At 40.3% G+C, this 72,089-nt stretch overlaps 1 protein-coding gene and 1 pseudogene across 1 annotated transcript; one reads left to right on the top strand and one right to left on the bottom strand.

Annotated features, from left to right (window-relative positions):
• The first annotated feature begins 26,890 nt into the window (after window positions 1–26,890).
• LOC124988487 (coiled-coil-helix-coiled-coil-helix domain-containing protein 5-like) lies at window positions 26,891–27,237 on the top strand (annotated as a pseudogene).
• Window positions 27,238–36,435: 9,198 nt separating this feature from the next.
• Window positions 36,436–67,720, bottom strand: Rsph3 (radial spoke head 3). Its single transcript, XM_047559760.1, has 8 exons — window positions 67,010–67,720; window positions 58,428–58,515; window positions 46,544–46,685; window positions 44,834–44,979; window positions 43,630–43,833; window positions 40,619–40,781; window positions 38,846–38,932; window positions 36,436–38,478 (listed from the first exon to the last, which is right to left on the bottom strand). The coding sequence occupies exons 1-8, from the start codon at window positions 67,123–67,125 to the stop codon at window positions 38,240–38,242; spliced, it is 1,185 nt and encodes a 394-aa protein (XP_047415716.1). The 5' UTR covers window positions 67,126–67,720; the 3' UTR covers window positions 36,436–38,239.
• Window positions 67,721–72,089: the final 4,369 nt, after the last annotated feature.

The raw sequence follows: 72,089 nt of genomic DNA, 5'->3' as shown, positions 1-72,089 counted from the left end.
CTCACCTTGCATCGTAGAGCGCGGCTGACCCCGAAGCTCCAACAGTTCAAACATCAGTTAGATGCCTCGCAGGCTTCAGGACTCCCCGAGTTGCTCTTTCTCTGGTTGTTAATACCTGTTTCCTCCAGCCGACCTTAACCTTCCTGAGGCACAAGGGCGTTATTGTGCTTTGCCCCCACTGACTGCTCTCCCGTGTGCTCAGGCTCCCCAGCCAGGCCTTCTGAAGCCTCTCTACTGCTTCCCGGGGCCGGTTGAAACCGCCTGTCTTCAGGAAGCCTTCTCTGACTGCCCAGCCAAGTGTTCCCCGGCACTTCCTTATGATGCCGTTGCCTGTTGCACGGCTGTGCTGTGCGCAGGCCGCAGGGGCCATTCGGAGGAGGGCAGCCTTAGGGTGATCTCCATGGCAAGGCCACTGCTCCCTGCCATGTGGCCTGAGGACCAACTCAGAAGAGAGCCGCAACTGATGCCTCATCTCTTCTTCCTGCTTTAGTCCTGGGTTGCAGGAGGAGGAGCACATAACCGAATTTCAGTGTCCACAACCAGTTTTATTCTTTTCTGCTGACCACTGGCAGGAATTTTGTCCTGGTGTTACTGAACCCAGGTCTGGCAGTTCATCCCAGTGGAAAAACCAACGTCTGAGAAATGAGTGTTGAGAGGAAGGGAGGGTGAACGCGAGAGGGGGCCTTTGTTCAGGACCAAAGAATGGAGGAGCAGGACTCGCCTGAGAATCAAGCAGACTTAGTTAGTCTCATCTCCAGGAGTTGAGGGGTCCCACATAAAGGGGGAGTGAGGGGGAGAGAGAGACTTACGGAGGGGAGGAACACCCATCTTTGTTCTCAGAAAAGGCAGAGATCTTTCAGGAATGTAGGGACCTCCTCTTTTGTCTCCTTTCATGGTCTGCTGTTTCCTGACATGAAGGCTGGTAGGTGTCTGTAGCCTTGAAGTGGACGCAGAGAAACTGGGCAAGTCTAGGTCAAGTTAACCCTGTGTTATAGATTCAAACAAAATATCTCTCAGTGTCCAGCATGGCTACCTGCAGAGCAGAGTAGAACTGGACATGCAGGTTAAGGTGGCCAAAGGGGGACCAATGCAGCACCTGCAGGAGATGCCACTCCTTTGAGCCTGCTCCAGTCACCTGTCAGACCTCTGCAGGCCCAACTGAAGGGTCAGTGTTTTCAGCAACAGTGGTCTTTATGTCTCTGAAAAGGAATCGGGCAACTGTTATCACCATAAACTACCTATCACAGGTGGTATCTGTGGCAAAGCTAGTGCAAGATAGTGTGACCTTCAAATTGAGTAATTCTTAGGAGTCAACTAAAAGCAAGCCAAGCTAGAGCATTTATTTATTTATTTATTTCCTCAGTAACCCTAGTGTCAATAGTCTGTTAAGGAGTTGATATTACTGACATGTCACTGGAATAATAATTCCTCTCCTTAAATCTTGCAGAAACTCTGCATCTCACCCAAAGGAAAGCAGATGGAGTCCCTGAAGTAACACTCGAGGCTCCACACGATGAGGTCCTCTCGCTTCTTCGCTTCTCCTCCCTTTCCTCTCACTCTGTTCCAGTCACACTGGCCTTCTTATTCTTTCAGTGTCAAATTCTTTGCTTGATATACATCTATTTCTTCTTCAGTATTCTATGTCTTTCCCAGAATTAGTTATTCCATCTAATTTGTTAAATTTGTTGATATAAACCATTCATAACATTTTCTTATTATACTTTTAAGTCATTCACTAGTATTCTGTAGCCTTTCGATGTTTGTAGGGTCTGTAGTAGTATCTCCTCTTCATTTTTTTCTTCTGATGTTGTGCTTTTTTCCTAACCAGTCTAGTTAAAGATTTATAAGTTTTATTATTTTTTTTCCCTGAAGAACCAAACTTCAGTTTCATTTACTTTTTTCACCTTCCTGTCTTGTTGTTTTTATTTTCTTTTTTATTCAATTCTACTGTAACCTCATGTTTAGTTGAAGATACTTTCTAAGTTCCTTTTTTTTATTCTTTGACTCATGGGTGTAAAAAAGATATTTAATTTGCACTGTTTGATTCAGTTAGATTATATGCATTCAAACTTCTGTGCAGAAAAATTTCCAGTTTTCAGGAGAGTTGTAAGATACTCAGAATTCCTTGACCTAGCTTTGCTATTAGTCTGTGCTACTTTCTCCCTTTCTGTATTCTTGCTAGTAATGCTTCTGTTATATAATATGATCGGTAGACTTGAGGATATATTGCTGACATGATGATTTGTTTTTAACCTCTAAATACTTCAGTTCATGTATTTTTTCTTTCTTTTCTTTTTTTGGGTACTGGGGATTGAACTTAGAGGCACTTAACTACTAAGACACATCCCCAGCCATATTTTGTATTTTATTTAAAGGCAGGGTCTCAATGAGTTGCTTAGCACCTTGTCATTGCTGAGGCTGACTTTGAATTTGAAATTCTCCTGCCTCAGCCTCCAGAGCCACTGGGTTACAGACGTGCGCCACCACGCCCAGCTCAGCACATGTATCTTAAGAACAAAGATATTCTCTTTATAACTACAGCTCAATTAGCAAATGAAGGATATTTAGCCTTGATATAATTTTATCTAAAATAGTCCATATCCTAATTTCACCCTTAAAGTCCTTTGTTATGATTTTCCCCCTTATCCTACATCCATCCAGGGTCACATCTTGCACTAATTTGCCTTGTCTCTTTAGTTTTCTTTACTTTGAAACATTTCCTCAGTTTTCGTTTGTTTTTCATGTCACCAATGATTTCGATAAGTACAGATAAAGAATTTTCTCAATTTGGTTTGATTATTTCCTTCTGATTAGAATCAGGTGATGTTTATTTGACAGAAATAACTATAACTGATTTGTGTCCTTCTTAGTGCATCACATCAGAAGGTGCACTATATCAAGTAGTCCCATTTCAGTGATGTTTATTTTGATTACATGAGTAAAGTTGAATTTGACAGATTTCTCCTATGCCTTGGGTGTTTTTGGATTTGTGATAGGCATTATATGTAAAAATTTTTCATGATAATTTGAAGCTCTGCATGATGCTATCTTCCCCCAGAGAAGATTTATTTTTGGCTTTTGGCAGATGGATGGGCTATGGACAGATCACCTTATTTTTGTCAGAGACTGAAGTGATTTATAGCTGGACTTTAGTCTTTTAAGAGCTAAAAGACTAATTTTGGTTCACCTTTCTTCTAAGGGGTTAGCAATCACATGTTCCAACCAACAATGTAGGGTGCTTGCAGGGCCCTTTCTCTTGGGTAGACCCAGACTTTGAGGTGACCAGAATCTCTGTTCAGCTTTTAAACTGTTGGCTACTGCTTTTGCTTTCTGAGTTGACAATTGCTTCAAGGGTAAAAGTGGTCCCAAATGTTGGGCTTACTTCCCTTGACTTTGCAACTCTTCCATAACTTGGATTGAAAGATACTACTTTGGTAGATTGCTGATATCTTCAAACCAAATTTTACTATATTTTTTCCCAGGTTTTCTAATTGTTCTTGGTAGGAGTGTTCATCCAAAATCAACTCAGTTTAGAACCTTTACAATCACTTAAAAATGATTATTGATCTCCCCTACACTGCTTGTTCATAGTAAATATGTCTATGTATGGGAAATCAAAGTCAAGTTCACAAATGTAATTAGAAAAGTAACAGTGTGTCCAAAAACAATGAAAATCTGGCACCTATATGTATGAATAGAAGGAAATTGAATTTCTTTCTTTTTTTTCTTTTTTTGCAGTACTGGGGATTGAACCCAGGGCCTTGTGCTTACAAGGTAAGCACTCTACCAACTGAGCTATCTCCCCAGCAGGAAATTGAATTTCTGAAACGTAAAAGTCAAGGGAATTCTTTTTCAGGATAGCAAGCTCATTTTATTTGACTGTTGTCATCTAGTTGATAAATGTATATAAATCAATGATTTTGTGTGCATACTATAACCACATTTCATAAATGTGGGCTATTATCTTTTCTCAGAAGCAGAAAAGTCATGATGGCTTTGTTATTAGAAAAAAAATTTTCTTCTAGAACCTTAGCAGCATTAAATTAATCATAATCCAAGAAAGAAAAAATATTCAAGTAGTTTTTGTGTTTTACTGGGACCACAGTGTCTTTACAGTATAAAAGGCAGTTTAATTTGTATTTATTGATTCCCTATGTCTCGGATTTTCCAGGAAAATTACGACTTAAAATCATTCATCGTTGTTTGATTGTATCAGGGAGAATGTGGTCAAGGAACCCACATATTTCTATCTTAATTTTCTTTCATCTGTTATAGCTGATTGTAGTCAACAATATGTCCATTAACAATTCAGAATTACAAAGTGATATTTTCCAATATTCTTACATTCTTTCCCAAGAATGTGCATTACCACTAAAGCAGGAGAAGAACTGAGGGCTGGGAGTGTTCAAATCTCAAGTGTAAAAAACTAACATTTCACTTACATTTTTGGCACAATTTACTTTTGATTTCAGTTGAGGATGCTAGCAAACCATTATCTGTACCAGTGTCAACTGACTAAATATTTATTCAGTACCAGAAACGGTAAGAACCCAAACTTCCTGTGTACAGTATATGAAAGTGTGTACGTGTATGTGTGTGTGATTTACAAAGTCGCTATAAAATGGAGTTGTGGATTAGACTATGTTGTTGATGAATCAGTAAAACGAATTTGATTGCTTTTAAATTTGATAGATTTTAAATATCTATCAGAACATTGTTAGGTAATTTTAGAAACTTCGGTGCTGAAGAATGATCAGTTATCCACGTTCCCTCTCTTTCAGGGTCCTGGGACACTTTGGCTGAGATTCTATGTCCTATGTCTTCATTCCCTATCCTTGTTCTTTTGTTAACCTTGCCTGTGGATGACATTGAATTTAATTGAATAAACTGTCTGTGGCTTCTTTCCCAGAATCTCAGGGACCCTAAGAGGGGTTGGGGTTGAGCTGCTTCCAGGCTGGCCCCACTGTGCTGCTTCCAGACACGGCTGTGCTGCCCTGATTGGAGCCTCTGGGGCCTGCGGTGCCAGGTTCCCAGGGTGTGTTTCGTCCAGTTTGAAGGAAGAGTCAGCGTTACTTTAGCAGGTGGCTCTCGACACTGATTCTCCCGTCAGTAAACTAACCGACGCTGACAGAAGAGCACCTGTGAAACACCATGCCTGCTCACGCCCGGCTCTGGGGAAGAATCCGGGCTGTGGTAATGCAGTCAGCGGCCACAGTATCCTAAGCGTCCCACGGACATGCTCCTAGACCGGCTTACTAGACTCCAACAGTTGATCCTCCTTCCTAAGTGTGGTTATTTGTAAATGCTAGTGCTAGGTATTTAGATTTTCCAAAATACTACCCCCCTTTTATTTTGCCTCCAGAAGGATATACTTTAAGATTACTACTGAATTAAAACTCTATAATTGTTAATCCAGGTCGCGATGCTGGATATTAACTAAATCCCTGCCTGTGTCTGACGATGGCATTTGTGCAGACCCTGGGATTGTTCCGAGGTCCGACTTTTTTTTTTTTTTTTTAAGATTTTATTTATTTATTTACTTATTTATTTATTTATACTGAGGATTGAACCCAGGGTCACTTTATCATTGAGCCACATCTCCAGTCCTTTTTTAGGTTGTTATTTTTTTATTTTTATTTTTTTTATTGTAAACAAATGGGATACATGTTGTTTCTCTGTCTGTACATGGCGTCAAGGCATACCATTTGTGTAATCATAAATTTACATAGGGTAATGTTGTTTGATTCATTCTGCCATTTTTTCCCCTCCCCCCACCCCTCCCACCCCTCCCCTCCATCTATACAGTCCTTCCTTCCTCCATTCCTGCCCCCCTCCCTAAACCCAACTCCAACCCCAACACTAACCCTTCCCACCCCCCATTATGTGTCATCATCCACTTATTAGCGATATCATTCTTCCTTTGGTTTTTTGAGATTGGCTTATCTCACTTAGCATGATATTCTCCAGTTTCATCCATTTGCCTGCAAATGCCATAATTTTATCATTCTTTATGGCTGAATAATATTCCATTGTATATATATACCACTGTTTCTTTATCCATTCATCAATTGAAGGACATCTAGGTTGGTTCCACAATCTGGCTATTGTGAACTGAGCAGCTATGAACATTGATGTGGCTGTATCTCTGTAATATGCTGATTTTAAGTCCTTTGGGTATAGGCCAAGGAGTGGGATAGCTGGGTCAAATGGTGGTTCCATTCCAAGTTTTCTAAGGAATCTCCACACTGCTTTCCAGAGTGGCTGCACTAATTTGCAGCCCCACCAGCAATGTAAGAGTGTACCTTTCTCCCCACATCCTTGCCAACACCTGTTGTTGCTTGTATTCTTGATAATCGCCATTCTAATTGGGGTGAGATGGAATCTTAGGGTGGTTTTGATTTGCATTTCTCTTATTACTAGAGATGTTGAACATTTTTCCATATGTTTGTTGATTGCTTGTATATCTTCTTCTGTGAAGTGTCTATTCATTTCTTTAGCCCATTTGTCGATTGGATTACTTGCATTCTTGGTGTAGAGTTTTTTGAGTTCTTTATAGATTCTGGAGATTAGCGCTCTATCTGAAGTATGATTGGCAAAGATTTTCTCCCACTCTGTAGGCTCTTTCTTCGCATTGCTGATAGTTTCCTTTGCTGAGAGAAAGCTTTTTAGTTTGAATCTATCCCAGTTATTAATTCTTGCTTTTATTTCTTGTGCTATGGGAGTCCTGTTGAGGAAGTCTGGTCCTAAGCCGACATGTTGAAGTTCTGGACCTACTTTTTCTTCTATAAGATACAAGGTCTCTGGTCTGATTCCGAGATCCTTAATCCATTTTGAGTTTAGTTTCGTGCATGGTGAGAGATATGGGTTTAGTTTCATTCTGTTGCATATGGATTTCCAGTTTTCCCAGCACCATTTGTTGAAGAGGCTATCTTTTCTCCATTGCATATTTTTGGCCCCTTTGTCTAGTATGAGAAAATTGTATTTATTTGGGTTTGTGTCCGTGTCCTCTATTCTGTACCATTGATCCACCTTTCTATTTTGGTACCAATACCATGCCGTTTTTGTTACTATTGCTTTGTAGTAGAGTTGAAGATCTGGTATTGCGATACCCCCTGCTTCACTCTTTCTGCCAAGGATTGCTTTAGCTATTCTGGGTTTTTTATTCTTCCAGATGAATTTCATAATTGCTTGCTCTATTTCTGTAAGGTACATCATTGGGATTTTAATTGGAATTGCATTGAATCTGTATAGCACTTTTGGTAGTATGGCCATTTTGACAATATTAATTCTTCTTATCCAAGAACATGGGAGATCTTTCCATCTTCTAAGGTTTTCTTGAATTTCTTTCTTTAGAGTTCTGTAGTTCTCATTGTAGAGGTCTTTCACCTCTTTTTGAGATTGATTCCCAAATACTTTATTTTTTCCAAAGCTATTGTGAATGGGGTAGTTTTCCTAATTTCTCTTTCTGAAGATTCATCTCTTATGTATAAAAATGCCTTAGATTTATGTGCATTGATCTTATATCCCGCTACTTTACTGAATTCACTTATGAGATCTAAAAGTTTTCTGGTGGAATTTCCTGGTTCCTCTAAGTATACCATCATATCATCAGCAATTAGGGATAGTTTGAGTTCTTCTTTTCCTATTCGTATCCCTTTAATTTCTTTGGTCTGTCTAATTGCTCTGGCTAGAGTTTCAAGGACGATATTGAATAGAAGTGGTGAAAGAGGGCATCCCTGCCTTGTTCCAGTTTTTAGAGGGAATGCTTTCAGTTTTTCACCATTTAGAATGATATTAGCCATGGGTTTAGCGTAGATGGCCTTTACAATGTTAAGGAATGTTCCCACTATCCCTATTTTTTCTAGTGTTTTGAGCATGAATGGGTGCTGTATTTTATCAAATGCTTTTTCTGCATCTATCGAAATAATCATGTGATTCTTGACTTTAAGTCTATTGATATGGTGAATTACATTTATTGATTTCCTGATGTTGAACCAACCTTGCATCCCTGGGATGAAACCCACTTGATCATGGTGCACTATCTTTTTAATATGTTTTTGTATGCGATTTGCTAAAATTTTGTTGAGAATTTTTGCGTCGATGTTCATTAAGGATATTGGTCTGAAATTTTCTTTCCTTGATGTGTCTCTGTCTGGTTTAGGAATCAGGGTAATATTGGCTTCATAGAATGAGTTTGGGAGAGTTCCCTCCTCTTCTATTTTATGGAATACTTTGAGAAGTATTGGAATGAGCTCTTCTTTAAAAGTTTTGTAGAACTCGGCTGAAAACCCATCTGGTCCTGGACTTTTCTTTGTTGGAAGGCTTTTGATGACTTCTCCTATTTCATTACTTGAAATTGGTCTATTTAAATTGTGTATGTCCTCCTCGTTCAGTTTAGGCAATTCATATGTCTCTAGAAACCTGTTGATGTCTTCAAAATTTTCTATTTTGTTGGAGTATAGATTTTCAAAATAGCTTCTGATTATGTTTTGTATTTCAGTCGTGTCTGTTGTGATATTTCCTTGTTCATTCCGAATTTTAGTGATTTGGGTTTTCTCTCGTCTTCTCTTTGTTAGTGTGGCTAAAGGTTTATCAATTTTGTTTATTTTTTCGAAGAACCAACTATTTATTTTGTCAATTTTTTGTATTGTTTCTTTCGTTTCAATTTCGTTGATTTCAGCTCTCAGTTTAACTATTTCCTGTCTTCTACTACTTTTGGTGTTGGTCTGTTCTTCTTTTTCTAGGGCTTTGAGCTGTAGTGTTAGGTGATTTATTTTTTGAGTTTTACTTCTTTTATTAAATGTGCTCCATGAAATAAATCTTCCTCTAAGTACTGCTTTCATAGTGTCCCAGAGATTTTGATATGATGTTTCTTTGTTCTCGTTTACCTCTAAGAATTTTTTAATTTCCTTCCTAATATCTTCTGTTATCCATTCATCATATAGTAGCATATTGTTTAATCTCCAGGTGTTGGAGTAGTTTCTGTTTTTTACTCTTTCATTTATTTCTAACTTCAATCCATTAGGATCTGATAGAATACAAGGTAGTGTCTCTATCTTCTTGTATTTGCTGACATTAGCTTTGTGGCATAATATATGGTCTATTTTAGAGAAGGATCCATGTGCTGCTGAGAAGAAAGTGTATTCGCTCTTGGTTGGATGGCATATTTTATAAATGTCTGTTAAGTCTAAATTATTGATTGTGTTATTGAGATCTATGATTTCTTTGTTCAATTTTTGTTTGGAAGATCTGTCCAGTGGTGAAAGAGGTGTGTTAAATCACCTAGTATTATTGTGTTATGGTCTATTTGGTTTCTAAAATTGAGAAGGATTTGTTTAACATACATGGATGAGCCACTGTTTGGGGCATAGATGTTTATGATTGTTATATCTTGCTGATTTATGCTTCCCTTAAGCAGTATGAAATGTCCTTCTTTATCCCTTCTGACTAACATTGACTTGAAGTCCACATTATCTGAAATGAGGATGGATACTCCAGCTTTTTTGCTGAGTCCATGTGCATGGTATGTTTTTCCCCATCCTTTCACCTTTAGTCTATGGGTATCTCTTTCTATGAGGTGAGTCTCTTGCAGGCAACATATTGTTGGATCTTTCTTTTTAATCCAATCTGCCAGTCTATGTCTTTTGATTGATGAATTCAGGCCATTAACATTCAGGGTTATTATTGAGATATGATTTGTATTCCCAGTCATTTGGTTCATATTTAAAATTTTTGACACAACTTGGTTCCTCCTTTATTTGACAGTACCTTTAGGATAATTCCTCCCTTTGCTGATTTGCTTCTTTGTTTTTTATCTCTTCCTCATGAAATATTTTGCTGAGAATGTTCTGTAATTCTGGCTTTCTTTTTGTAAATTCTTTTAGCTTTTGTTTATCATGGAATGATTTTATTTCATCATCAAATTTGAAGGTAAGTTTTGCTGGGTATAAGATTCTTGGTTGGCATCCATTTTCTTTCAGAGCTTGAAAAATGTTGTTCCAGGCCCTTCTAGCTTTTAGGGTCTGGATTGAAAAATCTGCTGATATCCGTATTGGCTTCCCCCTGAATGTAATTTGGTTCTTTTCTCTCACAGCCTTTAAAATTCTGTCTTTATTTTGTATGTTAGGTATTTTCATTATAATGTGCCTTGGTGTGGGTCTGTTGTAATTTTGTGTATTTGGAGTCCTATAAGCCTCTTGGACTTGATTTTCCATTTCATTTTTCAGATTTGGGAAATTTTCTGATATTATTTCATTGAATAGATTGTTCATTCCTTTGGTTTGTTTCTCTAAGCCTTCCTCAATCCCAATAATTCTCAAATTTGGCCTTTTCATGATATCCCATAGTTCTTGGAGATTCTGTTCATGATTTCTCACCATCTTCTCTGTTTGTTCAACTTTGTTTTCGAGGTTAAATATTTTGTCTTCAATATCTGAAGTTCTATCTTCCAGCTGTTCTATCCTATTGGTTATGCTTTCTATGGAGTTCTTAATTTGGTTTATTGTTTCCTTCATTTCAAGGATTTCTGTTTGTTTTTTTTTCAATATCTCTAACTCTTTATTGAAATGATCTTTTGCTTCCAGAATTTGCTCTGTTAACTGTCGATTGGTGCGATCGTTCAATGCCTGCATTTGCTCTTTCATCTCATTGTTTGTTTCCCTAATCATTTTAATTATGTACATTCTGAACTCCCTTTCTGTCATTTCTTCTGCCATGCTGTCATTGGATTTTATTGATGTAACATCTAGATTTGTTTGGGGCATTTTCTTCCCTTGTTTTCTCATATTGTTCAGGAATCAGTGGGTCATTACGATATTGCAGATTTCCTCTATCAACTTATAGTGTCCCTGAAGATTGCTAGTATATCCCCTCTTATCCTTCAGTAGCCTGAAGTCTTGGAGGAGGTTGATAATGCAAAGCTCCACGAAGAAGCTGCCTCTCTAGGGGTGGTGACCCTCAGGTGGCGTATATTCCCTGCTAGTGGGCAGAGGTGCCTCCACTTGTTGACCAATGGTCATCCAATGGGGAACTAGACTGCGGGCTGAGGCAAGGCCTGTTTGTGCCTGTGTCTCTGGTTTTACCGTCCCTGTGGGAAAACCTCCCCCCGCCGGGAAGACTCACTCGGTGGAGACGTCTCGCTGGTCAGTTGCCCTCCTAGAGGTTCCCCTCAATCTACAACTACCACCTGGGCTGGGCTGTCTTCCTCTGCAATGATCCCAGGGGCCCGGACCTACGTCCTGGGCCTGGGAGCCTCACCCTTCGCAGGCGAGTCTCCTTAGGCTGCCTCTCCCAGAGAATCTGCCCACCGCCCTGGAAACTTCGCTCCGCCCCTAGGCGTGTCTCTGTGCGGCTCTTCCAGCAAGAAGCCACCTAGCTCCTGGGACCCTGCTCTGCACCAATCGCCTGGCTATGCAGCCCCTCCTCTGAGCCACCACCTGGAGCCCCGTACAATAGCTCCGAGACCCAGAGACCCGCCACACACCTCCTCCTCCGGACAGCCGCCCGGTTTCCGACGCAGTCACTAGGAGTCCAAACAACTCACTTCAGGTCTCCTCCTCCAGCCAACCACCCGTAGCCCTAGGCAGTCACTCCAAGTCCAAGTGACCCGCCCTGTTCCTCCTCCTCCTCCTTGGGGTAGCCCCCCGGGTGTTCAGGAGCGGTGGCTCCGAGACCAAGTGACTCACCACGCTCCTCCTCCAGGCAGGCCACCAGTGTTCAGGAGCGGTCGCTTTTAATCCAATCAACTCACCACTCGCCTCCTCCTCTGGCAACCACCTGTGGCTCTGATGCAGTCACTCCTAGACCAAGCGTCCTACCGCTCTCCTCCTCCAGGCAGTCCCCCGGTGTTCAGGAGCGCTCGCTCTGAGTTCAAACAGCTCACCATGCAGCTCCTCCTCTGGCAACCGCCCGTGGCTCTGATGCAGTCACTCCCAGACCAAGCGACCCGCCGCGCTTCTCCTCCTCCTCCGGGCAACCCCCCGGTGTTCAGAAGCGGTTGCTCTGGGTCCAAACAGCTCGCCACGCAGCTCCTCCTCAGGCAGCCACCCGGAGCCCCAGTGGTTGCTCGAGTCCAAGCGCTGTGCTGAGCCGCCTCCTCTACGATGATCCCAGTTGTCCGTGTTCACCGCTGCCGCGGGGGGAGGGGCATCTCGCTGAGCAACTCCACTTCACAAATTCCCTGCGTTCTGGGGCTACCGCCCCATCCGGGACGCCTCCCCAACAGGAGAGACTCACCCGGCGGCTTTGAGTTGGTCCCAAGTCTCTCACTATCTCCTCTTTTGAATCTTGCGTCCTGGAGCAACATGAAATGCAGCTGCCCTCTAGGCCGCCATCTTGGCCCGCCCTGAGGTCCGACTTTAAGTTCTAGTTGTCTGCGCTGACAGGGACCTTTTTTGTCTTGTTCATTCTCATATCATTAAAGCCTCAGAGCACAATAAATATTTAATGATGGAATGAGCGAGAAAAGTAATTTATTAGTATCTCTGAACAAATTCCAACAGAGTTCAGAAGAACAAATGATTTTTATTAAGACTTTCCTCCTTGCCTTTCTTCTTCCAGACATAATTTAAAATTGGACTCATTTTTGTTTAATTTGGAAGCTCTAGGAGGATAGAGTCTACCTTTAAAGTACTATGTTCTGCACTGAGTATGTTTTGGTGCTTAAGAAAAAATTTTAAAAGAGTATGCTATGAAGTTTCAGTCACCAAGCTGAATGGCAGATCGCTCAGACCATATTTTACATGTGGTGATTTTTCTATTCTGTCAGATTCATTACGATTTATGGTGCAATATCAACTTATAAACTTATAAACTACCTTTTATTAAAATTACATTTTCAACCAAAGGATGTCATTAAACATAAAAGCACTGTGGGAACAAGATATATATGATTAAAATGCTCAATAACACAGATAACTCTTAAAGATTGTGGGATGTGGTGGTGTGTGCCTGTTATCCCAGCAACTTGGGAGGCTGAAGCAGGAGGATCACAAATTCAAGGTCAGCCTAGACAACTTAGCAAGACCCTGTCTTAAAAATAAAAAGGTCTGGGGATATGGTTCGATGATAGAGTGCCCTGTGTTCAATACTCTGAACTACAAAACAAACAAACAAAAAACAATCCAAAACAAAAAAATGAAAGATAACAAACCAAACAACCCCCCCAAAGCTTAAAACTTCAATGTGTCAAGATACTTCATGTATAACACTTTTAACATTGCAATGTTGCTTTGGTCAATATTATCTGAGAATAAAACCCTTGATTATATTCTTAAAATCAAGATAGGTCCTGAATTTCTGAATAAAAAGGAACTGATGTTTTTATGGAATTTCTTACATTTAGAAAAAGAAAATAAAGTACAATTCGATTATGGTTATTTAAATTATGAACCAGTCACATGTCTGTCATGTACTCGCATCTGTTCTCCTAACAGCACAATGCAGATCTCAGATGGCTGGGGAAGGTCGGAGCTGTCTAACGCAATCCTCTTCCGGTCCTGTGAAGGGCCCACGCCACCTCCAGCTCTGTTCTGTGGGGTTGCAGGATTGGCAAGGATTGCTAGGGTCTGGTCACATTGCCCAGTTCATCAGGTCTAATTTCTACTTTTCTGTAACATTGGGAACTAGATTCTGGGTCAAATAAAAACAAGAAACTGATATTTTGAAAGTGCCCAGAGAAGAAACAGTGCTCAGGGGTTTTCAGGTTCGAACTCTGGCTGCATATACCACTAGCCTGGGGTGCTCTAACACACCGGACCTGATGAGTCAGTTTGTCTTCACTGGAACACAGTACTGCGTTAAAAAGTACTTTTGTGGGTCAGGGTTGTAGCTCAGTAGTAGATTCCATCCTTACACGTGTGTGGCCCTGGGTTCAACCTCCCTGCTACCGCGGCTCCTAAGCAAACACCAGACGTTCAGCTGAATCTCACAAGGGTCGCAAAGGAACTGAAGACGCTTGCCTGGGGTGGGGGTGGAGGAGGCAGGGCTGCATTAGTTTCAGGAGACGAAAAAGTCAGAGCAACAACCACACCTGTCTGTCCACAGTTGCGCTCCCAGTCACAAAAACAGGTCCCAGTGTACAGTAGGTACTAAATAAAATTTTTGTTGAATAAAGTATGGGAATCCAGACTTTTCTTTCCCATGGTACAGAGTGCACTCTGGGCTCTTCCTCCGAATGTGCAGCAGATTACTGACCCACTAGCAAATCAAGTTTGACAGGCAATATTTGAAGCCTCTTCTTATCGAATGCTATTTTTTTGTGTTCATGTTTCCTCATTTTGTAAATGCCAGATGGTGCTTTATGTTTTTTTTTTTTTCTAAAAACCAAAATGCTATATTTAAAATTGAGGTTTTAATGAATAATCTATAATTCGAATAGAGACATTAACCACAAAATAGAAATCTTCACACTTTCATTTATCCACCCCACCCAATTAAAAAAAAAATGAATACTGCCTGGGTGGTTGGCAGAGCAGAAATCATGAAAGCCTTCTCTTCATCAGCAAACTTGCATGAAAGACTAAGGAGCGGGGAGGAGACCTGGCCAGCAGGGAAACGATTCTCACTGACGAATACACCTTACAACACTAGCGCACATTCCGCCATTTCCAAGACTCTTCCTCCTGCTCCAATGGTGAAATGAATTCAGCGATGTCAGTTTTCAGTTTAGGCAACATTTCATTCAAATCTACAGGCACTTATCCCCTACTTCCCTGCAGATGTATCTATTTATCTATTTAAATATATTTTTCATTCAAGTGTTTACAAAATTTATTTGTCCATACAATGTGATGCATACCTTTACACTGATTCACAAAACAAAACATTTTCTTATAAAAAAAAAGGACAAATTATTCAAACTGTTGTGGTCAAGTTCTTCTTGATGCAAAGGATGAAGAATGATCTTGGATAAAGCTTGGTCTTCTATGAAGATACACATAGCAGTATATAAAGTTCACACCTAACTCAAGGAAGTTATCTCATTGGAGGAATCTAAAATGCTAACCAATGATGTGACAGTTCCACTTTTCAGAGACAGGAGAAGCATCCAGCTGGAGTTCAATGGGAGTGTGTTAGCCAATATATTCCAACAGGGATGTGCATGATACTCCAAGATCTTACATGAATATTATTAATGACTAATACTTTACAAGAATAATATTGAAGCAATTCTAATTCTGTAATCTGAGGATTTGCTACAATTATTTTATAATTTATAATAGTAATGCCATATAAACATATAACTATGATTTTGTTAAGAAAAATATTAGCAGGTACTGCACAAGAAGTAAAAAGCTCTAGAAATAACAAATCTACATATCGATGAGTTCTTTGTACAGTTTGCTTTTAAGGCACTATAACTTTATTTACCATTAAAATTTATTTTCCTGGGGCTGAGGTTGTGGCGCAGTGTTAGAGCACTTCCCTTACATATGTGCATTGGGTTTGATTCTCAGCACCACATATAAAGAAATGAATAAAATAAAGGTCCATCAACAACTAAAAAATATTTTATCAACAACTAAAAAAATTTTTTTAAAAATTTATTTTCCTAAAAAGAGAACAAAATAGGTGTGTGATCAGAGAGTATAGTGATCAGAAGTAGATGATTGGAGCAGAGCATGGTGGTGCACGCCTGGGATCCCAGCAACTGGGGAGGTTGAGGCAGGAGAATCACAAGTTCAAGGCCAGTCTGGGCAACTTGGTAAGATCCTGTCTCAAAATAAAAATAAAAAGGGCTGGGGATATGGCTCAGTGGCAAAGTGCCCTGGGTTCATACCCAGTACCACAAAGATAGAAGTTTATGAGCCATTTCAGGGATATTGTGTTCCTTTAAAATTGAAAAATAGAAAACTGAAACTTAATTTTTGAAATGATAAAATTTATATTAGCATTAGGGAACATGTTTGTTTGTTTATAAATTCTTCTAAGAAAAATCCAAGCACAACAATTTTTGGCTACCACTGTTAAAACAAGAGTCACACCTAGTTTTCTCTTGACATTCTGGGAAGACTATCATGTTCCGGTGTCATGTAAACTGTGACTCCATTTTCTACACCAATGTGGAAGTGGCTCCAGAGTTCATTAAATCCTGTGTGAAATATGTGAATGCAGTCTCTTAAGTTTCAAGTAAACGTGAACTTCCTGGCATTCTGTTCCATCTAAAAATGGTCAGCAAAACCCTGTCAGGGATAATCTGAAAACCAAAGAGCGGTGCACATTTTATATGCATTGGCAGTTCTCTTGAAAATTAACACGTGAAACATAATTTCTGTGAATAAATTTCCTATCTTCCTGATTCCCTGAGAGGGTAACTGTGGAGCAGACGGCAGTGGGTGTGTGGGAGTGTGGGGGCTGGGGTGGGGTGTCGTCCTGGCCCCGCCTCTGCTAGCTCCATTAGCTTGGGGTCAACTGCTGAGCCTCCGCGGTCTCAGTCTCCCCCAGGGGTGATGATGGCACTCACCACGTGTGGGCATTTGGGAGGCTGTGTGGAGAGCTAAGAGTGGCTGCTGGCTTCTGCCCACACTTGACAAAGTCCCCTCAAAGCCGCCTCTGTATTGGTTTACACTGTCCTGGGCTTTTTGTGCACGTGAGTGTTTGATACAGAGGCCAGGAATCTTGTCACATTTGATGTGGCTGTTGTCCTACTGCAGGACAGTCCAAGCCCTGCAAAGAGGCTTCTTGGAGGATGTGTAGGAGACTCAAGTTATGTGACATTTGCATTGACTTTAAAAAAAGTGTGCATTCAGGACTAGGGTTATAGCTCAGTGGTAAAGTGCATGCTTAGGATGTGAGACTCTGAGATTCATCAGCGGTACCACAAAAAAAAAAAAAAAAAAAAGAAAAAAGAAAGTTGGGGGGTTCATTTGAGTGGAGGATCACAGATGAAAAAGGCAGAGGATTTTTGGTACTGTTTTTATATCTATTATTGACTATAAGAAGTAAATAAGTTTCCGGTGGCTCAGGAGGCAGAGGCAAGAGGATTGCAAGTTCCAGGTCAGCTTCAGCAACTCAGTGAGGCCCTGAATGATTTAGCAAGACCCCATCTCAAAATAAAAGATAAAAAGGGCTGGGGATGTGGCTCAGTGGTTAGGCACACAGATGCTGAATTCTTGTGACTCTACTGCCAAACCCAGCATGGAGATGAACCAGACCTGTGTCTTATCTGAACTTGTGAACATATTTAATACAATTCTCTTATGTTCAGCTGCTAAAGAACTTAGACTTAAAGTACTATTCTTTTTTGAAGAGCCTTTTAGTTCTGTATTTATAAAATCCCACACTCACTTTCCATTAAATTTTAAAAAATAAGATCACCAAAAGTAGCTCTACAAAGGCAAATTCTTAGAATATGCTCAACTAATTAATTCAGTTCTGCATGATGTAAAGTGCAATGGGATTCTGTTATGCAGGGAAGCTTTTAAACTTCTAAGAATCCTTCCTAAAAGGAATCAGTATAAAAAAAATGTGAAGTCACCACTTTGGATTTTCTATTTGTTTTGGTGGTTTCAGTCATAATTCAGGGACCCGCGGAGCTGCTGCTGGATGCCAAGGATTGAAACTGACCACAGCAGGTGGCCGCCTGCTTAGAAACTCAGCGCTCTACAACGTTGGTTTACCCTCCCTTCGTGTTACGTTGAGAAAAAGAATGATTGTGACACAAACAACAAAAGAAAAGAAACAGGCAGTAAGCGATGAGAGTTTCGCCGTGGTCGTGTTTAAGGAACACGCTCTCCTTTTGGTGGCTTCGAAGCAGCTGGACCTGAGAGCGGCCTGAGGGACAGCTCTAGTCTTCCTCCCGGCTCTTTAAGCCCAGTCTGTGGGCTCTTTCTCCTCGCCTCTTAGATGAAGTCGTGGGCAGATTCCATAGCTTTTCTGGGCACTTTAAAAAACTTTTGATAAAAAAATGCATGCCGTAAACTGACCATCCTAACCACTCCTAAGGGCCCAGCTGCGTAGCGTTAGGTACAGTCACATGATTGTGCTGCCGGTCTCAACTTCCACGTTTGCCAATTTGAAGATCTCCACCCATTAGACTCCCCATCTTCCCTACCTTCCAGCCCTGGCAACTGTCCTAATTTCTGTCCTAATTAGGAAAACAGGAAATGTATTCAAAGCAATTATGTTTTGAACATTAATTTTCCATTATCCTAACTTCTGTCCTTATGAATTTGATACTTGATACCTCATCTCATATAAGTGAAGGGCGACAGTCAAAACGACTCTTACCCGGTTGGGAATCTCCCTTTCCTCACCCAGCCGGCTGCGGGTGGGATTCTCCTGGCTTCTCCTCTTTCCTCCAGTCTTCCACTCACTGCTGATGCCTGTTGTTTCTGACCCTCTGTCAGACGGGGGGGTGGACCAGGGAGAGGGAAATGTGCTGAGGGGGTGCAGCTGTAATCCACCCCCGGGGGTGTGTATGGCTCTTCCTCTCAGAGAGAACTTTCAGGGGTTCCCAAGGATCCTGGGATGTAGCTGGCTGCGGTTCTTTTGAAGCCATGCAGAGTTTCAAAGTGTGCTGACGTTAGTGGCTGGAACAGCTATCCCTGAGTCCCTCGGGGACGGTGTTAGGAATCTCGGGCCCTGTGATGCTGTGCCGCTGCTACCGCTGCTGCCTTGTTGCCTGAGAGATGTGCGGTCATGAGGCTGCTGGACCGTGGGTCAGTGGGAAACATAGGTGAGTTGTGTGGGAAAGAGGCTGGGCAGTCTCCTGGAAGACCTGGAGGGATTCAGGATGCTCCCGCTCCAGGGCCTGCCATTTGCTACCTGGCGTGTGAATGCATTATTTATTGCTTGGTGGTACTTCAAAATGTGCAGTAAGCTCTTCCAAGGGCACTTAACTCCACCTCCAGGGAACAGAGGTCAAACTCGCAAGTGCTGTCCTTGAAGGTTTTTTGTGCCTGGACACTGCACAGCACACGGGCAGCTCCAGAACAGGCCTGGCCCTGGTCTCTCCTCCCTCTTCTGTCGCCTCAGGCTTGGGGAGGCCTCCACAGCCAGTGCCTTCCTCCAGGAGTTGCAGTGCCAGGCACTCCTGCTTGGTTCTCAGCTGCTGAGGCCAAGCCTGTCTCTGAGAAAAAGTCCCACTTAAGCACCCGGAGACACGCTGTATCAGAGAACAAAGAAAGCTAAGCCCACAAGCCATCTAAACGTACCTTAAAGCACTGAACAGCTTGCTTTATTCCAACAAGGTCATTAACAAAAATGAGGCATTAGCTAACTTAATTGATAAAATTCCTTTTGAAAGAAGTTGTTTAGGTGATGTTAATAACAATATCTGAAATAATATATCTTATTAACTCATCTCATAAAACAAGTGGAGAACAAATTCAGGAAAAGTAGAGACATGGGAAAGACCTGGAAACCAGTTTGACACAAAAATATTACAAGTTATATGACAAAGGTAAACTAAATGTTGGTCATTTGGGCAACCAATATTTGTAAACTAAACACGTGATTTATGAAGCCAGGTGAGTTATAAGCCTGGGTATCTGCAAATCAAGGAGTTAGAAAAACACAGAAAACAATGCAATGATTGAACTTGATATAATAGCTCTGTTAAAGTCTAAACCAGGTCAACATTATCTGGCTAAGCCTTTCTTAGTTTATTCATTCAACAAATATTTGTTGATCCCTGCTATGTAGTACTGGGAATTCAAACACGAAATACATCCTGGTCCTCAAGGAGTTCACAGACTAGTGGTAGAAACTGGCAGATAAACAGTGACGCTATCATGTGGCAGGTTTTAAGCTGAAACGGAGCAGGGACTGAGGTCCTAGCTCATGGTGTCAGGATGCCTTCAGAGAATGTTCAAGGACAAGGCTGCAGACCAGGCAGGCTATTCTCACAGTCCTGGGGATGCCAGCTGTGTTCAGCTCCCCATGATGCTGTGCCCACTCACTAAAAGGAAGGATAGACATTGACTGACGGAACCCTGTGATTTTACATGACACAATCCTGACGGCCATCCCCTGGCCACAGTGGGAATGAGCAACCTTCTGTGGAAAGGTGGAATATTCAGCAAAGCGTGGAAGATGGGTAACTGAACTGACTGATGATACCAATCTGTCAACTACATTTGACCCAAGAGTCAGATTTCCCAAGTGACTGAGACTCAAAAGATTGGCTTGCCTCCTTGGTCAGGGCAGTTCCTGATTGAGAGGATCACTCCTGACTCTGTCAGCCAGTCGAGGGTCTGTCTGCCCCGGCCAGCACATGATGTTGGATATGGACCAGTGCTAGTGGCAAGGTAGAACAATCGGTCTCCCAAATACGAGAACAAGAAAGATGATTGTTCACGGTGCTCCCAGAAGCCCCCTGGACAGGTCTGACTACGCAACCTGTGGGACCCAGTGCAAAATGCAAGTGCAGAGCTCTTTATTAAAAAATTAAGAATTTCAAGCGTCACGGAAGAGCACTAAATTAAGCTTGGAGCCCTTATGAATGAATGCTGGGTCTGTGTGGGCCACATAGATCTCGTATCTATGACACTGGCTCTGACCCTATTAACATAAAAATATTACAAGCTGTGTGAAAAAGTAAACTCAATGTTGGTCATTTGGACAATCATTGTTTGTAAACTAAAAAATGTGAGTTATGAAATGCAGTGAGTTGTAAGTCTGGATATCGGCAAATCAAGGAGTCAGAAGGACAGAAAACAAGAGCCGAGCTTGTTGTGACAGCTCATGTCGCCTCCGGTCTGTTCTGCTGTGCCTCTGTAGAGCTCTGTGAGTGACAGTCCTCTTAGTCCTTAAGGTTGAAACAGTGTGAGATGATGATGGCGTGTGGAACGAGGCACCCTCTGAATTTAGGGGCTGAAATGTGAGGTAGAAATCAACGTGGCCAGGGCTCTGTCTCTGCGGATGAGCCTCTGCGGAGCCCAGCCCCTGGGATCCATGCTTTGTTCCACAGACCTGACTGTAGCAAAGCGCTTAAGGCAGGGGCTAGATGAGCTGGAACAACAAGCTCAACTCTTTTGTTTCTGTCTTTCCAACTGCTGGTGCAGTGTATCCTGGTGGGATGCTGAGTGGCAGATGAGGACCGGAAGTCACCACTTGATTCCCAAGCCCTGAGCATACCCGGGGAGGGCTGGTGCTTCTCCGAGTTTGCAGCCAATCATGCGCATTTAAGAACACTGTACTGAAGTTCCTTTCCTGGAGTCTAATGTCCAGCTCTGCTCGGTCAGTCTGCTGACTGTGACAGGCAATGAGGAAACCCTGTACTGCTACTACTCCTATCCTCACAAGTTCTCCTCCATAGGACTGCCCAGGTCTGATGAGAGCTACCAGGGTGCTGGAGTCCCAGGAAGCCTTCAGGAAATGGGAACCCTTGAACTGAATATTTAAGGAAGGGAAGTTTCCTAAGCAGACAAATGGTGTGTGGGAGGGGTGGAGTGCAGAGATGCCGATAGTGTATGAGATACCGAATTTTCCAGTTCTAGAATATCATTTGCTGCTTTTAATTTTAATTTAATTTATTTATTTGGTACTGGGGATTGAACCCAGAGGTGCTTTACTACTGAACTACACCCCAAGCCCTTTTAATTTTTTAAGTTGCTTAGGACCACGCCAAGTTGCTGAAGCTGACTCCTGCCGCAGCCACCCCAGCCATCATTTGGTTCTTTGATCATTTCTATTTCCCTCCTGATATTTCTTATTTTTCATCCATTGAAAACATTTTGACCAGGTCTGGGGGCACATGCCTGTAATCTCAGCAGCTTGGCAGGCTTAAGCAAGATCACAAGTTTGAGGCTGGCCTCAGCAACTTAGGAGAGGCCCTTAGCAACTTAGTGGGACCCTGTCTCCAAATTAAAAAAAAAAAAAAAAAAAAAATTAAAAGGACTGGGGATGTAGCTTAGTGGTAAAGCACTCCTAGATTCAGTCCCCAGTACCCAAAGCAAAACAAACCAACCAACCACCTATTTTGTGTTACTTCAAGAAGACTTCCCATAGTTTAAAAATCATTGTTAGTTCCAGCATCTACTATATCTTGGCATTGTTGATTTTTTCTCTTGGGAATATGTTCCCTTTTTGGTTCTTTACATGGCAGGTAACTTTATTTTTAATTGACACAAGATTGTACACATTTATGGGGTAGAGTGTGATAATTTGATACATGTACACAGTGTGTAATGATCAAAGCAAAGTAATTAGTATTTCTAGCTCCTCGAACATTTATGATTTCATGCTGGGAATCTTCAAACTCTTCTAGTTATTTACAATATATAAGTGGTTGCAAGTTGTCACCCTGCTATACTACAGAACACTAAAGCTTATTCCTTCATCTAACTGTTTTGGTGCCCAATATCCAACTTTTCTCTGCCCCTCTACCTCATTCCTACTCTCTAGTGACCACTATTCTAATCTCTATGGTTAAGAGATAATTTTTAGCTTCCACATTATAAATGAGAATGTGTATCTGTCTTTCTGTGCCTGGCTTAGTAACATGATATCTTCCAGTTCCATTCACGTTGTTGCAAAGAAATGAATGACATTCCATGTATTCATACACCACATTTTCTTTCTTCACTCACCCTAGGCTGACTCCATACCCTGGTTATTGGGGATAGTGCTACAGTAGGCATTGGGGTGCAGATATTTCTTCAACATACTGATTTAATTTTTTTTGGATTAATACCCAGTAGTGGCGTCGTTCTATTTTTAATTTTCCAGGAACTATTTCTATAATGACTGTATTAATTTACATTTCTACCAAAAATGTATAGTTTTCTTTTTTTCCTCATCCCTGCCAATGCTAGTTATCTTCTGTATTTATTTATTTATTTATTTATTGTACCAGGAACTAAATCCAGGGCATGCATGCTAGGTAAATGCTCTACCACTGAGCAAGCTGCCCTTGAACTTGCTATTCTCCTGCCTCAGCCTCCTGAGTCGATGGGATTACAGGTATGTGCCACCACACCAGGCTCCAACTGTTGTTTTTAATAGTTTTCTAATTTCCCATTTAATTCTCTCAGTTTTTGCTTCATATGTTTTGGAGCTCTATTCCTTGGTGCATATACCTTTAAGACTCTCTCATCATCATAAAATGCATTTTTAAAAAATCTCTTGTACCCATCTTTGCCTTCACATCTTGTGTGATGTTAGTATCGCTGCTCCAGCTCCTTTTTGGTTACTGTTGGCATGTTACTGTCTCTTCTGTCCTTGTGGATAGTATAGTGGAGTCATTTTATTTCAAGCTCGTTCTGCTAATCTTTGCCTTTTGGATGGAGACTTTACGCCATTTACTTTTAGTAGAATGACTGACAGGTTCGGATTTCCACCTGCTGCTTTGCCATGTATTTCACATATCTGAGGATTTTGGTGCCACTATTCCTCCCTCATTACCCTCTTTTGCATTAAATGGAGATCTTCTAGGATACACATTTAATACACTCATTTCTTGAACCATTTTTAAGAGTTATTTACTCTGGAATTACAATGAACATCTTAATTGACTATAATTACTTCACAGTAATACATTTAATTTCAATAGCATATAAAACTTTTCTTCTAGTGTTGTTCTGTGGCTTCCCACTTTGTACTATTATTGCACTACAAATTACATCTTCATATGTTAGGGGTCCATTCATACAGTTTCTAATGATTGCTTTATGATACAGTTGTTTTAAATGACAGAAGTTACAAAGCAAAGCACATTTATATGACATGTATATATTATGTATGCACATATACTTACATGTATGTCTTTTGGTACTTTTTATTTCTTCACGTGGATTTGAGTTACTATGTAGTGCTTTTATTTCAGCATGAAAGACTCCCTTTAGTACTTCTTATAGGACAGGCCTGCCTATGACAAATGACAAATTCCCTGTTTTTTTTTTAATTTGGTGCTGAGGATTGATCAGTTTTTGATTATCTGAGAATGTTTTATTTCTTCCTTTATTTTAAAGAACAGTTTTGCTAGATATAGATTCTTGAATGTGGCCTTTTCTTTCAGCACTTTGAATACATTATACTTTGTCTCTGTGGTATCTGATAAATTGACAAATTATTCCTATTTTTTCCAGTACTGGGGACTAAACTCAGCAGCACTTTACCACTGATCTATATCCTCAGCCCTTTCTTTTTTTTTTTTTTTTTGAGACAGGGTCTTCCTAAGTTGCTTAGGGCCTTGCTAAGTTGCTGAGGCTGGCTTTGAACTAGTGATCCTCCTGCCTCAGCCTTCTGAGTTGCTGGGATTACAGGAATGTGTCACCATACCTGGCTGAGCAAATTATCTTATTGAGGATGAGTCATTTTTGTCTTGCTGCTTTCAAGATTCTATTTGACTTTGTTTGTTGAATGATTATGACATATCCATACATGGCTCTCTTGAATTTATACTATGTGGAATTCACTGAGTCACTAGGATGAGAAAAATTAGTATTATTCATTTTTTAAAAATCAAATGTAGTAAGCTTATGGTCAAGTCTCTTCCAGTATCCAGCCTGCCTCTTTCTCCTCCCTCCTTCTGGGATTCCTGTTACCGGCACATGGGCATGCTTGAAAGCCTCACAGCTCCCTGAGATTCTGTTCTCAGAGTGGATTATCTTGTTTGACTTAATTTTAATTTTAGGGATTCTTTCTTCTGCCAGCTCAAATATGTTTTTGAGGTCCTAAAGTGATTTTTTTTCATGTCGGCTATTGTTTTTTTTTTTGATTCTTTTTTGTGATTTCTGTCTCTTAATTGATATTCACTGTTTGGTGAGATATCATTATTAGACTTTTAAAAATTCTTCAGATATGGTTTTCTTTAGTTCTTTGAACATATAATATCTGGCAAATGTCTTTTTTCTGTTCGAAATTTGGACTTCTTCAGAAACAGTTGGTACTGACTACTTTTTTTTTCTTCTGCAAGGGTTATACTTTTTAAATTGTTGCATGTTTTATAACTTGACTAAAAATTGGACATTTAAAATAATTACAATATAATAATTCTGGAAGTTAGGTCATTGTTTCAGCCTAGATTTTTGTTGCTGTTTTTTATTGTTGCTCTTTGTTTAAAGGTTTTCCTGGAAAAATTCCGTAAAATTTTTATTCTTTTGCAGCCACTGAAGAGTCTGCTCAGTTAGTGGTTAGCTAGAGATTAGATAGAGATTTCTTTCAATGGCCTAACCACTAAGCCTTCCGTTCTTTGCGGAGGGGCTACACATGGGTTGAGGCATGCCTGCAATATTTTCAGTTTACAATTCTGCCTTAGCCTACAATTCCTGTTTCTGCAGATCCTCAAGGCAAGTGAGAGGAGAACTTCAGGCATTCTCAGATCTTTCCTGTCCTACAAATGCACACTAACTAGAGACTTCCAGGAATTTATCAAAGTGTTCCAAATCCCCCTGAGGGCATCTTATTTCAAGATCTTCCTTATTTTTCTCAGCCTCTTTTTTGCTCCAACTGATATCTCCATCTCAGGTAGCTGTGATGTTAAACAATTCCTCCTGCTTTTAAAATGTTTATTTATTTAATAACAGGGCCCTGACAACTTGGGAGGCTGAGGCAGGAGGATCACAAGTTCAAAGCCAGTCTCAGCAACTTAGTGAGGCCCTAAGCAACTTAGTGAGACCTGTCTCAAACAAAAACAAAAACAAAAAAACAAACAAAACAAAACAAAAAACACAAAGGGCTGTGGAGGTAGCTCAGTGAGTAAGCACCCCTGGTACCAAAAAGAAACAAATAGACAAACAAACAAAAAAAACAGTGTTCTGGGCTTAGGACTTTGTCAATGAGCGAGCTCTTAGTCAATGAGCAAGCTCTGAGTCAAGTCAAATAAAGACAAGCCCCATAAATGTGCTTTTCCAGGCAACTGCCAAATAGTAAAATAGTGACAATTGTCTCTGGAATGTGGCTTTTGGGGGAGCATCAAGCCCGTTTTGTTCCCATCAGTGGCTGCTAGGCTGCGGTTTTTCTGTGACTGTGGTTGAGTCTGCTGGTTTCCAGGGCTTTTCTGGAGCCAAGGAGAGCAGGGCGGAGGCAGGGTGCCTGTGTTGCTCTTCTCACCCAGGCTCAGCCATCTTGCATTACTACCGCTCCTCATTGCTGGGAGACTTTGGTTTCTAAAGTTGTTTTTAAACATGTTTATTTGGGCAATTTTTGCCTACTTTCCACTGCTTTTAAGGGAGAGTAGATTTTCAGAGGCCTTTATTCTACCATTCTAGAAGTGTTTTCTCCAAACACATTGATTTCTGTATTGTGCCTTAATATAATGGTGCATTTAGGACCTGATGAAAATATTCCATTTTTTCCTAGTGTGTTATAATAACCAGTAGTCAGATTGGTTAGAGTGGTTAGAGTGGACTACGAGGCACTGTGCATGGACTTTGTCACAATCATGCTTCCATGATTATGACGGACAGGCCTAGAACACAAGTGGGACAGCTTTTGATGCAGTAATAGTGACAACTGTTCAGCGACGTAATTGACCAAGCATGTACTCTCACCTAGGGCTTAGGAATAAAAACTAAGTAAGAGAGTCACTACTTAGAATGGCTTATAAAAGTTGCATCCTCAGAGCGATTAAAGAAAGGTGAGGTGATCATCTTTTAAGGATCCAGATTTAGATAGAAGATCAAAGGTTATTACAGTTAAAAGTTCACTGCAAAGGCAAACATTTTAAGAGTCTGGGGACCCCTGTCCCTAGTCTCCCAGAACTGCCAAAATTTTAGGGCAAAATATTCAGTGGGAGTCTGGAGTCTCTTTTGCTGTGCTGGGAATCAAACTCAGGGTCTCATGCATGCTAGGCAGGTGCTCTACCACTGAGTTACACCCCAGTCCTATATTTTTGAACTCTACTTACCAAGATCTCTTTTGGTCATTAAAAATATATGTGGAACCAGGCACTGGAAGGGGCGGGTCGCTCCTCCCTGACTGATCCCACGCCGGGAAAGGCCTCCAGATGCAGGTGGCCCTAGAGGTCACTGCAGGATACTGTGGCCGGGAACTGGAGCAGTATGGCCAGTGTGTGACAGCCAAGCCTGAGTCATGGCAGTGAGACTGTCACCACCTTGCATTGCTCAGTGCACATCCTCCCACCCAATCATCCGCCAGATCCGCCAGGCCTGTGCTGAGCCTTTTGAGGTCTTTGAAGAGTGTCTTCGGCAGAATGAGGCAGCTGTCGGCAATTGTGCTGAACACGTGCGCTGCCTCCTGCAGTGTGCTGAGCAGGGGCAGCCGCCACACTCGCCCACAGTCCTAGAGGCACAGGCGCTTCCTGAGGACTGCAGTAGAACTGGATATGAGTGACTGGCCCCTTGACGTCCTTACCCCCTGCAAAGTGGCCCTTTGGAGTCCTGAGGGCCCTGGCAGTGGACCTGACTTACTAAATATCAGGACTTCCAATAGATAAAGACTGTACTATGCTTAAAAAAAAAAAAAAAAAAAAAAAAAGTTGATGACAGTTACCTATGCTACAGATTTTTACTGACACCTAGTGGTAAATGTGGATATTGATATAATCTAAAATAAAATTTTTTATTTTATAAAAATCATGAATATAGTGACAAAAATTTACTTGTTTTGAACTTCACTTTCAAAAAGGAGTTAAAATTGTTTAAATTTTATCTTTAAAATTTTATTCTTTTTAGGTATACATGACAGTAGAGTGTATTTTGACATATACATACATGGCGAATAACTTCCCATTCTTGTATGTGATGTGGAGTTACGTTGATCGTATATTCATATATGAATACCGGAAAGTTATGTCCGAATCAACTGTCTTTCTTATTCCCACCTCCTCTGGTCCCTTTATTTCCCTTTGTCTAATCCAATGAGCTTTTATTCTTCCCTCTCCTCCCTAATTGTGTGTTAGCATTTGACCTTTGATTTTTTGGGATTGGCTTATTTCACTTAGCATGATATTCTCCAGTTCCATCCATTTACCAGCAAATGCCGTAATTTCATTCTTCCTTATGACTGAGTAATATTTCGTTGTGTATATATATGACACATTTTCTTTATCCATTCATCTGTTGAAGGGCATTTAGGTTGGTTCCATAGCTTAGTTATTGTGAATTGAGCTGCTATAAATATTGATATGGTTGTGTTACTGTAGTATGCTGATTTTATGTCCTTTGGATATATTCCGAGGAGTGGGATAAGTGGGTCAAATGGTGGTCCCATTCCAAGTTTTCTGAGGAATCTCCATATTGCTTTCCAGTGATTGCACCAATTTGCAGTCCCACCAGCAATGTAGGAGTGAACCTTTCCACTCACATTCTCATAACATTTATTTATGCTTGTATTCTTGATTGTTTCCACTTTGACTGGAGTGAGATAAAATCTCAGTGTAGTTTCAATCTGCATTTCTCTAATTGCTAGACATGTTGAACATTTTTTTTGTTGACCAATCGTATTTCTTCTGTGAAGTGTCTGTGCAGTTCCTTTGACCATTTATTGATTGGTTATTTGTTTCTTTGGTGTTAAGTTTTTTGTGTCTTTTATATCCTGGAGATTAGTGCTCTATCTGAGGTGCAGGTGGCAAAGATTTTCTCCCATTCGTAGGCTCTCTATTCATATTCTTGTTTTCTTTGCTGTGAAGAAGTTTTTTAGTTTGATATCATCCCATTTCTTGATTCTTGATTTTACTTCTTGAACTTTAGAAGTCTTGTTGAGGAAGTAGTTTCCTAAGCTGACATGATGGAGAGTTGGGCCTCCATTTTCTTCTAGTAGGCACAGAGAATCTGGTCTAATGCCTAGGTCCTTGATCCTCTTTGAGTTTTGTGCAGGGTGAGAGAGGGGGGTTTAATTTCACTTTGCTACATATGGAGTTCCAGTTTTCCCAGCACCATTTGTTGAAGCGGCTATCTTTTTTCCAATGTGTTTATGGCACCTTTGTCTAGTATGAGATAACTATATTTATATGGGTCTGTCTCTGTGTCTTCTATTCTGTACCATTGGTCTTTATGTCTCTTTTGGTGCCAATACCACACTGATTTTGTTACTATAGCTCTGTAGTATAACTTAAGGTCTGGTATTGTGATGCCTCCTGTTTCACTTTTCTCGATGAGGATTGCTTTGGCTATTTTGGGCCTTTTGTTTTTCCAAATGAATTTCAAGACTCTTTTTGTTATTTCTATGGAGAATATCATTAGAATTTTAATAGAAATTGCATTAAATCTGTATAGCACTTTTGGTAGTATGGCCACTTTGATAATATTAATTCTGCCTATCCAAGAACATGGGAGATCTTTCCATCTTCTAAGGTCTTCTTCAATTTCTTTCTTTAGTGTTCTGTAGTTTTCAATGTAGACGTCTTTTACCTCTTTTGTTAGATTGATTCCCAAAATTTTATTTTTTTGAGGTTATTGTGAATAGAATAGTTTTCCTAATTTTTCTTTCAGTTGATTCAACACTAATGTATAGAACACAATTGATTTATGGGTGATAATTTTATATTCTGCTACTTTGCTGAATGCATTAATGAGTTCTACAAGTTTTCTGGTGGAGTTTTTTTTAGGTCTTCAAAATATAGACTCATGTTGTTGGCAAAAAGGGATAGTTTGAGCTCTTTTCCTATTCATATTCCCTTAATTTCTTTCTTCTAATTGCTCTGGATAGAGTTTTAAGGACTGTATTGAATAGAAGTGGTGAAAGAGGGCTTCCTTGTCTTGTTCCAGTTTTTAGAGGGAATGCTTTCAATTTTTCTCATTTAGAATGATGTCAGCCTTGGGTTTAACATACATAGTTTCTACTATGTTGAAGTATATTCCTAATGACCCTTGTTTTTCTAGTACTTTGAACAGGAATGGATGCTGTATTTTGTCAAATGCTTTTTCTGCATCTATTGAGATAATCATGTGATTCTTGTACTTAGGTCTATTGATGTGATGAATTACATTTATTGTTTTCTGTATGTTGAACCTACTGGGATGAACCCCACTTGATCATGGTGCACTATCTTTTAAATATGTTTTTGTATGTGATTTGCCAGTATTTTATTAAGAATTTTTGCATCTACGTTCATGAGCGATATTGGTCTGAAGTTTTCTTTCCTTGATGTATCTTTGTCTGGTTTTGGTATAAGGGTAATACTAGCTTCATGGAATATATTTGGAATGTATTCTATTTCATTGAATAATTTGAGGAGGATTGATGTTCTTAGAAGGTCTGGTAGAACTCAGCTGAGAACCTGTCAGTCCTGGGCATTTCTTTGTTGGTGGGCTTTTGATGGCATCTTTAATTTCATTGCTTGAAATTGATTTATTTAAGTTTTATATGTCCTCCTGATTCAATTTGGGTAGGTCATATGTCTCCAGAAATTTGTTGATGTCTTCAAGATTTCTATTCTATTAGAGAATAAATTTTCAAAATTTATTATTATTGTCTGTATTTCAGTTGTGTCCATCGTAATATTTCCTTTTTCATCATGAATTTTAGTAATTTGAGTTTTCTCTCTCTCTTTCTCTTCATTAGCTTGGTTAAGGGTTTATCAATTTTGTTTATTTTTTTCAAAGAACGAACATTTTGTTTTGTTGATTTTTTGAATTGGTTTTACATTTATTTTGGTTTCAATTTGATTGATTTTGGCTCTGATTTTAATTATTTTCAGTCTTCTACTGCTTTGGGTATTGATTTGTTCTTCTTTTTCTAGGGTTCTGAGATGTAATGTTAGGTTATTTATTTGGTGACTTCCTATTCTTTTAATCAATGAGCTCAGTGCAACGAACTTCCCTTTTCAAACTGCCTTCATAGTGTCCCAGAGGTTTTGATATGTTATGTCACTATTCTCACTTACCTCTATGTGGTTTTTCATTTCATCCCTGATTTCTTCTGCTATCCATTGGTCAGGTAATAGCATATTATTTGGTCTCCAGGTGTTAGAGAATTTCTATTTTTTATTTTATTGTTGATTTTTAATTTCATTCCATTATAATGTGATAGAATGCAAGTTATTCTCTCTCCCTTTTTGTATTCACTAAGAGTTGCTTTGTGGCCTATGATATGGACTATTTCAGAGAAGGATCTGTGTGCTGCTGAGGAGAAAGTGTATTTGGTCATTGATGGATGAAATATTATATGTATCTTTTAAGCCTAAATTATTAATTCTATTTTTTAGTTCCATAGCTTCTTTAGTTTTTGTTTGGACGTTCTATCCAGTGGTGAGAGAGGCATGTTAAAGTCACACAGTTTTATTGTGTTGTGGTCTATATCATTTGTGAAATTGAGAAGGGTTTGTTTAAATGCATGTAGCTGCTCCATTGTTTGAGGCATAAATATTTATGATTGTTATGACTCATTCATATATAATTCCTTTAAGCAGTGTGAAATGTCCTTCTTTGTCCCTTCTGATTAACTTGGACTTGAAGTCTACTTTATCTGAAATGAGGACAGAAACCCCTGCTTGTTTACGAGATCCATGTGAATGATAAGTTTTTTTTCCATCCTTTTATCTTCGGTCTGTGAATGTCTTTTCCTAGGAGGTGAGTCTCTTGAAGACAGCATATTGTTGGGTCTTGTTTTTTAATCCAACCTTCCAGCCTATGTCTTTTGACTGATGAGTTTAGGCCATTTACATTCAGTGTTATTGTTGAGAAATGACGTTTACTCCCTCTTGTTTTGATTTACTTCTGGTTTTTAATTTGAATTAGTTTCTCCTTTGATTGACTATTCTCCTAGTATAGTTCCTCCCTTTACTGGTTTTCACTTTTATTTTTCATTTCTTCTTCATGAATTATTTTATTGGGTATGCTTTGTAGTGCATGCTTTCTAGATGTGAATTCTTTTAACATTTTTGTCATGGAAGGTTTTTAATTCACCATGAATTCTGAAGCTTAATTTTTCTATGTATAGTATTCTTAACTGGATTCTATTTTCTTTCAGAGCTTGATATATATTATTCCAGTACCTCCTAGCTTTGAGGTTCTGGGTTGAGAAATCAGCTGAGATCCAAATTGGTTTCCCTCTAACTGTGACCTGTCATTTTTCTCTAGTAGTCTTTAAAATTCTATCCTTATTCTGTATATTAGGCATTTTCATAACAATGTTCCTTGGTATGGGTCTGTTGTAATTTTGCATATTTGGGGTCCTATTAGCCTCCTGAATCTGATTTTCCATTTCATTCTTTAGGTCTGGGAAATTTTCTGATATTATTTTATTGAAAAGATTGTGTGTTCCTTTGGTTTGTATCTCTGAGTCTTCATCTATCTTGATACATCTTAAATTTGGTCTTTTCAGTTTATCCCATATTTCTTGGAAATAGTCTTAACATCTTTTCTCCATGGTCAATTTTATTTCTTAGATTATATATTTTGTCTTCATTGCCTGAAACTCTGTCTTCCAAGTGGTCTAGTCTGTTGGTGATGCTTTCCGTTAAATTTTTAATTTGGTTTATTGAATCCTTCATTTCAAGGATTTCTGCTTAATTTTTTTTTCCAGAATCTCTCTTTATTGAAGTGATCTTTCACCTTCTGTATTTTCTCTCTGATTTTGCTCCTTACATTGTCCTTTACCTTGTAGATCATTGAACTATGTACATTCTAAACTCCTTCTCTGACATTTCTTTCACTGTGGTGTCAATGGATTCTGTTACTGAAGTATCTTCCTTTGTTTGGGGCAATTTGTTCCCTTGCTTTTTCATGTTGTTTGTGTGTCTACCTGTCTAACAGTATGGATCTGAAACAGTAGAGTTTCTACCTTGTGGACTTATAGTGTCACTGAAGATTTCCAGTACCTCACCATTTGGGGGGAGACAATAAAAATAACAAATGCACACGACATACAGCATTAAAGCAAATACTTCCTGCTGTGACATCTACAATGTTAATTGTCACAATAAACAGAAATTATGTGATCAGTTATTGCCTGTAGCAAAAACAACAGGTTTGCAAAAGGGTTTACGAATTTGAATGGTGGACAGAGGGAGAAAAGAAGTGATGTATAAAGTGATGACTATGAGAGAGGAGGAGAGAAGATAGACATAAAAAATTAAAGAAAGAGTGGAAGAAAGAATAATAGGGATTGGCTATTAGCAGAAGAAAAGAGATAAAAATAGTCAAGGGAAACAGATAAATGAGAGAAAAAATATATAAAGTAAAAATTTTTTAAATAAAAAATAAAAAAGTGAAATAATACAAAACAAAACTGAAATACAGTAATCAAATATCCTAGTCCTCAAAAAGTCAATCTGTGAAAAATAACTGACTTCAAGAATGCTAGAAATGAGAAAACCAAATATGAATATGTATGAATGTCCATGTTCTGTTAAGGTCAGGATTGAATAGAGAAAAGAAAATTAAATCTTGATGAAAAGGTAAAGAATTGTTTCCATTGAAGTACAAAAGATTCTCTTCTTTCCTTCTCAGCAGTGCTAGGTGGGGTGGTGTGAAGTGTGACGCTTGCTCCACCCTCAGAATGGGGTTGCTGTAGTGACAGGTAATCCTGTAGGGCGGGACTCCTGGAGGTGGGGTGTAGGCTTAGGTGGGCTCCCGGCTCTTCACTGAATGTCAGTTGGTCTCGAGATTTTAAGTCAGCACACCTCCAGGACCCAGGAATTGCAAGTCCATGTTGGAAGACTGCACCCAGGGATCTCTTCTGGGTTCCAATTGTGGTGGAGGAGCTAATCTTAGTCCACTCCGTCACTTGTCGACCCCACATTTCCTGGTCTAAGCTTAAGTCTCCAAGCTCAACCACTCTCACCCCCCCCCCCCCTTTTGATTTCCTAGCCAGGCGCATCTCTCCCAGCCACTCCTGCAAGCAGATGGGTTGGAGAGGGAGGGGATAGCCAGGTAGGTTTCCATGACCAGTAGTCCCCTGAGTAAACTGCTGAGTTTCATCTTCTGGTCACTTAGTCACACTCTATGTTGTGCAGTGTGGGTCTGCCAGGCCTATATTTTAGGCCAGACTTGGGTTTGACAGGAATTGACTTCCCCAGTTGCTGGTCCCTGTGCTGTGGCTGCAAAATGGTTCCTTCCTCTGTCCTCCACAGACAACTGGGAGAGATGCAGCTTCTTTCCTACACAAGGACATTGTGCTTTTCAGTTTGGTTGGGCAGTGTCTGATCTCCATACCAGACATGCCTCAGGCCTCTGAAAAGTGTGGGTTCCTTTAATTCCCTCATCCTCCACTTTGCTCATGGTGGGACCACTGGCTGGTGCCTCTGGCTGTGGCAGTGGCAGTGGCACTCGGGATTTCTTCTTCATTTTATCATATCCAACCTCCTGAGTCCTTGATCTGCTTTGAGTGTCAGGATTAAACCCAGTAAAGTCCCCCAACCTTTTCCACCCACCTTGCTGAGGAGCTGCCTATCTTCTTTTTTGGTTTCAGTCCATGGAGCAGTCAGGAAAGTGCCCTTCTCTATTCTACCATCTTGAATCCTTACATAATATTTTATCTTTAAAATAATTTTTTCCTGAAACTTCAAACTCTTCCATTTCTTGAATAATTGATTTTATTTATAAGCTAAACTAAATTACCTCATCTTTTAAATCTCTTTAGTAATTCTACTTTTCTTGGGTTAGTTTTATGAAAAACAGGAAAACATGCTCTAAACTATCAATTTATTAAAGTTTAATAAGTTGATATCACTGAAACATTCTGTAATTATAAGGGAGAATTACACATACCAATCCAACAGTATAAGCACTGTGCTTTTACAAGGGGGACACCTGTTTGTGACATTCTTGTTTGGATCTCTGATTGTGAACAAGATTGGAGAAGGCTGATTCTGGTTAGACTGAGGCACTATGTTTAAGAAACAACAGGTGCAAGTCAGTCAATGGGAGAATTAGGCCCATGTCTGGGCCTCTTCAGACTGCCTCTATGCTAAATAAATTGAGATAAATAGCCATGGCTATTGAGCTATAGAATATATGTAAGTATGTATATATACAAACACACACTTTCTGATTCACTTATAAACAAAAGAGTAAGGTAGAATGTATCAAATTTTTCGTAGTAAGTAAAGCATATGATAAGGCTAGATGAAAAAAGTCAGTCAATGTGGTTGATATTTTAACAACACAAGAAAGTGAAACTCAGGCTTGGGGCTGTAGCTCAGTGGTAGAGCACCTGCCTAGCATGCTCCAGGACCTGGATCCCATCCCACTGCAGCAACAAAACAAAACGAAACAAAAAAAAATCTCACCAGGAGAGAAGAAATGGGTACCATTAACATTTTGATATAATGTTTCCCTCACTATGATTGTGACTTTGAAGGGATTATAAACTCAGATAGTTTTTCCTTCTACATCCTCTTCACTCTTCCATATGATTTAAAAACAGAAGAAAATCAGTTCCCTTTCCTAATTAAAGAAGAAAAGGAAAGCTCTGAGAAAGGCAAGCTGCCTTTTCTGTGGTGAAGACTCTCCTTGCAGATTCTGACTTCTGGTTCTTGCCTTCAGTCTCCACCCTGTGCTGCTCAGAGGACTCCACAGGCCCTGTTGACAACTCTCTGATGGCTCAAATGCAACAATGCCCGTGTCAGAGAAAATGACATTCTTTACTCTATTTTAGTGATAGGTGAATATGGCAAGGATGACAATCTATGTATTTATTACATTATCCATTTTATTATTTAGCTTCCGTTAGCTTAGGGTTAGTTCAAACAACGGAAAGGAACAGAATTCATGAGAAGAATGTTAGTGAATGTGGCAAAGTCAGTTGCAACTTGAAGATTTTTCTATGGCCCACTCGTTTGCAGTTGCTTGCTATTACCAAAAGTCTTCTAGACACCTGGAACTTAACGCATATTGCCTTATAATTTACTATGAATTTTTCATGTGCCTGATGAAATTCTTCATAAATTTTAAGAAAATTCAGTTTCCATTTAATATTTTTTTCTCCAGGTAATATAAAACCAGTTTCTCTGAGTTTTCTCACAGGGGCTATACCTTAATCTTTCAATTATTTTTGTTTAATCAGTTTCAATGTGGGGTCTCTAGATTTCCACATATTTAATACACTGAATTAATTTTGGAATTATGAACATAGATCTGGATGTTTAGCAAAGTATCTACAAAGTGCCTAGGTGACTGGATCATTGTAAAGGATAATTAGAATCATAGAGGATATCAATCTCAAGTCCATTTTATTTCCAAAAATTGGTTGTAGATATTTTAAGATAAATAATAATAATAATTAGGGACAACCCTTATTTAAAAATTATTCTTGCTAAAGTTAATATCTTATAGCTAGGTACCATGATATACCTCTATAATCCCAGCAACTCAGGAGGCTGAGGCAGGAGGATTGCAAGTTTAAAGTCAGCCTCAGCAACTTAGGGAGGCCTTAAGCAACTCAGCGAGACCCTGTCTCTAAATATATATATAAAAAAAATGTTTTTAAAAGGGCTGGGGATGTGGCTCAGTTAAGCACCCCTGGGTTCAATTCCCAGTACCAAAAATAAAAAAATTTAATATCTTATAAATTTTAGAATGATCATAAAAACTTTTTCCTTCTTTCCTTCTTCCTTCCTCCCATTTTAGGAATTGAACCTGGGGTGTTTTTACCACTAAGCTACATTCTCAGTCCTTTTTATTTTTATTTTGAGACAGGGTCTTACCAAGTTGCCAAGGTTGGCCTCAAACTTGTGATCCTTCTGCCTCAGCTTCCTGAGTTTCTGGGGTCACAGTCGTGTATTACCACGATCAGCACAAAGTCTGTTTAACAAGAAAGAACTACCTCAGTAATAGACAACAGGTGAAATTACAATTTTTAAAATGCCATTTATGCAACAAGTTATTTAAAATCATTCTTTGTACCTCACAAGGACAGCATGTTGGTTAGAATAAAGTACATTAGATAACAAGTAAGATTTGTGTTCTAGTGTTAGTCCCTTTAACTTTCTAGGCTAGTCACCTAATGCAAATCACTTATAATTCCTGAGCTTTGATTTCTTCATTCACATCATTTGTTTTATTTAGCCCCACTGCTGGGCTGTAAAAACGTATATGTAGTAGTCGGGTCTGGCCCCCACTTCAGCTGAGCCTCCTCCGTGGTTCCCAGTACAGCAGGCTCTCTGGTGATGCCTACTGGCTGACTGAACCCACGTTAGAAAGTGAAAATATGAGCATTACCCCAAAGCCTTGGAAGGCTGCCGAGGTCTAAATGATATAACGATATTTGGGGAAATGGGCACACTCTCCACATTTATATTCTTGGTACCTAATTTAAGAAATTTTAAGACGTAAATGTGTTAATAATTGGAAGTTATTTGATAACTTTAATAATTATAAATTATTTCAAATCACTACAGATTATAGATCTAAAGTATTCTAAAAAATAGGCTAAAACCTATCTAAAGGATCAGAAGAATATCCTTATTGCTTTATATCAACAAGACTTTGGAAATAAAATAATATCGTGATTTTTCAATACTACAGACAAATTCTCTAAGCAAATTCAGATAAAAAAGTCAAATGTGAATTCCCTGTAACAGTCATAATATATAATATACCCTGTTTTTAAAAGACAAACAATTTACATGTACTAATGTTGAAAGAGGTAAGGCATGCTGTTAGGTAAAAAATGCACACAATGCATTTGTATATACATAAAGAAAAATCAACCTTTAAATTTATAGATCTTCAAACATACATGTACATAAATACCTTGAAAAAGGCCTTACTGGTACTCACCTAACAAATACCAGTGGTTTTCCTCTGGAGAGAGGAGAGAGTTGCATAAGGGTAAATAAGGACTTTTGCTTTATTGATACTGCCTGAATTTTCTCATAGTAGGAATGAAAAAAAAATAGATGAGAACATATTACCAATCCAGAGAATCCCTTAATATGGAGGGGGTAACTATCTGTTTAATTTCACACAAATAGGAATAGAGTTTTTTATCCTTGCAGGGAGAAAGTACTTCTGTTTTCAGTAAAACAACATTTAGTTATGCTTTCATAGAACGGATGGAATAGTTTTCCTATAGAGAAGGAAAAGCTCAGTGGCTGACAGCACTGATGTCTAATTAGAATCTATGGTCTAGAGAGCTAATATCTAATTTTACACATTAGATAGCATACTTACCAACCCCCCCCCTCACAGACTTAGAAGGATTAAGGAAAAATATATTCTCTAGTTATATATAGTGGTAATGGGAAGCTAGTAATCTAGAATTACAATATAGCCTTTGAATATTCTATTAAATAAATGAATTAAAGTGTTATTTTTATTCATTTTATTATTTCATCACAATTGACCTGCTCAGTTCATTAGACAAAAAGACATGTTGACTAAATACAACATAATTTCTAGTTCCTGAGGGACTTGTGCACCATTACCTGATTGTTACTGTTGATTTGGCTTCATGGCTCCCAAGCTCCCCCTGCTGCTGGATCGGTGTTCCCTAAGGTTCTCCTCATTTCGGTGTCTTCGTCCTGCCCCAAGAGCTCTCTTTCTTCCATAAACCTCCTTTCTTGGGATGATGACCTTGTGTCATACTGTGTTCTTTGTAAGTAGTCTCTGTCCGACTGTGGCCTCTGGGTCTGTGATATGTTCTGCTCATAATTATTCAGTCTCTTTTCAACCACTTCACGGATCAGCACTGCAAAGTTCAGAAGTCACTATGATTTTTATACTTTAGACCAGTATAAAATGTTCGCCACGCCTCCTCCCTTCCTTCATCATGAACTTTTATGAAGTCTTAACGTCTGTACCACCTTATGTTCTGAATATGAGTTATATTCTCTGCTTGTTTTAACAGAATACCACTTATAAAACAATGACAGGAGATATTAATACTAATAAAATTACAGAAAAACAAAACAAAATTGAGGGCAAAAATTTGACCTTTGTTATTATAATTAATAGATTGAAAGTTTAAGTAATGAAATTATAAAATTAAAATCTTTCTCCTATTTGTTTGTCCACTGAAAATTTTAGAGATGACTCAAAAAAATAAAGGAACTCACGGTCAAGCACTGTTCTCCCCACCATGCTATATTCCATGGTTTTTTCAACTTCATTCATTAGCCATGGAAGAAATCCTATTTCAATATCTGTAAAAAAGAAGTTCCATTAAGTCATTTTTATAAATCATTATAAATAGGAAGAAAGTGCTTTTCCCCTATTGTAACAGATTTATCAGCATTGTTTTCCCAATAGACAATATTAACTAGACACTCAAACAGCAGAACTTTTGCCAAAGGATATGTTTTGATCAGTTTCCTATCACAGTAGCAGTAATATTTATGAGGCCTTTCTTGGAGTCGCATAATTTAGAGCTGGCTTAATGGGTGCCATCTGAGACAGATCAAGGAGGCAGGTGTAAGATGTGGATTTGGCAGAACCCAGTGAAATGTGATGCAAATCTGGGTCTGAGCATTGCCAGTAAAACAAATGCCAGCGTTGAGGCCGCTGGCATAAAGGACGTGACTGGACTCGGAGCATGCAGGTCAGAGGGCAGCCATCTAGAAATGGGTGAGAAATTAGGTGTTTCCTTCAGTAACAGTTTATTCTGACTGAAATGGAAATCTGTGTAAGCATTTTAAAAATATGGTCCATTATAATATACATTTTTTTTCTTTTTATTTTTTTTTGCGGTGCTGGGGATTGAACCCAGGGCCTTATACTTGCAAGGCCAGCACTCTACCAACTCAGTTATATCCCCAGACCTGTAATATATGCTTTAAAGTTTGTAAACAGCTTTTTTGGGAGGCAGGCATATAATTGGTATTTTTCAATAGTATGACAGTAGAGAGTCTGATAGACTATTATATTTGCTACTATAAATAATTGAAATCTTGGGCATGAATTTCATTTGCAAATTTTAACTGATGTTTATGGAAATCCATGTTAGGAAAACAAAAGGCTACTAAACAGTTGCAGGCCTAACAAGAACCCGGAAGGCAGGACAGAGCACAGAGAGAACAGCGGGTGGGAGTCAGAGTTCCAGGTCAGTGTGTGACCCAGACACTTCCACCGGGTAAGTCCGGCGAGCAAGGCTTTACCTTCCCTGAGCTTCAGTTTGTACTTCTGAAAAGTGGACATTGAATCTACCCTGCCTACCCAGGCAGGATTGGCGGGAGAGCAGGCTCTGAGGACAGGCTCACACATGGCCCACAGGCTGTGGGCTCTGAAAAGCCAGGGCTCAGAGTTCCTTCTTTGCTCTTTTATTTTAATCTCCAACACCTAACACAGTACCAATGCAAGCACCTAATTCAATGAAAAGGTGACCTCTGTAGTGGCCCCCAAAGGGTTTCTGATTGGAATAAGGGAGTCAGCTGAGAAAAAGTTAATAACAACAACTATTTACATATACATAGTGCTTTATAGTTTATACAAAGTTTCATGTACTTTACAATATAATTCCTAAAGGTCCTCAGGTCAAGCTAGTTAATGATGAACTTGGGACTTAAATTTTGGACCTCAAGTCCATATTTCTACTATACAATGTTGCTTCTCAATAAAGAAGTGCTAACATTCCACAATCAAGATCTTTATAACACACCTCTTTTAAAAAAGTCTAAGTTTAATTTTTTATTGATACATAATAATTTTACATGATTACATGGTACTATAATACACTTCTTATTAGTAATAGTGCTCACTTAAAACAACTATAATTCACATTTTTATTTCGGAAATAGATTCTAATTTGAAATTAAAATGGACATGAAATAAATTTGAACCACTAAGAGGATGCTTATTAATACAGAGTTAATATAACAAAAATCCTCACAAACCTCTTTCAATAGGATCATAAAAGTAGCCGCTATCCCTGAGACTGCTAAAAACAGACGGGAGAAGGTCAGCCAGATAACGCTGTGCAAATGCACGGGCGGAAATCTTTTGTGCTGTCTCATTATGTTTATTTACTATTTCCCATTGCTGCTTCTTACGACGTTCCTGCCAAGAGAAAAATGTCATAAAAGATGGTTGTTTAGGCATATGTCCTCCTGAGATATTGAATTTAGTGAAATCAATAAGTGAAAGAATTTGGACTTATCAAAAAATGAACAGCAAGGTGTCTATTAAAGATCTTTCATCAAGATTTTAACGAGTTTCAACACGTGGGTACTGAATTCAGAAAGATATGAAAGATGGAGCTAATAGTAAAACTCATTTCCTGATTATGATTAGTTTATTCAAGTAAAATAATTTCATGATTGCTCTGGTTTGGCTATGAGGTGTTCCCCAAAAGTTCCTGTGTTAATGCAGGAATATTTGGAGGTGAAATGATTAGATTATAAGAGCTGTGACCTAGTCAATCATCCTAATTTGAAAGGACTACTGTGCTGGGTGTAACTCTGGCCCAGTGAGACCTGTCCAGAGGAAGTGGGTTCCTGGGGAATTGTACCTTGCTCCCTGGGCTCCTCCCTGATCTCCCTCTGCTTCCTGGCCTCCAGGAGTTGAGCAGCTTTCCTCTCCTACACCCTTCTGCCATGCTAGACCACCTCAGGCCTGGAGCCATGGAGTCTACTGACCAAGGATGGAGCCTCTGACACCCTGAGCCTCCTCTTGTTCTTGTCAGGCATTCAGGTCATAGCCCCAAAAGTTGACACAACAATATCTGTGCTTGACTGTGTGGATGCTATCAAAATGATAATGATAATTTTTTGTAGTATCGGGGATTAAACCTAGGGGTACTTTACCACTGAGCTACATCCCAGCCCTTTTCATTTTTTACTTCGAGACAGCGTCTCATTATTGACCAGGCTGGCCTCAAACTTGTGAGCCTCAGCCTCAACCTCAGCATCCCCAGTGGCTGGGATTAAATGCGTCTGGCTATATTTCTTTTTCTTTTTCTTTCTTTTGACCAGGGATTGAACCCAGGGGCACTTAACCACTGAACCACATCCTCAGCCCATATATATATTGTTTATATTTACATATATATATAAATATATATTTTATTTTGAGACAGGGTCTTGCTAAGTTGCATAGGACCATGCTAAGTTGCTAGGGCTGGCTTTGAACTTGTGATCTTCCCTCCTGCTTCAGCCCCCTGAGCTGCTGGGATTACAAGTATGTGCCACCATGCGTGGCATCTGACTGTATTTTTAACCAGTATTATAGAATAATAATGACAGGAAAATTAAAATTGCTTATAATTTTAAATTAAAGAACTTAGATCAATCAATAAACTCATGTGTAATGATTCTTTCAATCCATAAAGCTAAACTGTTCTGAAGCTTGTAAGCCTCTTGTTTTTGTTGTCGTTGTTGTTACTTCCTTTAGATTATGTACCATCTGTAAAACCAGTGAACACACTTCTCTACTCCTGGGTGGGAGTGGGAGCAGTAATATGTTTTCTAATTAAGTCTATTTCCTAAGTTTCAGCAAATATGGATCTAGGTGATTTATGTTCTTGATTTTTCCATATTATACTTCCTAATAATAATTAAATATTTTTGATAAATAGTTCACTAAAGCTTTTTTATGTCAGTGTTATTTTATATTTATAAGAAAAGTTTTGCATTTGTACAATCCTTACCATGGCTGTATGCTCTGTAAGCAATTATGCATTTTGGAGGGAAGCTTGAGGTTCAGCTGAATAAGTACTGAGTAGAATTTCCCAACAACAAGTTAGTCCTCATAGTAAATTGGGCCCTTTGGGAAGTTATTTTAACTGGTTTAGCTACTCAGGTACTGCTTATTAATTTATTCATTTAGTATACAACAGAAGGTGATAATTCTTATCAGAATCAGACAGACCTGTAAAGATTACTAAATCTAGAGTTTCCTAATAGCAGGCTATTGGCATATTTAAAAAAAATTGGGTTGAAGAATTTCTTCTATTAAAGTTATAATCTGAAAAATAATCAGTAAGGCCCAAATAATTCTGGAGTATCCCTAAGGATACAGAGAAGGACTGACCACTGAGAAAAAGACCCAGAATTCTATCCACATCCTCTGCTCAACCTATGGCAAATCAATGTCTTTCTTTTTCTGACTCCTGATAATTAGAGTACCTTCCTGTTATGGTTTGGATGTGAGGTGTCCCCCAAAATCTCATATATGAGACAATGCAAGAAGGTTCAGAGGAGAAGTGATTGGGTTGTGATTTAAACTCCTGACAGGGATCCACTGAGTGGTAACTGAAGTGGTGGGTGTGGTTGGAGAGGTGGGAATAGGGGCGTGGCTTTGGTTATAAGTATCTGGCAAGCAAAGTCTCTGCTTCCTGATCTCCTGTGAGCTGCTTTCCTCTGCCACACACTCCAACATGATGTCCTGCCTCATTCCTGAGGAATGGAGCTGGTCTTTTATGGACTAAGACCTCTGAAACCTTAAGCCCTCAAAAAATTTTTCCTCCTCTATAACTGTGCTGGTCAGATCCTTTAGTCACAGCAGTGAAAAAGTTGACTAAAACACTTCCAGTTGGGATATACTTAATTTATGAACTTTGATTTAATTTGGGACTTTGAGAATCTCAATTTAGATACATTTATGTGAGCTGAAATTTAAAAGTCAGTTCATGAAAGATCTATGCTCTAAAGGAGGACCTAGGCAACAAATATTATAGATTTTTTGAAAATATATTTCCAAAGGTCTTTAGCTTTGTGACACATCACATGTAATTTTGAGCATAATACATAAATAGCCAAAAGACTAAGAGTGACTGGGGGGCATAGCACAGTGGTAGAGGATATGCCTAGCTTTAGTACGTACACACACACACACACACACACACACACACACACACACGCATGTGTGTGCACGTGACTGTCTAAGAAAGAAAATTAGAATTCCATACTTTTTCTTCTCGGTGTCGTCTCTCTTGTTCTTCTAGTCGCTGAACTTCGGCCAGTTCCACGTTCCGTATTTCTTCATATGCATACTGACTGGCCCGTAGGTTGGCCAACTCTTCTTCTTCCATCACTTCCAGAAGGGCCTGCTCAATTGTTTTCCCCACCAAAACTTCTAACATTGGTTTAACTTCAAGGTCAAAGTCAAAAAGCTTAAACACACACACACAAAGAAACAAACAAAATTGTAGTTACTAACTAAATGCACCATAAAATATAAAGAATGTTAACAACAGGGTATAATTGTCATGCTGTCTGTGTGCCAGACAGTGCGGGTAGTTTATTTATGGTTTCTAATACTCAGTATAACCCTCAAGGTACACAGAACAGCATTGTGTTTACCAGCAAAAATCTAGTAAATTCAAGTTATGAAAAAAAAGTATACATTCATCAATGTGAACCCTGATACTCAGTGACTTTAAGATCAAACTGTGGAGCCAAAGGGAACACTCTATCCTGTTCTAATTCTTTGCCTTTTCTGTTCAATTTTTACTCGCTGTTTTTTAAATAAAACTGAAGAACAAAGGAACAAGAATAATGGGTATTTTAAGTAAATATAATATTTAGGGTATGGAGACAGAAACACCCTTCTATGTAGCTTCTGAAGCCTTATTTATTTCCCAATGTTAGTACAGTTATTCAAAGTTCCATCTAGTCTTAAATCTCATTTAAATCTGCATATAATCATTGCCTTCTATTCTTTAGTATCATAAATAAGCCTATTTATGCATTCTGTGTTTATATGAAAATGCAATTAAGATTCCTCTAAACAGAGATAGTATCTTCTTAAACCTTATAAAATCCACAAGCTACTAAGGTAGAATCTCTTCTACCAGGGATATTATTCTTCCTTAGTTGGTGCAAATCTGTCTTAAGTACATATATTAAGCACATATAAAAACAAACTAAACCAAATTATAAGTATTCTAAAATATTTCTAATGATTTCATTTCTGATAAGAGGATAAGTCAGAATATATTATTTAAAATATTTCTGGGTACTATAGGATAAATTATTACAGACACATCTGGAGAGCAATCCAAAAAGCAGAATCCTTAACGTGAAAGTGGTTCTAGTCTCCTATGCTTTACCTAAACCTAAATTGACATCCTTTATAAGATGTCAGAGGGAAGCTGAAAGAATATACTGTACCTCTCCTTCTAGTATTTGGGTGGCCACATCCCTGCCAGTCTTGGCAGGAATGAAGAGTGGTGTTGGTGGTCTGTCCAAAAATGCATCTGTTTGGCATTCCATATCAACTTCTATTATTCGATCAGCAATTTCTTCAAGGTATAATTCTAAAAAGAATGCCACATACACTGAGTTTGAAATTCTGGTCTATTTCAAGCATACACATATATTTGAAACTTTACCTCCTTCAAAACAGAATTAAATGGATTAGAAAATAAGTCCTAGAATGAAAGTGCCAAATGTGGGCTTTGATTCACACATTGAACTAAATGTTTTATGTATCTGGAAGATCATAGGTTATTTACTGAATGTCTAGAAATCACTGAGCTTGTACCAGATAATGGAACTGAGGAACATGAGACCACAGGTGTGTATAGGATGCAAAGTGTAAAGGGAATGGTGGATCAATAATGTGTAGATGCAAAGATTTGAAAATTCCAAGATATTTTTGAAAATCATGCACCAAGTCACCATGTTATTTGATGTTCTCTATCCTATAGATTATAAATATATGCATGAAAACAAATTTCATGTTAGAACTAACTCACACGAAGCAGGGGCAGTGTGGTACCATGTGAAGCACGTGGCACTAGTCAGATGTTGAACACAGGACCTAGCCAAGATACATCCTATGGGGCCTCAGTTTCTTCATGTGTAAAAGGGATCATTATTACTGTCACATGGAATCTTTGCAATTAATAAAGGATATCTACAGACAGGGGACCTGGTGTAGTCCCTGAGGAAAAGTGGCTACTATATCTCCTAATATTTTGATGGTACAAACCAATGCCTTATCTTTGTTACCATAGAATCAGGACTATATTGGCTGATCACTGGTTCAAATCTAAGCCATATGTGGCTTACAGGCTAAAATAACCAATAATTATTACTACAAAAATAATCCCAATGAATCTGCTCACCATCTTGGCAGGGTACAAGGTGAATTTTTAAGAAGTTTCATTAGCCCAAGGAAAATGCCAAGTACTGTCAGATCACCAAGATTCTGTCAACGGCCAAACCCTCTGGATCCAGGAAACGGTGGGACAAGTCTAAATTCTGGCGCCTGCCTCAGAAGCACCTGTGTGGCTCTAGGGGCAGTGCAAAGTGAAGGCAGAATAGGAGGAGACAACAAAAGAGGCTGCTATGAAAGGCAGATGACTCAGATAGAAGTGGGCTTATTACTCTTCTCAAAAGGCACAAAATGCCAAGACAGAACTACACTGCTCTCCTCTAGTATTAAACCCTGGTAAAAATAACTGATTCATGTGAGGCTATGAGAAATAACCCCAGGTTAAAAGAGAATATGTGGGGCTGGGTTGTGGCTCAGTGGTAGCACGTGTGAAGCACTGGATTGGATCCTCAGCACCACATATAAAATTAAATAAAGGTATGTGTCCACCTACAAAAAAAAAAAAAAAAAAAGAATATGTGAATAGGGCTAAGAGAGAATTAGTTTGGTCATAAAACTTTTTTTTTCTTAAAAAAATCCCAATCCCAATATAATAATACAGACTCTACGTCTTTGTTAATGAATGGGCTTCCCCACAACTAGCTGGGAAGGACTGGAGAGCACAAAAGATACACACATGATACGAAGACCAAGTGAAAATGAGCTGACACAGACAGCTAAGTGAACGAAGGAGCCAGGGTGCCAGCGGCGCGGTCACAAACCTGTCTGCACATCCACATGCTTCCTGCCTTCCACAGGTTCGGGTGTCCGCGGCCTGAGCTGCTCTTGGGCTCGTTTCCTGGCAAGAGCCCTCCTCTTAGCTGCCTGCTCTTTCTGAAGCTCCAGAGGGTCAGGCTGCCCAAGCTGAGAGAGAAAGAAAAGGCTTCTAACAGTTAGAAAATGCCTTTCAAGGCATACAGAAACTGTCATTCCAAAAGTGAGTTCCTAGGCAAAAGTGATTCGAGGCAGGAGGATTCCAAGTTCAAGGGCAGCTTGCACAATTTAGCAAGACCCTATTTTGCAAAGAAAATAAAAAGCGGGGGCTGGGGTGTATGTAGTTCAGTGGCGGAGCTCCTCTGGGTTCAATCCCCACTACTAAGTCAAACCAAACTAAGCCAAACCAAACCAAAAAATGAAAGTAATTCCTGGGTAGTATAAAAAGCACATGTCATAATAATGCTTCTTGATTATCAGTGACTTGATAATGAAGATTTTTACTGGAACTTGGTTGGGCAATACAAAGGTGACTGACAAAGCACAAAAGTACGTTCTGAGTCTGCCCCCGAACTAGAATGCGAACAGGTGCAGAATCCTGCGTGGTAACTTGCCTTTCCTCAAGCATTTTAACCAGCACTCCTCCGGGGCTTCCTAAAACGGATAGAACTATTCTGTTACAAGACATTTTAATGTGTAGTTAAGAAGCTGAAAAGCACTAAGTTTTTTTTTTAAATCTGAATTTCATTTGAACAGAATTTCCTTAGAAATTTCATTAGCTCACAAAGAAAACATCCTAAGTCCTAATGAACCCTCTCCAGGTGAACAAGTGGATTAACTGCTTGGCACCTCCAGTGATAATATGACTCTTGTTTCTTCGTTTGTCCTATATTGTCTTTATTTGTTTTAGGTAACGGTGATAATGTTAGGTAGTAGTTAGTAATGAGCAGTGAAATGTGAACCAGAAACATAGCAGGGTCACAGGGTTTATTTGAATTGCCTTTAATAAACAATGAAGTCACTTATAGAACACAGGTGCACTAATCCTGAGAATAAACAGGTGGACACAAGGGAGCCAATTAAGAAATATTTCAAGAAAGAGTAATGGGACTAACTCCTGACAGGGTCTCCTGAAGTTACTGTAAAGTCAGGGTTTATGCCATAGGTTTCTTGTGTATTTCAGAAGGGAAATCTCATTAACAGCACAGGGCACTAAGACAAGTCTACCCAATCATTGACCCGGCACCAGCATTAACATAGGATTGACTTGTAGATGAAGACCCTGGAATGGGATGGTCCCCATGGCCATTCCCAAGAGGACCAAGGTCAAAAACTCCCAGATGGGAGGAGTCAAACAGGTGACTGGTATAGACTGCAGAGGGAGGAACCCAGTTCTCCTGGCAAACATCAGACAGCAGTGAATTTGGATGCAGCATTGCTTCCTTTGTTGTTCTCTGCTTGGAGACAACCCGCTCTTTGTGTTCTCTGCTTGGGCCAGACTTTACTTTCACTCATAATAAAATTCTCTTGCTTGGCTTTTCCTGTCTGACTTTAAACTTTCTTTTGTTGGGACACAAGACAGAGGGTTTGGAGTGTCACGTCTCAACTCTCCTGTAGCAATAACGCTGGCCTCACAGAATAAGTAGGAAGTGCTCCTTTCTCTCTTATTTCCTGAAAGAGATTGTTTAGGATTGGTGCAAATTCTTCTTTCAATGCTTGGAAGAATTCTCCAGTGAGACCATCTGGACCTGAAGACTTTTTTCTTTTTAGAAGCTTTTGAATATGAAATTGTTTCTGTAATAGTTATGAGTATTCAGAATTTCTATTTCATGTTAGTGAATTTTGGTAGTTTGAAAAACTGGCCCATTTCATCTGTTGTTGAATTTATATGTGTGCACTTGTTTGTATTTGCATTATTGTGATTCATTTAAGATAATATATTTGATCTTTATCTTCATTTCTTGGCACATAACTCCTAAACCTGTGGAATATCTGGAGTGATAATATCTTTTGTGTGCTTATGAGGTGAGCGGTGAATAGGGGTCCCCGAATAGCTTCAGGATGGGGGTTGTCACCGTTGGGACTTTCTGCTTCACCCTTCAACTAGGGAAGGAGAGCCCAGTGCCCGAGGATGTAATCAGTCATGCCTACACAGTGAAGCATCCATAAAACCCCAAAGGAGCAGGGTTCAGCGGGGCTTTGAACACACGAGGTTCCAGGGTGGTGGTACGCAGGAAGGTAGGGAGGCTCTGGACCCGTTCTCATGCACCTTGCCCTGTGCATCTCTTCCAGTCAGGCCTCTCAGCTGTACTCTTTGTAATATTCTTTATAGTACACCAGTAAATGCAACAAAGTGATTCGGTTATGAGTGGCACTGACAAATTAATCAAACGCAAAGCTAGGCTCAGGAGACTCTTAACTTATAGCAATTGACCAGAAGTGTAGGCCACAACCTGTGCTTGAGACTGGCATCTGAAGGGGAGGCCGTCCCAAGGGACTGAGCCTTAACCTGTTGAATCTGATACTCTCCTCACACAGAAAGTTTCAGAATTTAGTGGAAGTAGAGGACACTCAGCTCGTGCTTACAAAATCTGGAGAATTACTTGGTTGATGTGTGTAGGAATCCACCCCCCCCACCCACTGCGGACACACTTGTGTAAACAGAGCAGCTCACTTTGCCTACCTAATCCTCAAGGTTCATCCCTTTCTCTGGTATTCTAAATTCTAAAGAAAGGCCTCTGTAATGCACCCACTTTTTTAGTTCCCTGGTACATGGTAAAGCATATGGATTAACTTGCAGAAAAGTAATATGTCTGCCTGAAAAGAAAATGCAGGTGCTGACCCCAGGAGGTCAAGGTTCATTGTTGCCATATTCTGGGGAGGAAGAAAAGGGGACCTGCTGCTGAGGTTTGGATTTCTTGTCCATTTACTTGCTGTGCCGCTTTGTCTCCTACAAAAGGTTTTTGTGCTCTGAACCCCTCTAAGATAGAGACTTGAGACAAAAAGGCCCCTCTAGTTTTTTCAGAGCCAGCTTTGAATAAAAAGGATTCTTTCCACCAACTTCTGCCTCCCAAATCTGTGATCTCTCCCAGCAGTGGGCAGTAGAGGTATTCAATTCCAGTCACATCTGGTGCCACAGAGGTCAAGTACTGTGTTGAGCGTGGAAGGAGACAGCAGACAAAAGCACCTTTAGTTTTTCCTATCTGTGTACCCTTATCATCCTTTTGATCTTTTAATGGCTACAGAACCGTAGTCATATCCCCTGACAGTCATTATTGATATTTGCAATTTGTTTCCTCTCTTTTCAGTCTTTTAGAGGTTTATCAATGTTACTGATCTTTTCAGAGTACCAACTTTTGGTTTCACTGATTTTGGCTTTTCTTTATTTCCTTCCTTCTCCCACTCTGAGTTTATTTTGCTCTTTTTATTCAGTTTATAGAGGTAGGAACTTAATTATTGATTCAAGGTCTTTCTTCTTTCCCTTTTGGCACTGCTTTGGCTCCACCCCCAAAATTTTGATGTGCTATGTATTTTTTCAGTTATAAGTATTCTTTTAAAATTTCCTTTTGACATTCCTCTTTGACCTATGGACTATTCAGAAATGTGTTTTATTTTCTGGTGGTCTTCCTGTTCTTGAGCATCTTCCTTTTATCTTCTGTTACTGATTTCTAGCTTTCCTGTTATGGTCAGAGAAGCATTCTCTGTGTGATTAATTCTTTCACGTGCTGAAGTTTGTTTTATGACGGGACATATGGCAGGTATATCATGCAACCATCACATGGGTGCTTGAGAGCAATGCACATTCTGCTGTTCACATTTACAGAACATCTTTCTGACAGTTATGACCTGTTGGTTGATGATATTGTTCAATTCTTCGATAATCCTGATGCTTTTTTTTAAGAGAAACTGAAATTATGCATTTCTGTATTTCTCTTTTGAATTCTGTTAAATTTTTTCTGAATGTGTTTCAAACATACATGTTATTTTGAGGATCCAAATTTAGGACTGCTGTATCTTCCTGGTGAATTGTGATCCTTTTTTCATTATTTAATGTCTTTGTCTTTCATAGTCTTGTTTGATCTTGAAGTCTACTTTATTTGATACTAATAAGCCACAACTGTTACCAGAGAAGGTGTGAGGAGTTCCTGGAGAGGGAGACCCCAGCTCAGGATGAGTGGGGTTCTTGACAAAATCAGAAATGAATTTAAGGACACCTCAGTTAGAGACACAGAGATTTCTTTAGGAAAGTAGAGACACATTCAAGAGAGAATGCAGACCATCTTGGCGTTCTTAGCCTCTTATTTTAAAGGAAACTTGGTAAGAGGAAACTTGGGAAGGTATGTTGGGTGACATCAGTCTGGTATCACAAGATGATTTATGGTGGTCTGGCAATTCTCAGGATCTTTAGGCTAATGTGGTCTCTATTATCTGGTCAGTAGATAACATTAGAAAGTATCTTATGTTATAGATGTCTTAAAATTTTCTTTCTCCTTTTGCTCAGTCTGCTTTAAAATACATGTATTAGTGAGCTAATTAATGTCAATAAGGCAATTTTCATAAACAGGTGAACTTCTAGTAACTTTAAGATTGTGAGTGAAGGTTTTGGGGAAATAGGGGGAGGGGCAACAAGCAACAGAACTAGCTTAGGAGTGAGGGTACAAAGACCAGAAGAACTTTGGCACCAAGTTTTTAGATTTGCTATATTTTCCTTGCCTTTCCTTTTGTCTCTTTTCTACCTGCTTTTAATTTCTTTTCTATGGTACCTCAAGACTACCTTTTCAAAATTCATGTTTGCATGATGTATCTCCCACTCTTTTGCTTTCAACCAACTTCTAATGTCATAATTAAAATGATATTCTTACAGATAGTATACAGTTAGGTCACTATTGTTTTGTCCTCTGCCAACTTTTATCTTTTAATTATTTAGACCATTTACATTTAAAGTAATTACTGATATATTAGGGCTTACTCTTTTTTTTTTTTTTTTTTGCGCTGTGGGGATTGAACCCAGGGCCTTGTGCTTGTGAGGCAAACACTCTACATCAATTGAGCTATATCCCCAACCCCCATCTCGCTTTTTTGTTTTCTGTTTGTTTTTCACCTCGCTCTTTTAATGAACTTAGGCCTCACTAGTCACACAGAAATTGTATGCATTTTATTTATTTTAAATTGTATGTATTTATTTTATTTGTAATGCTGGGGATCAAAACTAGGGCTTTGCACATGCCAGGCAAGCATTCTACCACTGAGCTACAACCTCAATCCCACTTCTGTATATTCTTTTTCCTGCCTTCCTGTGGGCATAGTGAATACATATAATTTTATCTTGTCTTGATATCCAGATAGTGTGTGTGTGTGTGTGTGTGTGTGTGTGCATGCGCCAAAACCCAGGAATGTACTGGTGCCCAGTTTTAAATACAATTCTTTTATACCTGAAGCAGTGCTCAATCACCCTGATGTAGGTGGACTCACAGGGAGAGGAAACGAGACCTTTGGTGGAGGGAGAACCAGATTTATGAGCATGACCAGTCATGCTGTCTCTTTAGTTAAGTGGACAAAACTTCCAGCATTTTCTTGTACCAGATTAACTAAAACAAAAACATAATCAATTTAAATGTCACCTGATTCAAGGACCTACACAATGTGCCCAAATCTGATTTGTGGTCACGCTGCTTAACCAGAAAGAAACATTGTGAACCCCCAAATATGAACTGATTGAGAGAGCATTTGATGTTCCCAAAAGCTTGCCTGGGAACCTGCACTTTTCTTTCCAGAAAAGACCTATATGTAGTTAGAGGGCTGGACCCTGGGTACATCACTCACCTTCTTTTCTCTGAGAGGCCAGGGGCATCTACACCCTGCCTTTGGTGTATATTTAGGGTGTGTTTACCTTTGCTTTGCTGTCCTTTAATAAACCTTTGCTCATGCCTTGCTTTCCATGTGTCCTGAAATTAATTTCAGTGGCACAAGTCAAGAATCTGTCTGTGCCCAGTTGACCTCTCACTGTCCCCTTGGAGGGCCCTCCTTGGACCCCTGTCCAATGACAAATCTTGACACAGTGTCTACCATTATACCCTACCTGAAGGGTTCCAGCCAGTGGCTAGAAATAAACTTGGAGGCCCCTCTCCTGTCTAGCAGGCAGGGCTGGGGGTCTCCCTGCTTTCCTGTTGCTTTCTTCAAACATTTGCCCTGAATTTAAAGTGACCACCTCTTAGTCACAGCATGACCTACTGGAATTAGCGCCTTAAACCCACCAACTAAACTGCTCTAAACTGAGTAATTAAAGCTCCCCATGGGAAAACTGCAGAATTCTTTGGATCCAGTAAAGGCACTGGCCTGCTAGGTGTGGTGGTACAAGCCTGTAATCCCAGCTACTTGGAAGACTGAGGCAGGAGGTTTGCAATTTTGAGGTAATCCTGGGAAACGATTTTAAAAGGGGCCTGGGGAGGTAGCTTAGTGGTAGAGTGCCCCTGGATTCAATCTTCAGAACTGAGGGAGATCAGAAAGGAGGTAGCAGTGTAAGAGTCTTCTCTCTCTTTCCCTGCCTGTGTCTCCCGTGTGTGTGTGTACACACATACCTCCGACTCTCCTGGGTTCTAACTTTCATACTGTAGTTATGTCACTGCAGATGTGCCTGCAGTCCAACCTTGATGGTGAGGCTGCCCAGAGAGACTCATGGAGGTGGATCCTGTGGTGCCCTCTGGCTGTGTGTCTGGTGGACGCTACATTGACAGAGAAAGTCAGAGTATCATTCAAATGTGAACATTTTCATAATTCTGTTTTGATTTACCTGTGAAAAATTTAAGTACATCTCTTTGTATTTTTAAATGACTGTTCCAGGTATTACAATACACGTGTAACATCAGTCTACATTTAGTATCAACATTTTACCACTTCAGGTGAAGTACAGAAAACTTACTTCCTTTTACTATTCCCATTTAAAGATCTTACTATCCTCACTTTAAAATATAATAAAAATATAATTATCTTCAATATTTCATCTATGTAGTTTAAGTACTATATCATAATTTTGCTTGAACCATCAAACATAATTTTAAAAAACATGAGAAAGAAGTTGTTATATTTTCCCCTTTTTTGACCCATTCTTTTATTCGGAAGTCCCAGGCTCCCTTCTGTAATCATTTCTTTTCTGTTGAAGGAAATTCCTGTAGCTATTCTTTTGGGGTAGGTCTGTGTATGGCAAATTTTTAGTTTTCCTTCATCTAAGAATGTCTTGGCTTCTCCTTTATTCCTGAAGATATTTTTCCTTTATTCCTGGAGTACAATTGGGGCCTGGGAGTCCTGTTCTTTCAGGACTTGAGAAATACTGTGTCCCTCCCTCCTGGTCTCCATGTTCAGGTGGGAAATGCAGTCATTCAAGTCGCGATTCCTCCGCAGAAAATGTGCCGTTCCTTTCAAGAGCTTTTGTTTTGGTTTTCGGAAGTTTAATGTATAGATTTCTTGGGGTTTATCCCTGGGTTCACTTAGCTTTTTGTATCTGTAGGTCTTTTGTTAAATTGCGGAGGTTTCAAGTGTTATTTTTTTAAACGTTTTCAATCTCCCGCTGTCCCTCCTTTCCGGGAATCTGAGAACGTGAATGTAGATTTTTTGTCATTCTTCAGGTTCTCTTTCTTTTGGGGTCTCTTTTCTCTTGTTGGGTAATTTCTGCTGGTTTGTCTCTGGGTTCACCGATTGTTTCCAGTGTCATCCAGTGTGCTACCTAGTCTGTCCAGTCAGTTGTTAATTTTGGTTATTGTAGTTGTCAGTTCTATAATTTCCATTTGGTTCATTTTTATATTTCAATTTCTTTGCTGAGATTCTATTTTGTTCATGTAAGAGTGTTCACAATTGCTCACTTTTGACTGAAACTTTTGATGATTGTTGCTTTAAAGTTCTTGTAATTCCTACATCTGAGTCATCTTCATGTTGTCATCTCTTGCTTATTCCCATCAAAGACTCTCCTGGTTCTTCTCTGATGAATTAATTTTTAAAAATTGTTTCCTGGATATTTGGGGTGTTACGTTGTGAGACTTCAGATCCTTTTAAGTGTTCTAGTGGAAGAAAAAGTCCCTCTTTTGCTTTGTGCGCATGGGGTTGAGAGTTCAACTCCCTGATGGGCCCTGCTGACCACCTCGGTGAGAGTGAAACGGATTGTACTTGTGCTGCCCCAGCCCCCATCTGAAAGTGGGAATGGCTTCCTCACACTGAGAGTGGAGGCTGGGAGGCTGTGATCCCCTCCCAACTTTCTCCAATCTATTCCTCCATCTCCAACACCCTCTCTTTTGGTATTATGTTTTATTTTTATTTTTTTCAGTGATTTTTTTTTTGAGATTGCTTTTTCTTCCTTCTGTAAACAACTGTGGGTTTCTTTTTTAATTTCTGTATTTGTTCTTTTCAGATATACATGACAGGAGAGTGTATTCTGACATATTGTACATACGTGGAGTGTAACTTCCCATTCCCGTGTTTGTACACGATGTGGCGTTACACTGGTAGTGTGTTCATATATGACGTAGGACCACTATGGCTGACTCATTCTACTGCCTTTCCTATTGCCACCTCCCCTCCCCTCCCTTCATTCCCCTCTGTCTAAACTAATGAACTGCTATTCTTCCCTCCCCCGCCTTACTGTGTTAAGTGACAGGGATATTGAGGGAGAAATAGGGCTTAGGCAACCAGGGCAAGATGGAGAGTGAGGAGGTTGAGGGCAGGGCCTCTCGGAGAGGGTCTTCTGATGAGGTCAACTTCCTGCTTGATGAAAGTGGACACAGCGGGAGACCCAGTCAGTTACTCATGCTCCTAAGCAGGGATCCAGTAGAAAAACAAAACAGGTGCATGGACAGAGGGGGTGCCAATCAGTAATAACGAGGAGTACGTGGACAGGGAAGGAGTCAAGGAAAGGAGGATATTCCAGACCACAAAAGAACAGGTCAAAACTCCCCTTCTGTATTCCCAGATCTGGGGTCCCTCGTCTTCAGAGAAGTCTTTCTCACTTTTGCAATAAACCTACTTCTTGCTTGCTATCTCCGTGTCCCATTCTTCAATTCTTTGCTGAATGGGGACAATGAACCCAGGACCCCTGGATGGTAACTATTAGATATGGAAATTGAAAAGTCCCCAAGATAACGTGGACTAGGAAAAGAGAGTGAAAAAGAAAGCCATGCACTGACAGCTTTCAGCTCTCGAGACAAAGAGTATCCAGATGTCAGCTGCAGAGAGGAAGAAAGTGTTTATTACCCCAAAAGCAAGTCTTTAAAAGGCAGTAATCCCCTTCAAAAGCAGATCCTCCACCAGGAAGGTTAAATTCCTAAGCCCTCAAACTGACACTTTCACTGATTAACAGAACAGATCCCAAAATCCTGAGTGCCTAAGAAAAACTGATATGCTCACTAGACCACCCCTCAAAATAACCTGTATAAACCAGTCCCTTTTTTGTTTGGTGGCTCATTTTCCACCAGGAAAGGGGGTCCAACAACGCCATTTCATCCCTGCATCCCGTTCCTGTGTGAAACTTCGTTCCTGAATAAACACCCTGAGGTTTGCGACCATCCCAGTCTTTCTGTGCTAACAGTAACAATATGGAATTACCAGTGTTAAAGAAAGCCCTCCAAAGTACCTTCTCTTCTCAGTTAAAAAGATAACATGTTTATTTAAAATGAGACCCAGATGCTGGCCCAGGAAGTCCCTGCTCCTCCCCTGTGATAAGGAGGTCCAGGGCCTTGGAACACTGGTGGAACTCCTTTCAGTCACTCGGTCACTGGGAAGGAAGTGGAAGTGGAGGTGGCGGGCCCTGTGAAGCTCCTGTTGTTGTCCTAACATACCCTCCCCTCTTAAAAGCTTTCCTGTCACACAGCCTTTCATGGACGGAACCTTTGAAACACGTTTACTCCATTTCCCTTCAAAGCCAGCTTTAAATAAAATCTATTTTCCTACCAACGTGACTGAATATTTCTGGAGCAGAGAGCATTGTGGCCTAACTGCTTCTGGGATCTTGTGTTGCCCAGTAACAAAGGCAGACAGTCAACTTGTGCCACCTTGTTGGTCCGGGTTGGGAGGTGGTTCAGCTCCTCGCAGGCTCTGCTGGCACTGGTGTCTGGGTGGGGACTGGAACACTGACTAGCACGGCCTTGCTCCAGCTGAACATTCGGCTTCCTGCTGGCTTTGCTGGCACCTCATAAAAAGTGAGGCACCAACTGGTACCATCTCTTATTGCCTCATTGCCGATGGGTGAGGGTGGAGGCTGAGCTTCCTGCTCTGCCCTGTTGACACCTCCTCAGTGTGGGAGGCAGCTTCCACCAGGGGTGGAGGTGCGGATCCCCCTGGCCTCACTGACTCCGGGGAGGGCAGGGCAGCCTTTCCACTAGCGTTTGGCTGGAGGAGAGGCGCTTTGGTGAGAGGGAGCACTCTTCTTGGGTTGACCGGTGGTGGTTCCGTGCTCTACATGAAATATGTGGGGGCAGAAGAAAGCCTGCATTCACCACCAAGCCCCTCCTCAGGCCTCCAGGCCCTGGCCAGTCTGCTTTTCTCCTTTCCCTTTCAAAGTCTTCCTACTTTGTTTGTTATGTCCAGGGGTTTTTAGCAGCAGGAGGAATAGAAGGGAATGTGGGAATTCCTGCTAAAGTAAAACTGGAAGTCTCACACAGACTTTTAAGGTAAGGTGATGATTAATGGACTAAAGAACTAAAAGATGATTCTCCTTTTCACTTTTATTCTAGGTGTGTCAATGTCCATTGGTGCTGCTGTAAGAAGGTGCTGAAATGTCTAGATGCCATCCTGGGCAGTTGTTTCCAAATGCTGGCCTAGAATTGGCTAGACTAGAATTGTCTAGAAGTTAACTAAAAATGCATATTCTGGGGTCGAAGCACTGGAGGTTCTAATGCAAGAGATCCAGGGTAGGGTTAACTCCTGTTTTAAATAAAATTTCCAGGTGATTCTGATGCAGGCCCATGTGTGGGACAACTGCTTTGACGGTCAAACGTTCTGGATGTGACCGTCCTATGCTAGGCACTCATGTATCAAACATGCTCACAGGTCCACCACATTTCATTTCTGTGCCAAGGATCCACCACCCGTAATATCATAGCATGTCTTACTTGCCTTTGTATCTGACGTAGCCAGCACAGGACCTAAAACTCAATAAGTACATGTTGACTGAAGTAAAGAAAAGAATTATGATTAACTAGTGATAATAGTATTAGACTATGAAATAATCTAAACAAATCTAACTTTAATAGATCAGTGCTACCCAAAGTGTGGTCTTCAGACATTTTAATGCTAGTTGTGAATTGTTTAAACTCGTCTGCAGCAATTAAGTACAGAAGTTGAGAGGAGATGTTTAGAAAACATTTAAAGCAGCTCGCTAGAGTTCTATTAAACCTAATAAAAAGTTAAGGCTTTTAAAAACATTATTTGTAATTGTGGCAAAGTATACATAAATTCAAGACTTGTCATTTTAATCATTTTTGAGTGTACAATTAAGCGGCATTAAGTATATCTGCACTGTTTGGTAACCTTTGCCACCATCCATCTCTAGAACACTTTTCACCTTGCAAAACTGAAAATTTCACTCAACAACACTCAACAACAGCTCCCTGTCCCTATTGCCTTTGGCAAGCATCACTGGGCTTATACTGTTCTTTTTGTTTTTTTTCCTATGAGGTGCTGGGGATTGAACCCAGGGCTTTATACACGTTAGGCAAGTGCTCTACAACTTCGCTATATCCCAGACCCTGTTTGTCTATTTTAAAAAAATTTTGTTATTCTAGTACTTCGTCTTTATTTTACTTTATAAATGTTTTCATCTGTAATGGATTAGAAATTAACACAAATACACAAACTGTCCTTCAGCCTAGTCTGAGAGTGCTTGAGTTATGCTACACAAATCGCACTTACCAGTGACCCTGTGTGTAGCGCGTAAGTGTTGCCTCGGATCACCCTTCTGTCATACATGATGTTTCCGTAACGCATGGGTTCTTCTTCTCTGTAAAACAGCAAATTCTAAATAAATATTTTAATAGAGTGTTGATGTCTATGCAGCAAATTCACTGTCAACAGGATTTAGACTGAGATAAAAATATTTTAAGAAAATAGATTTCTGCTTTATGTGGCCCATAAAAAAGGAGACAAATGGTGACCATTTACGTAAGGCTTACTATGTGCCTGACTTTTTCATATGTATGATTGTATTTATTGCTCACAATAAGCTTCAAGTTGGGAACTATGATTCTATTTGACAGGAGAGGAAACAGAAAGGAATCTGCCCAAGGTCACCTTGCTAGTAAATGGCAGAGCTGGGCTCCAGCTGTAAATCTGTAAGACTACTTAACAAATGGGAAATGGCCCATTTGAAAAGGAGCCTGCCCTGAAGAACTGAAGAAAGTTTGACTTGAGGACTGAAAAATTACATGGATAAAAGAAATAGGATTTCAAACAAGGCAAATTTCTCATCATTCTTCTGACCTAAAGACATTTTTAAAAGCTATTGTTTAAAATATTAATCCAATTTTAGTTTCAGGGGTCAGAATGATCACTAGTAAGAGATACGAATAAACGGTTAGTATTTTCAATCGAATTCTTTAAATGATGTCCTATTTCTTCTCTGGCTGCTCTTTCTCAGACTCTGTTGCAGCTGCTCCTGGACTGAGGAGTTCCTTAGGGCTTCTCTTATCCTTAGATGACCTCCTCCATTGGCAAGGTTTCCATTAGGATACTAACTTTATTTTTAGCTCACAAATCTTCCTTTCCAACTTGTAAATTACTTGAGTGTTACTTCAGTTCAGCTGGCCACTCCTTCAGGAAAAGAGCAAAGTCCAAAAGAATTTACATAGTTGTTAACATGGTTACCTTGGGGCAGGGGAGGGTGAACTGGCTGCAAGGGAAAGGGGGTGAGGTATCAGATTGTCCTAATAATCGCCTCAAGCATAAGTGTGTCCATTTATATACAATTAAATATGTAAGTACATGTATACATAAGAAAATAGGGTAGATAAAGAAAATAGGAGGAAAAAGGAATTAAACTTGTTAAATAGTGGTAAAAGCCAATTGCATAATAAAATATGCTAGTATGATTTTATTTTGGAAATAAAGCCCCTCCATATATACATATGTGCTCACTTATGTGTGTACAAAAAGAAAAATGTTAGACTGTTAGATTTGGTTATAGCAGGGAAACAGGAGTAGAGGTAGACAGGAGATGATTAACTGTCTTTATTCATCTGTATTTTATTTTTCATTTGCTTCAATAAGTATATATTACTTTTGTAAATTAAAAGCCATCAATAAAGATAATTTTAAACTGAAAACACACTCTTTTCTTTCTCTCCATCTCTTTTCAACAGCCTCCAACATCATTAAGATAAAGACTGTTATGTTTTTGATATTAGGTGTTCCCCAAAAGCTCCTGTGTTTCTGCAGGAACATTCAGAGTGAAATGACTGAATTGTGAGAGTTGTAACCTAATAAGTCCATTCTAGTCTGAATGAACTGGGTGGTAACTACAGGCAATTGTGACATGGCTGGAGGAGGTGAGCTCCTATGGGCATGCTCTGGAAGGGTACATCTTTGCTGTGGCCTTTAGTCCTCTGCTCTTTGCTTCCTGTCCCCACCATGAGTTGAGCAGCTTTCCTCCACTGGGCCCTTCTGCTATGACAGGCTGCCTCACCTCGGGCCCAGAGCAATGGATTCAGCTGTCTATAGACAGAGACCTCTGAAACCTGTGAACCCCCAATAAACTTTTACTCCTCTAAGTTGTTCACATCAGGTATTTTGGTTACAGCTATGAAAAAGGTAACTGAAACAGAAACTGGTACTGAGAAGTGGGGTTGTTGCTGTGACTAATTTGGCCATGTGGTTCAGAAGCCTTTAGAAATGATTTGCAGGAGACATTTTGAAAGTTTAGGGATGCGAGCTGAAAAAGCTTTAGAATGCTGTGAGCAGAGTTTAATGGGTGTGAGTTCAGAAGACCTGAATGGTGACAGAATGTGGACTGTGCTTATGAGGTTTCAGAGGGAAATGAGGACTCTATTGGGAACTGGACTAGAGGCCTTCATGTTATACTCTGCTAAAGAACTCAACTACATTCCATGTTTTGAGACTTTGTGTGAAGCTGAATTTAAAAGCAATGGATTAATTAGTCTAGCAGAGGAAATTTCAAGGCAGCACAACATTCAGCCAGTGGCATGAATGTTGACAACAGATTTTTATCAGGTTTTCTGTGAGAATAAGGAGCAGAAAGCAGAGCTGAAGGCTTTTAAAAACTTGTTAAGCCAGAAAAGTGTGAGTAAAGCTGGGGCCAAGAAAGTCATGCTTATTGAAGATATTACAGCCCCTAAAGAGATGCCAAGTACTTTACACAAGGTAATAGGAAAGGTGCCTTGAGGGTATTTCAGAAATTTGCCCCACCATATCACAATAGGCTCCCCAGCATAGGAGGGAAAGTTCCTTTAAGAAGAGACCATGGGGTGCCCTTGGGAAGTTGTTTCACCATGATGAGCTGCACAGGCACTCCAGAGGCCACTGCAGCCATTCTTCCTGGTGGCCATGGTACTGTGTGAGCTGGTGGCAGATTTTAGCATACCCTTCACATGGTATAAGTTCTGCAGGAATGCAGATGATGGAGTCAGGGGGTCATGGAGGCTTCCATGGAGATTTCAAAGGAAGGCCTAGGAGGTCAGGCAAAGTGTAGCAGGGTCAGAGACCCTGTGGGCCACTCCTGAGAGGGCAACACATGAAGCTGTGAAGATGAAGTCAAAGTTGGAATGGAGATCCTAGAAATTAAGAGTTCCAGTAAATGAACCATCTGTGGAGAAGAGTTGTTGGCTGAAAAGAGCCAGGTTAAAAGAGAGTCCATGTGCCTTTCAACTGGCAAGGCCAAAGAGGAAGGTGACTTAAGCCCTTTGGAAATAACATCTCATCGTCATATGTTCAAGATGCTGTATATGGAGTTATTGGACCTGTTCACCCAGCTGGGTTTTGGTCTTGTTTTGGCCAGCCCCAACCCTTCTTCCTATGACCCTATTTTTCCCTTTTGGGATAGGAATGTTTGCACTGTTCCACTGTGTAATGGATATATGTAACTTGCTTTTAATTTTTGCAGGGGCTCACAGCAGTTTGCCTTGAGTTTCAGATGAGACTTTGAATGTGGACTTTTGGACAATGCTAAACCTGTTAAGTCTATGGGACTCCTGGAGATGAACTAAATGCATTTTGCATTGTGCATTTTGAGATGGACATGAGCTTTTGGGGGCCAGGGGAAGAATGTTATAGTTTTGATATTAGGTATCCCCTCAAAGTTCCTGTGTTAATGCAAAAATATTCAGAGGTGAAATTGTGAATCCTGAGAGTTGTAACCTAATAAGTCCATCCTTGTTTGAATGGACTGGGTGGTAACTATAGGCAGATGGGGTGTAGCTGGAAGATGTGGGTCTCTGGGGGTATGTCCTGGAAGAATGGATCTTCTGTGTGGTTCCTCCCTACTCCCTACCTTCCTGACCCTGCCACAAGGGGAGCAGCTTTCCTCCACTGGGCCCTTCCCCATGATGAGCTGCTTCACTCTGGGCCCACAGCAATGGACTCTGGGTCATTTATGAACTGAGACCTCTGAAACTATGAGCCCCAAATAAACTTTTCCTCCTCTAAGTTGTTTATGTCATGTATTTTGGTCACAGAGATGAAAAAGCTGACTAAAACAAAGACCAAGCCTGAATGTGGCTTATCTAGCTCCTGTTGCTCTCTCCCATCCCCATTTGGGTCACTCTCCTACTAGGTCTTTCTCTCTTCCCTGGTCACATTGACCTTATAATGTCCTCAAATAGACCAGACGCATTTCCTGTGAGGGGGTTTTGTACATGCTGTTTCTTCTTCCTGGAAACTGTCCCCCTCTTCCCTTTGTCCCTATCCTTTCCTATCTTCAAATATTAACTTTCATGACATATTCTCAAAAAGGTTTTTCTTGTCTCCCCCCACATCTTTCTTCCCCCAGCTAGGTCAGTGACCCTCCTGTAGGCTCTCACTGCATGCTGTTTCTCTCTTGCTGTATTCACTGCACTAACACTTGTTTATTGCCTGCCTGTCTTTCTCAGCATTTGGTAAGTCTCATGAAGGTGGAGTCACACCTGGCTTTTTTAAACAATTATCTCTCCAGATTCCAGTACGTTGACATATAGTAAATAGTGTTCTTGATTGATTAAGAAAATAAACAAGCTGATTGCTTTGATGCATGGTTCACTGGTCCATAAGTGGTCTAGAATGATAAAGCAGGGTTTAGGTCATGAGATAGAGCAAAGTTTAGAACATGGCTGTAACGTATTAGTTGTATGATTTTGGAATGCAATGCTATCCCTTGCTTAGAGTTACTGTGAGGGTTAGCTGGGACTATAGCAGGTGCTTAATAAAAGTCAGCTATTATTATTCAGTGGTCTCTTTAAATCTAGCTGAGTTAAACAGATACACAAGCTCAGCTGTATATCTTACAAGGTGAAACTTTGATTTTTGCCCATGTATTTAAACATACATTAAGACTCCCATTATTGAAATACAAAACTAAAATTATGATCAACTATACATCTAGAAAATTTGAAGTGTAAAGAAAAAGTTGAGATCAGAGAGAGAAGGGAAGAGAAGGGATTGATCGAGGCAAGGGAGGACATTAACAAAGGCCCTCACCTAGGCCTGTGGTAGCATTCAGGGAGTTGTTCTCTAGCAGATCACAACTGAGTCCAGAGCTTACCTTAGAAATTGGCAATTTTAGGGTTCCCATGGGTATTTACTTATTAATGTCTAAAAGTTCTTTATAAAATCAGAGTTTCATGCCTTATAAGACTAGAAAACTAACAATATTCCCTAACTTAATAATAACTACTAAATGATACTAAGTTCTTTTTTGTTTTGATATGGGAGTGAGTAAAGAAAAAGGGACATAGGGTAAGACAACTGGAGGAAATAGGGAAATCTTAGTAAAGCAAAGACAAATACTAAATGCCAAATGAGCTATTTTCCTACTGTTGCTGTAACTGACTGTTACAAGTCTAGCGGCTTAAAGCAACACAGATTTATTCTCTTCTAACTCTGGTGGTCGGAAGCTCCTAAATGGAACTTACTGGGCTAACGTCAAGGTGTTAAGGGGTTTGCATTCCCTCTGGAGGCTCTAGGGGGGAACGTTTCCTTGCCTTTTCCAGCCTCTAGAGCAAGCCCAACTCCCTGATTGTGGCCCCCACCGCTCAGCATCTACATCACTCCAGCTTCTGCTTCTATGGCCACATCTCCTTCTCTGACTCCGACTCCCCTGCCTTTCTCTTCACTTACAAGGGTTCCTTATGATTATATTGGACCCAACTGGATAATCCAGGATAATCTCACCATTTTAAAGTCCTTAATCATACCCCAAAGTCCCCTGCCACATAAGGTAACATATTCATAGGTTCTGGGGACTGGGGTGAGGACATTTTCAGGAAATCTTCTGCCTACCAAAATGACTTTAAACCTCATTAGACTAGGGTCAAATAAAAGATATGTTCTAAGGAAATTTTTTCATTTCTTTGCATTAAGAATATTATTTTATTAGAATCACTATACATTGTTTACCGGAGGGTTCATAAAATGAGGATGTCATTATCATAATTTTCTTTGGCACATGCCTAAAAGTGAATTTAATTATAGTTCATAATCACTTTACCAATAAATATGTAAAAAAGGTACAAGCTAAGTTCTCATATCTGAAATGTGTGAAACTAGAAGAGTTTCAGATTTCAGATTATTTTTTCATTTTGAAATATTTGCATATACACATGACCCAAGTATAACTACAACACTCATGTTTCCTATACACCTGATGTACATATCCTGAAGGTAATGTTATACAATACTCTACTGTGCCTGTGTTTGACTACAACTAATCATGTGAGGTCAAATGTGGAATTTTCCACTTGGTGTGTCATTTGGGACTCAAAAAGTTTCATATTTCCGGATTAGGGATGTTATACCTGTATGATAATCTATTGTTTGTAAATGAGAAGACCAGTATTCAAATGTTCTCTTTCAGCTTTAAGATTTATGAGTCTATGAAAAGGTGGAAGTCTTGCTTGACTCCCATTAGACTTGTGCTAAACTTAAATTTTCTAGGCTTTTCTCAATGAAAAATCAGATATTCCCATTTCTGTATTTGTATAATTGACTTTGAAAAAAATTTTAGTTGTAGATGGACATAATACCTTTATTTTTATGTGGTGCTAAGGATCAAGCCCAGTGCTTACATGTGCTAGGCAAGCACTCTACCACTGAGCCACAACCCCAGCCCTATAATTGACTTTTCATACCCAAGTACAGAACTTTAAAGCTATTTGCTGGGTGAGGTGGTGCATATCTGTAATCCCAGCGGCTTGGGAGGCCAAAGCAGGAGGAATGCAAGTTCAAGGTCAGTCTCAGCAACTGTGAGACCCTGTCTCAAAATAAAAAATAAAAAGGGGCTGGAGATGTGACTAAGTGGTTAAGCACCCAAGAGTTCTATCTCTGGTACCAAGGGTGTGGGGGTGGGGGTAAGAAACAGAACTTTAAAGTTATCCAGTGAAGTTTCATATTTGGTTTCAACTGTTATAAACCCAATTGGGATAATTTGCAACCTTAACTCACTTCAATCATATTAAGTTATCCAATTTGGCTATGTGTCATCTGGAAAACTGAAAGATTTATCTAGTTCAATATAAAATTTTGAACAAGATAGGACTAAAGACTTTATAGAATAAAGGTAGATAGACATCATAGCATACTTTCTTCGAATACGATCATTTTGTCATTCACCAGCAAATTTAGCTATTCTTCTGAAAACTTTCTTAATATTTTATTCATAAGGGTATCATAGGAGGATATCATCCTTATCCACAAGGACTTCAATGATTAAGATCTGAAAGCAACTACTTACATGAAATTGAAATTTTAAATAGCCAGATTGTGGAACCAACCTAGATGTCCTTCAATCGATGAATGGATAAAGAAAATGTGGTATATATATAAAATGGAATATTACTCAGCCATAAAGAATGATAAAATTATGGCATTTGCAGGCAATGGATGAAACTGGAGAATATCATGCTAAGTGAGATAAGCCAATCTCAAAAAACCAATGGACGAATGATATCGCTAATAAGTGGATGATGACACATAATGGGGGGTGGGAGGGGTTAGTGTTAGGTTTAGAGTTAGGGTTAGGGAGGAGGGCAAGAATGGAGGAAGGAAGGACTGTATAGAGGGAAAAGAGGGGTGGGAGGGGTGGGGGGGGGGAAGGGGAAAAAATAACAGAATGAATCAAACAACATTACCCTATGTAAATTTATGATTACACAAATGGTATGCCTTTACGCCATGTACAGAGAAACAACATGTGTCCCATTTGTTTACAATAAAAAAAAAGAAAGAAACAAAAAAAAGAAATTGAAATTTTATTATGCTTTCTGCATTACTTTGATATGCTAATCAGCTAATAAACATTACTTCAATATATAAATCAACTAATTATAAAAAATGATCCCTAATGAGTCAACATTGACTCAGTTCTAATTTATTGGTTTGATTAACTTGTAATAATTTTGTGAGAAATCAGTTAAATTCACTAGAAAGTGTTCTTGGAAGGAGTCATTTTTTTATATTGAATCCTTTTATAACGTCTATATCCCTCTTCAAATTAATGTTTTCTGTCTTGGTTTTCTCTTAAGTGATAACAATCTTTATTGAAATCTTTGTCAGAAAAAGGTAATTATAAATTTAGACTGTGTATGAAATAAGAGTTGGATTGCTGATGTTCAATCGCCCATTCACAGTTGAGTGCTTATTATGTGTTAGAAGTAGTACTAGATAAACAAAAGAGGCAAAGATTCTTGCTTCCATGCAGCCTGCATGCGTGTGAAGTTCTGATGATTCCAATAGTTGAGGCTTATGTAAACAATTTAAAGAGAACCATGAATTTATGGTCTTTTCTAAGTATGGCTTTTTGAGTATTTGCAAAAATTCACCATAAATTTGCAGTCCTGCACAGAAGGGCAACTAAGTCCCGACCAAAGACTCTTGTGGGAGGAGCTTTTGTAAATGCTACTGTGTTTGTCACCCGCGTACCTCAGTTTCCTCATTTGCATCATTAAGTTATGAAACCAACTTCGCAGCTTTGATTTTTTTGTGGATCAAAAAAATGTTCGTGAAAGCGCCAGTGAAGTGTCTGGTACCCGGCTGACTCTCAGTAAGCATTAGCTGACTCAAAGTTTGGGAAATAAGGCGATTCGTGTACGTGTTATGGATCGTGCCAGCAACTCTGTGTCACTACAGTGAACTAAGAGGCCACACCTGTCCCTTTCTGCTTCACTCCTTCACACCACCGGGGTTATTAGGGCAGGAATTTTATTTTTGGCAGAGTGCAGACAAAGGAAAGCAGCGCGGGCAGCTTTTGCCTGGACGGAAGTGGTGGTCAGACAGGGGCTGGTTGGGTCACTCACGGCTGCAACAGGTTGTCCCGGTAACGGCGGCGCTGGCAGGGCAGGACGCGGGGCCTGCTGGTGTAGGTGTAGGTGCCCATGGCCCGAGAGGTGCGGTCAGTCAGCGTGGAGGTCATGTCCGGGGTCGGGCTGCCCCGCTTTCGGTGGAGCTTGGCTTGGAGGCAGGTGGGCGCCAAGGAGGAGAGGGAGCCGGAGAGATGTAGGTAGTGCCAAGGGCAGCGATTCCGCGAGGCGAGGAGCGGCGGCAGGCAGGGAGGCGGGCACGACTCGAGATTGCGGGAGCAGGAGGCGGGAGCTACACTCGACTCGCTCCGGGTAGCGCAGAGCCCGTCGGCGGCGCCGGCACCGGTTGCCCAGCAACCTGGTGTTCCGCCTGGGGGCGGGGACTCCAGGCGGTTCCGGCCCGCAGGTTTCCCGGGAAGGCCCCGGGCGAAGGACACTTCCGGATCTTGACCCCGCCCACCCGCGCCCCTTCCGCCGGTGCGCCTGCGCGCTGGGGGCTCTCCGGCCCAAGATGCTGGTGTGGCGTTGCTGGCGGAGATTTGGGGTGCCGCGGCATGGGTCCCGGGCCGGCTCTGGGGTGCGGCGTGGCAGGGCTGGTGTCGGTGCCATGCTTGCACGCCCACCTGCTCCTGCTCTTTCAGGGCCGTTCTCGGCTCCGGCTGCGCCTGGGCGCTCCCTGCTGCCCAGCGCTGACACGCCCGTGGCGGCCGGGCCCAGCTCTGTTACGTGCTGGGCGGGAGGCGGGCTTGCTGCGTCTGCCGCCTTGGCGGGCCGCGCAGCCCTGGGTCCTCTCCCCGCCTGCCTCCTCTGCTCGTCGCCCTGGGCCAGCGCGTCAGGGAACCCGCGGGCGCACTGAGCGACAGGGCAGCCAACAGACATATAATTTGGGAAAGGGGTGGGCGGGTTGTTGAGTCACAAGAAATGCGAGGTTCCCCTGCCCCTAAATCCGTCAGGCCCCAGGGCGCGTGGGGTGCGTCTGCGCCAGAAACGCAGATGCTTCGGATTTAGTGCTTGCGATGTTGAAAATCTCTTCGCCCCTGTAAATGGAGTATATGTGGCCCTGGTGATCATTTGCATTTGTAGTTACACCTTCAGTTCAGCAAAGTGTATTAGCCCCGTAACATTCGGGGAAGTTTAATGTTTTTTCTTCATTTTCCTAATCTGTAAAATGGGGAAAATAGAATTGATTTCTTAGGATTCGTTATGAAGATTAAAATCATTAATAAAGATAAACTACTTAAACCGTGCCTGTTCGATTTTTTTCTCATTTGAAGTTAAAGTTCTAAAGAAGATGTCAGCATTGTTTAACATAAAAGTATATGGTAAGCGCTAGAGGTAAAAACGCTGCTGGAAGATTCTAGAGCCAACTACTTATTTTTGAGGAAATTTTGGAAAGTACTAGAGGAGAGATAGTGATAGTATTTTGACAGGTCGGGATCCTGGATGAAAGTGCCTTTCGATTGGCTTGATCAAAGACTAAAAAGCCCAAGTGTACTTGTAGAACTCTTAAGTGGGATAGATGAATGGTAGATATAGAAAAAAGTGGCACCATGTCATGGAAAGATTGAACATTAGCTTATCAGTTAGAAGGTTTTTACCCCCATGGAACAGAATAACACTTCCAAGCAGTTGAAAAAGTAATTTATTATTTAGCTTAGGTTCAGAGAGAGAATTGGTAACTTGGGGGTTCAGCACACTGTCAACCCGGTTTACCCCATCTTTTCATTCTGTCACCTGGGTTGTTAACAAGATCGTAACAGAAGTACATAGAACAGAAAGTAGAAGAAAGCATCTTTTGTCTTTATTGGAAGTGTGGAAATATCTATAAACTACCAAGGAACCAGAATCGCATCACATCATTGGTATAAGTGTAGGATCGGCACAGGGCTACCATATTTGAATCGGACTGGAGCCTCAAGCTGAAGGGGCTTCCAAGAAGCACTCAACCATGAGGAAGAGGAATAGATTCTGTTAGGAGGATGTTGGGGCAGGGAAGATTGGGTGTTGAGGGCTATGCCACCCACTATTTGAATTTACGAAGAACTTGTTAGCTACTGAAGGTTCTTAGGTTTTTAACCACTGTCTGTCTGTCTGTCTCCCTCCTCTGGTTCTAGGAATTAGACCCAGGGCAGTATACTTACTAGACAAGTACTCTACCACTTAGCTACATCACCAGCCCCTATTTCTCTTCCATTCTGCTCTCTCTCAGGGCAATCTCATTCACATCTATGAATTCTAGTACCACTTAAAATCCTCTTGGAAGCCAAATATTTATCTCGAGCCTGAACTTCCCCCTCAGGTGACAATCCTTGTTATCCGAGTTCTGCACAACTATCTTGGATGATCTGAAATTAAATGAATGCTTCAACAAATGATTTTGAGTAACTACTATCTGCCAAGTGCTAACCCCCACTGCCCAACTCCCCAATGCTACTGGGAATATAGCAGTGAAAAAACTAGCAGATTAAAATTCCTGCCTTAGAGGAATTTATATTCTAGTGGAAGAGTTCTAAAAACAAGACAAGTGAGTAAAATGTATGTTACATAATTGTAAGGGTTAAGGGGCAAAACCAGGGAAGAAGCTGTGGAGGGGACCTTGGAATCAGGTTGGTCAGGGAAGATTCACAGAGACAGTGTAATTCCAGTGAAGACACGAAGGGGTTGAAAAAATGAAACTTAGAGATGGATGGAACATTCCAGATCAGAAAACCAGAAGGTGCCTCGTTCTAAAGCAGCCACACCTGGGGCATGCTGAAGGACCCGGGTAAGGGACAGGGGTGGGTGGAGCAGTGTGAACCAGGGAGAGAGCCAGTGACCAGGTTGTGCCTTGAAGGTCAGCTGTGCCTTGTGCACTTGAAGTCAGTACAAAGGTTTCAACTTTTCCCCTTGGGTTAACAGGTTTCGAGTAGAAACTTGATATAATTTGATTAAAATAAATCCTTTTTTCCCTCCAGTTGAGAAACAGAAGTGGGACCAAGGCCATTACCCAGTGGGCCTGGCTGAGAGGGTGGCTGGTTCTAGCCACCTGGCGGAGGCATGGTGAGAAGTGTAGGTTCTGGATCTGTTTTTAAGGTGGATTTGGACACGAGAGAAGGAAAACCTAGATGACCCTAATGTGTTTAATTAAATGTTGGACTTCGTATAGAAAAAACTGCAGAGACTCTGGCTGATCTTTCTCCAGAGAGTATTTATTTTATTCTGGCTAGAAGTTAAAATAGGAGTAGATGATCTGTAACCAGACTTTGTGGGTACTGATCTTTCTCTGACTTGCCTTTATTCCAGAACATAGGTTTTTCTGTCCTCTCTCAATGAGAAATCCTGGGGTATTGAACAGGTCCCCAGATTTAGGCAATTTTGAACTCCATTTTTTTTTTTTTTTCATATTCCCATCTCTGTGAGTCGTTGAAAGGTCTAACTCTTTAGCCACTTAGTGGCTAGTGTTTGCTAGTGCCCTTCCAGCTTAGAATTCAGTGAATACCTCAAATAAAAACCAAGCATGTCCGGCTGTCTTCTCTGCTGTTCTAATGTCTCTGGGATCTTGTCCCTTCTTGTCCCTTGTCTCTTTTTCCCTACTCCAATTTTTATTTCCCCAGTTCTGAAAGGCTCCTGACACCTGTAGGTTGCTGCTTTCTTCTTTCCCTAAATTCCCACACAGAAACTTAGCAAATGTCCCAAGGAGAAAAAGCAATGGGAAAGTTCCCTACCACTTTCTGCATTCCTTCCTCCCTGGGATCCCAGTCCATCATATTCTGACCCAATGATTGCTCTTCAGTATCTTCGAATAACCTGTGTGGTTTGGTTGTGTTGTGTTTTGTCCATTCCTGCTTTTCTTTTCAGGGAAATGCGTTCAGATTAAAGCCACTCAGTTATAGCGTGGGGCTACTGCAAGGTTGTTGACCAGAATAAGTGGAAGAATGAATGGCCATTTACTGTTACAGGAAATGCTGGAGAGGAATGGGTTTTGGGGTGAGCATTAGAAGTTCAGTTTGGGGCACATCAAGCTTGAAAGGCATGTTAGTCATCAAAGTGGAAATAATTGAGAAGAAGTTGGGTATGGGAGTCTAGGATTTCAGGGGAAAGTTGAGGATAGAGATAAGGATTTTTTGATTCAGCAGGTAGATAGTATTTAAAGTCACAAGACTTGAGATTATTAAGGGAATACAGAAGGGAGATGAGCCCTTGGGCTACTCTGGTGCTTACAGGTGAGGAAGAAGAGGAATAACCAGCAAAGGAGACTGAAAAGGAGTGGCCGGAGAGGTGGAAGAAAATGCAGAAAGTCTGGTCACCTGGGATTCAAACAAAAGTGTTTCAAGGAGAAGGGAGAAATCAACCATGTCCAATCTGATTTGTAGGTCAAGTGAGAAGAGAATGTTGGGTCTAGCAACAGAGAGGGAGTTGGTGATCTGTGGTGTTTCGAAGGAGAAAACTCAATTACAGTGGATTCAGAAGAGAGTGGGAGGAGAGAAATTTGTGACTTAAGGAGCTGGCAGCAAATTTCATGATGGCAAAACCAGACCTGGTTGTGAAATGAAATTATGTGGGAAGCCATCCTTACCTAGCAGAATCAGACGAGGTTGAGCCATGGACACAGAGGCCTGACTCCTAGGAACTGGCTACCACGGAGGACTGTCACATGTTGCTGGGGAGTATGTGGAGTATGTGGTGCTGTGTGGGGGTGATTCCCTATCTAGTTCTATGATAGTTTCCCTGAGAAAATGTCTCCCTAACTCCACCCCATTCTGTCCATCACAGAAGAAGCCCCTCCCATTCTGGGCCCCTTTACCTGTGTGACTATAAATAAAAGAGAGTTGGGCTACTCCTTGTTGTTAGAGGCCAGAGCTGGAATGGCCCGACCTGTCATGCCCCCTCTCATTTAAAAAGTATGACTCTTGTGTGTTTATTGATTAGATAAGGTTATGGGTTATTGATTGATTTACAGCCAACATCATCCTCTAGCAGTTAACTCTTTTCTCATCCACGTGGGACGTGGCAGAAACCCCCACAAAATTACAAAAATCTTATGGTGAGAGTCCAGTGCCTGGGGAAGGTCCCCTCCCCTCCCGGCCTCTCTCCAGGA

Source organism: Sciurus carolinensis, chromosome 7, assembly GCF_902686445.1.
Source record: "Sciurus carolinensis chromosome 7, mSciCar1.2, whole genome shotgun sequence".
Taxonomy (NCBI): Eukaryota; Metazoa; Chordata; class Mammalia; order Rodentia; family Sciuridae; genus Sciurus; species Sciurus carolinensis.
The sequence above is the reverse complement of the archived record's forward strand: the minus strand, read 5'-3'. Positions and strand labels throughout refer to the sequence as shown.

Bases quoted from the DNA above. Each gene is read 5' to 3' on its own strand.
- Rsph3 (XM_047559760.1), bottom strand. From the start codon at position 67,125: ATGACCTCCACGCTGACTGACCGCACCTCTCGGGCCATGGGCACCTAC. The intron at 43,834-44,833 runs GTACAGTATATT...TGTGTGTTTAAG, and splicing joins CCCAAATACTAGAAGGAGAG to CTTTTTGACTTTGACCTTGA. The intron at 40,782-43,629 runs GTATGGAATTCT...TTCTCTTGGCAG, and splicing joins GACGACACCGAGAAGAAAAA to GAACGTCGTAAGAAGCAGCA.